Consider the following 72,089-nt stretch of genomic DNA (forward strand, 5'->3'; position numbering starts at 1 on the left):
TTATTTCAAAATTTTCTACAGCTTTAGGTTTATAGGCAAATATAGAACATATCCCTATCTTTTTGTCTGGGGTCAAAGACTAAGAAAAACATTAGTTACTACAACAACTTGCCTATTGTGAAGGGACTCTTCCTTTTAAATACCTTGGAGTGCCTTTATCCTCCAAAAAGCTAACAGTAGGCAAATGTTCACCACTAGTTGACAAAATCCTTGAGAGAATACGATGCTGGTTAGCAACACTCCTAGTTTACTAAGGTAGGCTTTAATTGATAAAATCCATAATGTTTGGTATTCAAACATATTGGGCCTAGATCTTCAGCCTCCCAAAAAAGATTATTAAACTGATCAATAGTCACTGCATGATGTTTCTATGTACATGCTATATATGTCTATCCAAGAGTGCATTGGACTCTTGCAAAAGAGTATGTATGCCCAATTTAGTAGGGGGTAAAATGTCTTCAATTTATGTAATTGGAACATGTCTGTAGTACCAAAACAATTATGAGCCGTAGCTACAAAGGAGAAAAGCCTTTAGATCAAATGGGGGAATATTTACTATATCAAAAGGAAAATTGTAGAAACATGCAACATCCCTAGGAATGCTTCCTAAGTGATTAGAAAGATAATACACTCTAGGAAAATTGTCATGCAGGCACCAGGACTTCAGGGTAATCTCTATGCAAGGTTAGATATGTTGAAAATAGGGGCTAAATTTTCCATCAAAAACTAGATATAGTTCTATTGCCATAAGTACCAAAAGTACCATGGAAGTGCATCACTCATCAGGCCAATATCTATCCTAGAAATAAATTCATATCGTGGTTGGCTTTGATGAAGAGGCTAGATAGTGTTGATAGACTTGTCAAGTATAGAGTTCAAGTGGACTCAGCATGTGTGTTTCGCAACACTGCTATGGAAACACAAGATCATCTATTGTTTGATTGCCTTATCACAAGGTCTTTGTGGTGTAGGATACTTCAGTAGATGGGATTTATGAGACCTATAGGTAATTGGCAATAGGAGGTAGATTGGATCATTGGCTGGGCAAAAAAGAGAGCAGGAAAAGGTGTCATCATATGTTGTGTCTTTGCCATGGTGATCACTATCATTTGGAGAGAAACAAATATGATTATATTCCAAAAAGTTATATATCAAGTTGACAGAATTTGCAAGGATATAAATTTTCCTATTAATGTTAGAGGAAAAAATTAGAAGAAATGATATGCACAACTTCAACAGTTAGCAACCATGCCATGAAGTTATGCTTGTGTTCTACTTATTGTAGTTAACTTGCTTCTATGATGGTTCTTAACTTGTTTTTCTAACTCTGTTTGTATTATGTTTTTGAATTCTTGTTATCTATAGTGACTCCTTAAGCATGTTAGAGTGAGTCCTATTCTAGTTAGTACATTTACATAAGAGACAGTTAGTCAACACTATCTCGTTCTGTAACTATTAGTTTTGGGAATAAATTTCTTTTATTTACCAAAAAAAGGTTGCTTCAAAAGGTGAGGAATTCTTATTATGAATGATTTCTATGATTTTCTATCAACAAGCCTATCACAACCTGAACTAGGGCCTAGCCGCGACACGATAATCAGAATGTGAGTGACCCCAACCATAAGACATCTTAGCATACATCACATACATAAGGTAAAGAATATGATAAAGATAGGTGGAAGTAATCATCACAAGGAAATGGGACTAAGGGAAATCAATTCAATAGATGTCTAAACCGGACTATATTATACGCCGTCTAAACATGCCTATAGTCTAGTCTTTGATGGGAACTTAGGACAAGCTCCTAGCTCACCTTAACAATAGAAGAAATTCATGTAACAAAAATAATAAAATTTATATCCTCGATAGAATGAGGACTCACCAACTACTTGAGAATCTAGGGCAACTCTAGCCATGAATAAGATAATCGAGAACGTCGTCTGTCCCTACATTATGAGATAATGTAGGAAAAATATATGTTAGTACGTTTAAATATACTAAGTATGTGAGGTATGCATGAACAAGTGATGGAACATGAAAAATATGCCATAAGATGCATGACCAATCATAATGAACATAGATAAAGCTTAAAAGCATTTGAAAACATATGAAATTCATGGTCAATGCATATCATAAAACTTCATCATAAACACATAATTTGACATTTAACTTGGGAGGGATAGGGCCTTTAACAGACATCAAAGATCATACGAGCTATTACATGGAATTTGGTGGAACCTTTATCGAGAAGTAGGGAGGCTACCTTGCCTGGGTATACTCCATCATGGTACTCATCTTAATTTAACTCAACTGTGCTATATATGGATATACTATCTAGGCCATGAAGGAAATCCTACGTGGGCAATGTAGTTTGAGACTTTAGGTTGCTAATAGGATTCTCTTGGGAAACTAACTGCGTTATCATACCGAACCCTACCTAGAAGTCCTCTTGGTGCTTAGTCAATATCCTAATGGAAACTCATAAAACATGATCATAGCATAATAGAGAAAGATAGTAACTACCTATCAATTCATCTATAAAATATACTAGGAATAACTCATTAACTTAGTGATTCATAAGAATCCATAACTTCGGTGAGATTTGTACTTATCACCATTTTTAATCAGGATTGTGTGAGAATTGTACTTATCATACCATAATAACATCCTTGATCTTAACTTTGATCATTCTCATAACTTTCATCATAAAATCATAATTTCAACTTTAAATCATAGAAACTTTTATTGAAAATTATTAAACTCATGATCAATTTATAAAATAATCTTTAACTTTCAAAATCATAATTTGAAAGTAGCTTTATGCATGGGATTCATAATTTATCTCAAAATCATGCAATTGATATGAAAATATGCATATAATGATCATTGATAATATCTAAAAATGGAATTGAATCAGCCTAATGTTATTCATCAAAACTAGGGTTCATAATTAAATTGAAATTGAAAGAAACTTTGAGAAAACTTTGGGAATTCATGGGTGACCGTCCTGTCAAGTCTTAGACTTGACCTTGAGGGGATTCTAAAGCTTAGCCTTAGGACTCTTCCTACGAGTTGCGTCTATGGGTCATCGAGAACATTAAAAGTCATAAACATGAGTCGTAAGACCTTTCTTTGAGTTTGGTCATGATCAACTGCTCAGGGTCACTCCTATGAGTGATGGTACTATCTACGGGTCGTAGAGTGACTCATAAAGCTGAAGCCAATCAAAATTTTTGAGGATTTCTGTTGGGAACATTTATCCTCGAATGAGAATAACATATCTTAGAGAAGACAAGAAAAGTGGACTAGCAACCCAATATGAACATGATAACACCTTAAAATGCATGGAACATGAAAACATCAACTTAAAATAAAATCATAACTTTAAAATCAACTTTCATGAATATGAATGCATATGAATGACATCTAAGGAGTTGAATACGTAAGAGTTCAATTAACCTTGGATAAGACAACTTACTATTTTAGGCTTGAATAGAGGGAAAGAGGTATGAGTATAGATTCATCATAACCACCTACGCTTCCCACATAACACTTTCTATTTTTTAATTCCTCCATAACACTTTAAGGATACAACCTCTTTGTTTCTTAACTCCTTAACTTGCCGGTATAATATTTCGACTGGAGATTCTTTGTAAGTCAAATTCTCTTCAACACTTATATCCTTCAAGGGATAATGGAATTTGGATCACCCACGAACTTTCTCAACATAGACACATGAAACACTAGGTGAACCATAGCTAACTCAAGTGGAAAGTCTAAATCATTAGCCATCTTGCCAACACGTCTCAATATCCTATAAGGTCCAACGTATCTAGGAATTAGTTTTCCTTTCTTACCAAAGTACATTACACCCTTCATGGGTGAAACCTTCAAATAGACTCAATCATCCACTTCAAATTCAAGGTCTCTTTTCTTAACATTGGAATAGGAATTTTGACGACTTTGGGCCATCGTTAAGCTCTCCCTTATGAGTCTTACCTTCTCTATAGCACAATCACCAAATATGTACCAATCAAGGCCATATCACCTACTTTAAACCATCCCACTGGGGATCTACATCTTCTCCAATATAATATTTAAAAGGAGCTATTTGGATGCTAGAGTGATAACTATTATTATAGGCAAATTTGATCAAGTGAAAATATTCGTCCCGACTTCCTTTAAAATCAGTAAGACATGCCCTTAACATATCCTCTGAAGTTTGGATCATTCTTTCAGCTTGACCATCGGTTTGAGGATGGAAAGTGGTACTTAACTTGACATTTGTACCATCATCCTTTTGAAATGAATTCCAAAAGTGTGAAGTGAATTATGTACCTCGATCCGATATGATGGAAAAGAGCATACCATGAAGTCTTACCAACTCACGAACATATAACTTAACATAATCTTTGGCACCATAGGAAGTCCTAACCAGTAGAAATGAGCTAACTTAGTCATCCGATCTACAACAACCTAAATGGAATCATGTTTCTTTTTAGTATGAGGCAAACCCATTATAAAGTCCATGTTCACATCTTCCTACTTTCAAGTAGGAATTTCAATATCTTGGGCTAACTCTCCTAGTGTTTGATACTCAACTTTAACTTGTTGGTAATTTGGACACTTTGCTATAAATTCTGCTATATCCTTCTTTATGTCATTCCACTAATACACTTTTCTCAAATCACGATACATATTGGTGGAATATGGATGAATCAAATATTGGGAACTATGTGCCTCATTTAATATCAACTCGCTCAACCCATCAGCTTTAGGTACACACAACTGACCTTGGTAACGTAGCACCCCATTCCCCCTTGGGAGAAAGCCTCAATGTCTTGTTTAGCAACTGACTTCTTAAACTCAACTAACACTGGATCATGATCTTGCTAAGCCTTAATATTTGCTACAAGAGATGATTCTGAACCATTATGCACAAGAACACATCCATCATTATAATCTACCAAATGTACCCCTAAATGTGGCAATCTATGAACATCTTTGATAAATTATTTCTTATCTTTCTCAACACCTACAACACTACACATGGACAATCTACTTAGTGCATTGTCAAGCACATTAGCTTTGCCCAAATGGTATAATACACTCATGTCATAGTCCTTCAACAATTCAATCCATCTTCTTTGTCGAAGGTTCAAATCTTCAAGGCAAACACAACCGTTGTTAGTTTCAAATCATGGTTGGATAATTTCGTTTATGCACCTTAAGTTGCCTAGAAGCATAGGCTATTACTGTAACATCCCTCCCAGTTAAAAAAATAAAATAATATATATATATATATATATATATATATATCTTAAGAATGTCTTGGAAATAGGCCACATATTATCCTTAATCGTTTTGAAAATCTGAGTTTGGAATATTGATCAGGGGGTCAAAACCTGCAGAAAAATGGTCGCGGTAGATTTTTAAGACCCGTAGAATGGAAGAAAGGTTTTTGAAGAAACCACAAAACAGTGTGGTCTGCGATAGGACCGCGTTGCGGACCTAGAAAGCCTTACAAGATAGAGTAGTCCATGATAGGACTGCGTCGCGGACCTAAAATAGTTTATCGGCAAAAGTAGACCACGGCAGGTATGCTTTGCGGACCCGAGAAGGTTTCCTTGCCGAAATTAAGGGTTTTTAAGGGCATTTTTGACTTTTTTCAAATTATTAGTGAATGAACCTAGACGTTTTTAGGACCTAATTCAACTCTATAAATCTACCTAAACCTCTAATTTAATTCATTCTTCTATAATTAATCTATCAAATATTTCTCTCTCTACAAAGAGGATCTCAAGGGTTTCCATTGAAAACTTCAAGCAAATTCACTCAATTTCTCCATCAAAATACTCAAGTTCTTCCCAATTAATTTGTGTTCTCACTCAAGGTATGTGGGTATTGATTCATGGATCCTTTCTTCCATGAAGCCCAATCAATTTCTTAAGTTTTCTATCACATTAAAGTATGATATTTTATGGGTTTTGTGATCTCTATTCCAATTGCATGAATGTTTTTTTTTTATGGGAACAGACCCTACACGAGGCTCCCACCTCTCGTGCACAGTCAGGGGTTGAGCAACACCCCCAAGACTTAACATAAATAATCAAAATAAAATACAAGGAGGGGGACATAAACCTTACCTCCGATCCTATGGTGGTTCATAAGTCTGCTAACCTATTAAGGTTGGATAACTCATCCCCAATACAAAAAAGAGACTAACTATAACTAGAAAGCATTAAACCTGTGAGAGGACTCCTCTCGGTACAAATCAACTAAGAAAGCATAAATGAGGGAGACTCTCCCCTTCCATGAGAATACAAAAAAGTAGCCTACACTAGTCCTATTTAATTATGCTACGACTCAGGCATAGCTACATTGAGAAAGAACAAGTATACGAACCTTCTATCTCGCATGGGTTGGGGAAATTCTTTTCATCTTTGCTCTTTTTAGACATGTCGTACCAAGTAGGTCCAAGGAAAGTTGCAGCAACAACAATCGTAGCTAAGGGGGATGAAATGATAGGAAGTAAATGTAGCCATAGCAGCCAGCTTGCTTGGGATTGTAGTTAAGGAAGCTGAGGGACAGAATAGGTGTAATATGCATTTTGTATGTGGTGCAGCCCTGACTTGAACAACTGGTTGGATGGTTCCAATGTTGTCTACTGATCCGGGGGGTACCTGCATATCCACAAATAAGCCAAGCAAGAATTCTAATGCAGCCTTGGCTTAGATGTTTGACTGAAGGTGCCTTGGACTTTGGAAGGGGCCATTGTTGCTGTTCAATATGCCTGCATAGCAGCAAGTAAACAAACAGAGAGTTGTGTTTGTTGGAGCTCCATCTTCTTGTCTCCTCATCAATGAGAGCAGTCAAGGAGTCCCAAAGGACTTGGATGAAAGGGGGCTGCTGCAGGTGTTGGATGAATACAACAGGTATGCATGGATAGTTGGTGGGATTAGGAAAGGCCCTTGCAGTAGTGGCTGTTATGTCCCTTTGTCTGTGACTTTGTTTACCTGCATAGACAAGCAAACAAAGAACCAAACAAGTGTGATAGTAGTGGGGGTTGTTACAAACCTGTAGGCTACTTCTTGTTGCCTCCAATGGAGAGATGAGCAGCTCTTTTGAAGGTATCTTATGTGCCTGCACATAACAATTAAGAAAGCAAGGAGATTCAAGAATTTTGGGATGCAATGGGGCTGCTGCAGGTGTTGCAGAAATGGAATATGTATGGGTGTAGGGCTGGTGTGTTGGTGAGGTCCTCTCTTGGAATACTGTAGTCTCTATGTTGATGCATTTCATTTGCCCAGGTTCCCCAGCAGTTGTTGTACCTGCACAAAAAAACATCACAGAAAGACAAATATCCAACCAGACAGGGGCCTTGTGCAGGGGGCTTTCTATTTGATTTGATGGTTATATCTGTGTTGTCTTTTCTGTAGTTGTTGTTAGTGCATGTTGATGAGTCAATCCAGCAACCTGATACAATACAACAAACCACCAAAGGCAAAAGGAACTTGCACCAGTTAGCAAATAGGAAAGGACCTCCAAGAGAGCTTTGGGTTTCAACGTCGCTCGACTAACGTCTCTAATTATCCGATTGAGTTGAAACTTCTTGGGGTATACATAAACAACCCTTTCTTTAGTTCTGCAAGATTTGGAAGCTTTTTGCACAAGTTGGAAAAAAGGCACCCTCTTTAGGCCTAAGGCAGCTGACTTTTTCAAGGTCGCTCGCCTAACGTCTCCAATTGTCCGTTTGTGTTGAAACTTCTTGGACCTTGTCAAAATAATATATACTGCACTCCTACAAAGTTTGGATGCCTTGGTGTAGGTCCTCAGGTTGCAAAACACCCTGCACATCTGACCCTGCTGTATTTTGTTCATAGTCTGCTGTAGGTTCTTGGTTATCACCATGTTCTGTTGTATATTGCTGTAGGGGATGTAGCTCTGGTGTTTAAGAGATGGTGCCTTGCAGTTTGGAATGTTCCATTTCTGATGTATTATGTGCCTGCACACCAAGAAATAACCACACAAGGAATTCCAAGTATCTTGGATATAATTGGGCTGATGCAAGTAATAAAGGGTGGAATCTGGCATGTTGGAATTATTGTTGGGGGCTGGTGAGTCTCTTGCATGTCTAGCATTTGTCTCCCTTTTTTTGGATATCTGTGGACCTGTACAAATAAGTAGCCAAAGACCCACACAAATGTGGGGGAAGTATAGGCTGCTGCAAACCTGTAGCCAGCTAGTGGAATTGTTCAGTTGTATGTTGTTGCAAGCTATCTTCAGTAGGAGATCATTACTCATGATCAGCTCCTTAGGGTATCTGCACCTACATACAAAAACAAAGACAAAACAAAGAAAAGAAAAGACCTCAAACAGTTCTTTGGAGCTAGTTAGCTTTAAATCGGTTAATTGTTTCAAAGTCGCTCGACTAACGTCTCCAATTATCCGATTGAGGTGAAAATTCTTAGTCTTTGCAATTACTATATTTGTTGTGTTCCTGCAACATTTGGAGGTCTTTTGGACAAGATAAAAGCTCCAAATTGTGAAGTGCACCATTGGGAGGCTTAAGTCGACTAATATTTTCAAGGTCGCTCGACTAACGTCTCCGATTATCCATTGGAGATGAAACTTCTTTGGTTGTGCAAATATAGTATTTTCTGTATCCCTGCAAAGTTTGGAGGTCATTTGGACAAGTTGGAAGCTCCAAGTTGTGAAGTCCTCCATTTGGGGACTTAAGTCGGTTGACTTTTTCAAGGTCGCTCGACTAACGTCTCCAATTATCCGTTTGAGCTGAGACTTCTTGGGCTTTGCCTCTACTATATTTGCTGTGATCCTGTGCAATATGGATTACTTTTGATGTTGCATGGTGCTTTTGTTTGTTGTTGCAGTTGTGGCATGTGCAGGAATTCTGAGTGCTTGACCTTTGTTGTTGTTGTTGAATTGCTTGTTTGTGCAGGTATTGTATGACTGCTGAGTCTCTAAGGCAAGTCCAACCTTGGAACAGCTGTGGTAAATTTCCAGTATACACCTGACTGGCCCTCCACTAGTTGGATGATATGGTGCCTGTGTATTTATACCTACAAGGCCAAAAAGGAGAAAGACAAAGAAGAAAGGTTCTATTCTAATCCTAACCTGTACAATTGCATGAATGTTGATTTAAAGTATGATCATTAGTCTATTTTGATATAAATTGTTGGCTATTGAATTAAATTGAAGAGTTTTTTCATGAACTCTCTTTTTTTGATTTCTAGGGTTCATGATGTAAAATATGAGTATTTTCAACTATACTTCCAAATGATATTATCTATAGGAATTATGTATGGGCTGATATAAAGTTTATGATCATGCATATCTTCAAGCTAATTTCATGATTTTTAATTTAATTGGTCATGCATTCATGTCTGTCCTAATTTCAAGTTCAAGCTATGGTCATGAATTTTCAAATTATGAATTATGACTATGTGTTCCCATGATGATCATGAATTCTAAGTATGTTTCAAGGTATGAATTTCATGCAAGTTATGAAGTAAGGCGACTTAGGATCCTATGTGGTGACCTAAGGCCTATTGATATGAATTATGCAAAAATGATTGTAATGATGAAAAGACAATTCTCACATTACAAGTATGATATGAAAATGAGCTACTCTATGACTATGAACATGACTACGATATATGATATTATGATCTTATGTTATGTATGTATTCCGTGGGATTTGACTTATTACCGAGTGTACTTGAGGTGGGGGACCTACAAAAAGCCTTAGTAGTAGCATCATATCCCATAAACTACGTGACACCGTAGGTTTCCTTGATGGCCTAGCCAGTGGATCCACAAATAGCACATGTTTATGATTAGGAGTCTACCTTAGCAAAGTAGCCTCCTCCTTCTCGATGTAGGTATCATAGGATTTCATGTTATAGCTCGCATGGTCTTATTGTCGGTTATGGTTCCTATCCCACATATGTATGATTTCTTAAGTACGTTATGACTTGAACTTATGTTTTAAATACTTTGGTCATTATGATTTTTTCATAACTTTATGTATTCCATCTTATCATATGATTTACTTGACCCTTGCATTTCCATGATTTACTTTGCATGTCATGCCCTTATACTTAGTACAAATACAACATACTAATGCATACTTTTTGCCTACATTATCTCCTAATGTAGGGGTTGAGTTTGAAGATCCTTATCGTTCACATAACTAGTAGGCATCCTATAATCGAAGGCATTGTGGTGAGTCCTCATTGAACGGGGACTAGTTTCAAGTTAATTACTACTGTCTTTTCAAAATACTTTTGCTTATGTTGTATATTAAGGGTGAGATAGGGACATATCTTAGCCCCTGCACATACTCATGTTTTGAGGCATCTAGTTGGACATTTTTTTGAGTCTATGTTGTCATAAAATATTTTTTTAGATTTTTATACATGGCTTAGACTCTCTTCTGATGTTTCTGCTTTTATATTTTACCTTATGTATGCTTATGATATGTACAAGAGGCTTGGTTGGATCCCTTCGGAGTTTTGATCATTGTGTTATGAGTAGGCCCTAGATCGAGTCCTGACAAACTTGGTATCAGAGCATAAGGTTTTCTAAGTGTCCTAGGGTGTCCAACATGCCGCATCAAGTAAAGTCTTATTCATGGGTGTGAAGTGTGCCATACTTATGAGTAGGAGGCTATGAGGCATTTTAGGAATTATCACTTCTTTCATGATCCATGTCATGCTATAGAGTTTACGTTAAGACTTCTTCACCCTAATAATATTTCTTTGCGATTTTTAGAAAAATGGATCCAAGAAGACCACCATTTCTAAGGGGAGAAAATGTTAATAAAGCCCAAGCTCCCCCGGCTCCTCAAGAAAATGGTCCTCTATCGGACCAAGTGACTAATGCGGAGTTCTAAACCGCTTTCACTATGCTAGCTAGAGAAGTGACCAACTAAGATTTCGTGGCTCCTCCTAACATTCCTACTCCAGCCTCAAGAGTTAGGGACTTTGCACAAATAAATCCTCCGGAATTCCATGGCTCAAAGGTCGATGAGGATCCTCAAGAGTTCATTGATAAGGTCTACAAAATAGTGAGTATTATGAGTGTGACTTTGGAAGAAAAAATGGAGTTGGCGGCTTAGCAACTTAAAGGTGTTGCTCAACTATGGTATACTTAATGGAAGTTTGAGAGGGAGGATGAAGGTCCTGTCGAATGGGAAGCTTCCAAACTTGCTTTCCTTGATTACTTTTTCCCTCTTGAGTTAAGGGAGGCTAAAGTGATGGATTTTATAAATCTTTGACAAGTTAACATGGGGATGAGGGACTATGACCTCAAGTTTACTAAGCTATCCAAGTATGCTCCTTCAATGGTTACCGATCCACATGCCTGAATTAGTAAATTCATATCGAGGGTGTCCAACTTGGTTTCTATGGAATGTCGCACTGCTATGCTTGTTAAGGAGATGGACATATCTTGGCTCATTACTTTTTCCGAACAAATTGAAGGGAAAAAGCTCAAAGGAATGAGGATGAGGGATTCAAAGAGGGCCAGTATGAAGGTGGGTTCTCTAATGCTAGGACCATTGGTAGAAGTGGACGCTCTCATCAAGGCTAAAGCTCAGGGAAGAATTTTTCTAAGAATAGGGTTCCATACCCTAAAGCTCAAGGTGAAGAAGGTGTAAATTCTAGTAACCCTTCTCTTCCAAAATGTGCAAAGTGTGGAAGGAATCACAAAGGAAAGTGCTTAATCGAAATGGGTTCTTGCTATGGATGTGGAAAGATGGGCCATAAGTGATACGAGTGCCCTCTTGTAGCCTACAAGGGTGGAGATGGTCGTCCAATGGGAGGCCAACTCCAACAAGCTGCCCAGGCTCAACCTAAGGGTGGCCAATGCAACAACCACTTCTATTCCCTTTATGCTAGGCAAGAGGTCGATGAGGCTCTTGATGTGGTCATGGGTATGTTATGAGTCTTTAACTTTGATGCATATACATTGCTTGATGTGGGTGACAACTTGTCTTTTATTACTCCTTACATTGCTATGAGGTTTGATGTGTGCCCCAAAATGTTAATAGAACCTTTCTCAATTTATACTCCCATTGGTGGTTTGGTATTAGCCAAGAGAGCTTGTAGAAATTGTCTAGTATGGATCTTGCACAAAGTTATTCCATGTGACCTTGTTGAACTTGATATGACTGATTTTGACATTATTCTTGGTATGGATTGGTTACATGCTGCTTATGCCTTTATATGTTGTAGAACTCGTGTGGTTAAGTTTCACTCCCCTATTGAGCCTATACTTGAATAGAAGGATAATGATTCGGTGGTTAAGGGTCAATTCATCTCATGTATTAAGGCCCAGAAAATATTTTCCAAAGGGTGCATTTATCATATTGTGTGAGTTAGGGACATTGATTCCAAAACTCCTACTCTTGAGTCGGTCCCTATAGTTAATGAGTTCTCCAACGTGTTTCCCGATGATTTTCCCGGTGTTCCTCCCAAAAGGGAGATTGACTTTGGCATAGATCTCCTTTCTGATACCCAACCTATCTCTATTCCTCTATACTGTATGGCTCCGGTGGAACTTAAGGAATTGAAAGAACAATTGAAGGATTTGTTAGGTACGAGTTTTATAAGACCAAGTATTTCACCATGGGGTGCTCCCTTGTTATTTGTTAGGAAGAAAGATGGGTCACTCCGAATGTGTGTAGACTACCGATAATTGAAAAGTTCACCATAAAGAACAAATATCCAATCCCAAGAATAGATGACTTGTTTGATCAATTACAAGGAGCAAGCTATTTTTCCATGATTGACATCCATTCTAGTTATCATCAATTGAGGGCAAGGGAGTGTGATATTCCCAAGATGGCCTTTCAGACAAAGTATGGTAATTTTGAATTTGTAATAATTTCATTTGGGTTGACAAATGCTCTCGCTATATTCATGAATTTGATGAATCGCATTTTCAAGCCATAGTTGGATATGTTTGTAGTGGTGTTTATTGATGATATCTTGATTTACTCTCGAAATAAGAAAGATCATAGGGGTCACTTGAGGATTGTGTTGCCAATGTTGAGGGAAAAGGAACTATTCGCTAAATTTAGTAAATGCGAATTTTGGCTAAGAGAAGTTGCATTTTTGGCCATGTTGTGTCCTGTGATGGGATTAATGTAGATCCAAAGAAAATGGAGGCAGTTAAAAATTGGCCTTGATCATTATCTCCTTCAGATATTAGGAGATTTTTGGGCTTAGCCGGATACTACATAAGGTTTGTTGAAGGGTTCTTATCTATTGCTTCGCCTTTAACTAAGTTGACACAAAAGAAGGAAAAATTTCCATGGTCGGAAGAATGTGAGAAAAGCTTCCAAATATTGAAAGATCGTCTTACGTCGGTTCTTATTTTAATATTGCCCTAAGGTTCAGATGAGTTTGTTGTTTATTATGATGCTTCACGTGTTGGCTTGGATATTTTCATGATGCAACATGGGAAGGTTATAGCCAATACCTCTAGGCAACTTAAAGTACATGAAAGAAACTACCCAACCCACGATCTTGAACTTGCGGCGATTGTGTTTGCATTCAAAATTTGGACCCACTATCTTTATGGGGTGCATGTTGATGTGGTTACCGACAAAAGAAGATTTCAATATGTTTTAAGTCAAAAAGACTTAAATCTTAGGCAAAGAAGGTGGCTTGAACTCCTAAAAGACTATGACATGAGCGTATTCTACCATCTAGGTAAGGCAAATGTTGTAGCCGATGCTCTTAGTCGATTGTCTATGGGTAGTGTTGCACATGTTGAAGAAGGTAAAAGGGAATTGGTCAAAGAAGTCCATAGATTGGCATATTTAGGTGTGCGTTTGGTTGATTCCAATGATGCAGGCGTTCTTATACATAATGGTTCAGAATCATCTCTTGCGGCAGACGTCAAGGCCAAACAAGACCATAATCCAATTTTGGTCGAATTGAAGAAATCGGTTGCCGAAACGTCCGTTGAGGCTTTCTCCCTAAGATAAGATGGGGTATTATATTACCAAGGTCGGTTGTGTGTGCCAAATGTTGATGGAATAAGAGAGTTGATATTGAATGAGGACCATATTTCTCGGTATTCAATTCATCCGGGATCCACCAAGACGTATCGTGACTTAATGAAAGTGTATTGGTAGAATGACATGAAGAAGGACATAACGGAGTTTGTGGCTGAGTTTCCTAATTGCCAACAAGTGAAAGTTGAACATCAAAGGCCGGGATGTTTAGCTCAAGAAATCAAAATTCCTATATGAAAGTGGGTAGATGTGAACATGGACTTTATCACGGGTTTGCCTCGTACTGGAAGACAACATAATTCTATTTGGGTCATTGTGGACCAAATGACCAAATTGGCATATTTTCTACTGGTCAAAACTTCTTATGGTGCCGAAGACTATGCTAAGTTGTACATTCATGAACTTGTGAAACTTCATGGTGTTCCATTATCGATTATATTAGATAGAGGTAATCAATTTAGTTTACAGTTTTGCAAGTCCTTCCAAAAAGGTCATGGCATTAAAGTCAAGTTAAGTACCGCTTTTCATTCTCAAACCGACGGGAAAGTCGAGAGAACAATTCAAACCTTGTAGGATATGTTAAGGGCATGTGTTATTGACCTTAGAGGAAGTTGGGATGATCATTTACCATTGATTGAGTTTGCTTACAATAATAGTTATCACTCTAGCATCCACATGGCTCCTTTTGAATCCTTGTATGGGAAAAGATATATGTCTCCGGTGTGGTGGTTTGAAGTTGGTGATATGGCACTAATTGGTCCAAATTTGGTAATTTATGCAATGGAGAAAGTAAGGCTCATAAGACAAAGATTGAAAATGGCTCAAAGTCGTCAAAAGTCCTATTCGGACACTAGGAAGAGAGAACTTAAATTTGATGTGGACGATATGGTGACAATTTCACCTATGAAAGGTGTAATATAGTTTGGTAAGAAAGGAAAGTTGAGCCCTAGATATATAGGATCATATAGGATATTGAAACGCATTGGCAAGGTAGCATATGAGTTAGACTTACCACTTGTGTTGGCTATGGTTCATCCGGTATTTCATGTGTCAATATTGAGGAAGTTTGTGGGTGGTCCAAATTTGATTGTACCAAGGGAAAACATGAGTATTGAAGAGAATTTGACTTATGAGGAGGTCCCAATTGAGATTTTAGACCGGCAAGTGAAGAGGCTAAGAAATAAAGACGTTGCATCTGTCAAAGAATTATGGAGGAATCAACAAGTAGAGAGTGCAACGTGGGAAGCAGAATTGGACATGATGAAGCAATATCCTTATCTCTTTCCTTTCACTCAACCCTAAAGGTACTAAGTTGCTCATGATCAAATCAATTAAACTTCTACGCTTCAGTTCCATATGTCATTCATATGCATGCATGATTCATGAAAATGATTTCTCTCAAGGACTATGTTTTATTTTAAGTATGAAGTTTACACGTTATATGCATTTTTTCAAAGTGTCCTCATGTCCATATCGGTTTTCTAAATCCTTTTTCCATGTCTTTCTTATATTAGTTGAATCTCATTCAAGGACGAATGTTTCCAAGGGGGAGATATTGTAATATTCCTCAAAATAAAAAAAATTAAAAAAATTAAATTATATATATATATATATATATATATATATATATTAATATATACCTTAAGAATACCTTAGAAATAGGCCGCTCATGTAACGTATTATCCTTAATCTTTTTGGAAAATCCAAGTTCGGAATATTGATCAGGGGGTCAAAACCTACGGGAGAATGGTCTAGGTGGATTTTTAGGACCTGTAAAATGGAAGAAAGATTTTTGAAGAAACCACAAAATAGTGTGGTCCACGATAGGACCGCGTCGCAGACCTGGAAAGCCGCATAAGACAGAGTAGTCTGCAACAGGACCGCGTCGCGGACCTGGGTGAGCTTATAGGCCAAATTAGACCACGACAGGTCCGCGTCGCGGACCTGGGAAGGTTTCCTGGACGAAATTAAGTTTTTTAAGGGCTTTTTAGACTTTTCTAAAATTATTAGTTAATAAACCTAGATGTTTTTAGAACCTAATTCAACTCTATAAATCTACCTAAACCTCTAATTTAATTCATTTTTCTACAATTCATCTATCAAATATTTCTCTCTACAAAAAAGATCTCAAGGGTTACCATTGAAGACTTCAAGCAAATTCACTCAATTTCTCCGTCAAAACTCTCAAATTCTTCCCAATTAATTTGTGTTCTCACTCAAGGTATGTGTGTATTGATTCATGGATCCTTTCTTCCATGAAGCCCAATAAATTTCTCAAGTTTTCTATCAAATTAAAGTATGATATTTTATGGGTTTTGTGATCTCTATTCCAATTGCATAAATGTTGATTTAACATATGATCATTAGTCTATTTTGATATAAATTGTTGGCTATTGAATTAAATTGAAGAGTTTTTCCATAAACTCTTTTTTTTTGATTTCTAGGGTTCATGATGTAAAATATGAGTATTTTCAACTATACTTCCAAATGATATTATCTATAGGAATTATGTATGGGCTGATATAAAGTTTATGATCATGCATATCTTCAAGCTAATTTCATGATTTTTAATTTAATTGGTCATGCATTCATGTCTGTCCTAATTTCAAGTTCAAGCTATGGTCATGAATTTTCAAATTATGAATTATGACTATGTGTTCCCATGATGATCATGAATTCTAAGTATGTTTCAAGGTATGAATTTCATGCAAGTTATGAAGTAAGGTGACTTAGGATCCTATGTGGTGACCTAAGGCCTATTGATATGAATTATGCAAAAATGATTGTAATGATGAAAAGACAATTCTCACATTACAAGTATGATATGAAAATGAGCTACTCTATGACTATGAACATGACTACGATATATGATATTATGATCTTATGTTATGTATGTATTCCGTGGGATTTGACTTATTACCGAGTGTACTTGAGGTGGGGGACCTACAAAAAGCCTTAGTAGTAGCATCATGTCCCATAAACTACGTGACACCGTAGGTTTCCTTGATGGCCTAGCCAGTGGATCCACAAATAGCACATGTTTATGATTAGGAGTCTACCTTAGCAAAGTAGCCTCCTCCTTCTCGATGTGGGTATCATCAGATTTCATGTTATAGCTCGCATGGTCTTATTGTCGGTTATGGTTCCTATCCCAAATATGTATGATTTCTTAAGTACGTTATGACTTGAACTTATGTTTTAAATACTTTGGTCATTATGATTTTTTCATAACTTTATGTATTCCATCTTATCATATGATTTACTTGACCCTTGCATTTCCATGATTTACTTTGCATGTCATGCCCTTATACTTAGTACAAATACAACATACTAATGCATACTTTTTGCCTACATTATCTCCTAATGTAGGGGTTGAGTTTGAAGATCCTTATCGTTCACATAACTAGTAGGCATCCTCTAATCGAAAGCATTACAGTGTGTCCTCATTGACCGGGGACTAGTTTCAAGTTACTTCCTACTTTCTTTTCAAAAGACTTTTGCTTATGTTGTATATTGAGGGTGAAATAGGGACATGTCTTAGCCCCCGCCCATACTCATATTTCGAGGTATCTAGTTGGATATATGTTTGAGTCTATGTTGTCATAGAACATTTTATTTAGATTTCTTTACATGGCTTAGACTCTCTTATGATGTTTCCATTTTTACATTTTACCTTATGTATGCTTATGATATGTACAAGAGGCTTGGTTGGAGTCCTTCGGGGTTTTGATCATCGTGTTACTACTAGGAACTAGGTCGGGTCATGACAATTACCTTACCATATTGCATCATAACACAACAAAGACCAACCCTTGAGGCATCACAATATACTATGAAACTATTAGACCCTTCCGGCAAGGTCAGGATAAGAGTGGTAGTGAGACAATCTTGCAACTCTTGAAAACTCTTTTCACAAGCTTTATACCATTGAAACTTCACCTTCATTTGAGTCAACTTTTTCAAAGGTGATGAGATCGATGAAAATCCTTCCATAAATATCCTATAGTATTCGGCTAAGTCCAAGAAACTTCTAATATCCAAAGGAGATAATGATCTAGGAAAATTTTTAACCACATTAATTTTCATAGGATCAACCATAATCCCTTCACCGGACATAATGTGACCAAGAAAAGCTACCTCCCTTAACCAAAACTCACACTTATTGACCTTGGAAAATAACTGCTTGTCCCTTAGATTTTGCAATACAATCCTCAAGTGATTAGCATGCTCTTTCTCATTTCGAGAGTAAACCAAAATTTCATCAATGAACACAATCACAAACATGTCCAAATATTGTTTTAACACCCTAGTCATCAAGTTCATGAAAGCCGCAGAGGCATTGGTCAAACCAATGACATAACTAAAAACTCATAATGGCCATACCTTGTTGAAAATACTGTCTTGGGAATATCACACTCTCTCACACTTAATTGGTGATAATCGGAATGAAGATCTATCTTGGAGAAGTAACTTTCCCATTGTAATTGGTCAAACAAATCATCTATCCTCGAAATTGGGTATTTTTTCTTAATGGTTACTTTGTTCAATTGTCGGTGGTCAATGCACATACATAGTGAATCATCTTTGTTTCTATCAAAAAATAGGAGCACCCCATGGGGAAATACTTGATCTAATGAAACCTTTGTCTAATAAGTCTTTCAATTGATCATTTAACTCTTTTAATACCGCCTGGGCCATTCACTAAGGAGGAATGGAAATAGGTTGAGTGCCTGGAAGAAGATCTATGTTAAAGTCAATTTCCCTTTTAGGAGGAACACCAGGTAAATAATCGAGAGTCTCCTCCACCTCTTGCCTACCATGGAGAGCATAAAACCTATTGTTGTATTGATCACGCTTTGGTTGTACTTGAGCACCTTGAGCGACCTGTCCTTAAGGATGACCATCTTTGACCTTGAATTCCTTAGCATGATAACCTATCTTATCATACCGGTAGCACACATTCAAACCGTCTAAACATTCACCCTTGTGGCTCTTACCACAGTTCTTACATGCGGAAGTAACTTGGCTAATAGGAGTAGTTTCTTGAGGCTTAGGGTTGAAAACCCTATCCTTGACAAACCTTGGAGTAGCGGCATTTGAAGACCCTTGGCTGGAGTACTTTTGGCAAAAATGAGGACGTCCACCACTTTCAGATTTAGCATAAGTGAATTCACCACCATCAGTCCTTGGCCTCTTGGACTCCCCATTCTTCACCTTTAGCCTTTCACTCTCTATTTGCTCCACATAGGTCATCAGTCTAGATATGTCCATTTCCTGAATCAACATTCTCATTTTTCACTCTATTGAGACCATATCTGATACACCTGATACGAACTTACTCAAACGAGCTAGCTCATGGGTCGACAACCATGAATAGAGCATACTTTGACAATTGACTAAACTTGAGGGCATACTCCCTCACACTCATACCACCTTGCATAAGATTTATAAACTCTTGTACTTTGGACTCCCTCAACTCCATTGGGAAAAAATGATTAAGAAATACTCCCTCAAAGTCATCTCAAGTCACAGGATCAAGAACTACTCCCTTGAACTCATCCCAAGTGCGGTAAGAATTGTACTTATCACACCATAATAACATTTTTGATCTTAACATTGATTATCCTCATAAATTTCATCATAAAATCATAATCTCAACTTTAAATCATAGAAACTTTCATTGAAAATCATTGAACTCATGATCAACTAATAAAATCCTCATTTAACTTTCATAATCATAATTTGAAAGTAGCTTTATGCATGGGCATTCATAATTCATCTCAAAATATTTCAATTTATATGAAAACATGCCTATAATGATCATTGATAACATATAAAAATGGAATTGAATCAGTCCAATGCACTTCATCAAAACTAGAGTTCATAATTCAATTGAAATTGAAAGAAAATTTGAGAAAAACTTGGGAATTCATGGGTGAAAGGAACCGATAAATAAATCCTCACATACCTCGATTGAATTCACTAAGAATTGATGAAGAACCTTGAAGAATTCTGGAAACATTAGATTGAGCTTGAAGAAGAAACCCATTAAGACTTGGATTTCTTGACTTAGAGAAATTTTAGAAGAATGAATTGAATTGACCGGGAATTTAAAGAATTGAATATATATACACCTTGAACTTTTCCATAAAAGTGACTAGGTTTATTGAACCAAGATTTGGAAAAGACATAATTACCCCTAATTAAACTTAGGATTTTGGACCGAAGATCCCTTTCTACGGATAATATAAGAATTGATGAGTTGTTAAAATGACTCGTCTTGCAGGTCTGATAAAAGGCCCGATGTTCGAGTCTCTGAAGTTTGCAAACTGGTCATTTCTATGACCCGTCAGATTTTTTCTGAGTCGTAATATGGACTCGTCTTGCAGGTCCCAAAACCTGCAAATTCTAAGGGTCTCTAAAGTTTGGTTATGAGTCATTCCTACGATTTATAACATCTTCTACGGGCGATCCTGTCAAGTCGTAGACTTGAATTTGAGGGGCGTCTAAAACTTAGCCTTAGGACTCTTCCTACTAGTTGCATCTACGGGTCGTTGAGAACATTATGAGTTGTAAACATATGTCGTAAGATGTTCCTTTGAGTTTGGTAATGATCATCTAGTAGTGGTCACTCCATGGCTCATTCTTACGAGTTGTAGGACTGTCTACAAGTCGTAGAGTGATTTGTAAGGCTAAAGTCAGTCAATATTTTTGAGGATTTCTTTTGGGTTCCAACTCTCCGACTTCTGGGATCTTACAAAGCCTATCATGATTTATATTCTTAGATAAGTGTCGTTATGAATATAATATGAAATCATTACTTGTTAAAGGAGCTATTTTTATTATTTTTAAGTATGTTATAATGAATTTGGTCTTCCAAGATTCAATGATTATTATTATTCTCGTTGAGAGTATTACCTAGCACCGAGTTGGACTAGTAGAAATTACCTAGGTCCCACAACTACGTGCCCCCATAGGATGTCCAAACTGGACAATTAAAGCTTAAGTTAGTGGATCCAGAAATAGCTCATGTTAATGGTCTTTTATGTCTGCAAGTAGGAAAATATATTTTAGGTGTGAGACGGATGATACCGGACACCATCTTATAGATCAGATGGTTTATGTTGGTTAATAGTATCTCTTACTTATGTTATGTTATGTTTAGGATTTTCTTACCAATATTGCATTGACCATGTTTTATCTTTCTAACGATGTTTTAAAAGATTATGTCTTGTTTTAGCTTGGTCATTGTATTATCATATTTTATTCATGCATTGTACATTCTCCATACTTAGTACATTCCATAGTACTGATCACATACTTCTTTTGCCTATATTGTCTTATAATATAGGTTATGACACTACCTATCTGGCTCGTGGTTAGTATTGAATCCTACCTATATTGGACTACTTGGTGAGTCCTCATGGTTCAAGGGCATGGCCAATTTATGTGTTCCTTATGTCTTCTCATTTTCAAACTTTATTCAGTTTCAGTTTATTTCATGAGCTATGACTTGTCTTATGCTACACATGTGATAGTAGAGGCTATGTCAGACTAGTATGATTTGAGGCATTTTCTGATGTTATACTCAAATTTCTTCCTTATGTTAAGTTTGCTATATTGAGACTTATTTCCTCTCTAAGTTTACTCGGTTTTGTCTTGTTGCCTTAAGTCATGCTTATGCTAAGAGGCTCTTTAGGGTCTTTTGAGATCCTATCCATTGTATCATGTCTAGGGTATAGCCTAAGTATGACAACAATGAGAATCTGCCTTTACACAAGCAAGAACATATGGTGCTCAAAAATATCAAGTCAAAGCATTCTATTGGCTAACGATTGAATGTCTAAAGCTAAAGTCACTCTTTTACTGCTAGATATTCGAAACTCCCCATGCTCATTGCCTTCTAGCTCAAGCATCTCCTACCATATTTCCTTGCCTGGATGATAAAGAATTGAAATGACATAGTCCTATAGTAACTCCAACCACCTGAGCTGTGCCAAATTAAGTTCCTTTTGGATGAAAATGTACTAAAGATCACGATGATCAATGAAGACTTTACAATGAACCCTATACATAGAGTACCTTTAAATAGTCAACGTGAAGACTACCATCGCTAATTCTAAGTCATGAGTGTGTAGTTCCTCTTGTGAATTATCAACTATCTTGAAGCATATGCAATAAATCTCCCCTACTGCATAAACACACAACTCAAACCAACACCAGAAGCATCAAAGTAGACAATAAACCCACGACCCTCAACATGAAGTGTTAGAAACATAGTTGGAGTCAATAAGGACTTGAGATGTAGAAAGCTTGATGTCTCCCAAACTACACCCTTTTATTGGGTTAAAGCGGATGATACAAAATATAGTAATCCAACTAGGTTGAGGTTAAATACCAGAGAGAGCATACTACAAAAAGGGCATCCCGGTGCACTAAATCTCCCTCTATGCGTAGGGTCCGGGGAAGAGCCGGACCACAAGGATCTATTGTACGTAGCCTTACCTTGCATTTTTTTAGAGGCTGTTTCCAAGGCTTGAACTCGTGACCTCCTAGTCAAATGGCAATAACTTTACCAGTTACTCCAAGGTGAGAGAGCATACTAGAGTTTTCTTATAATTTGCTATTGAGATTTACGAAAGAAACTATTATGGGAAAATTGGATTTTGTGATTATTATCTACCATCTACTTTAACTACTTGGTTTTTATCAATAAAAAAGAAGAACTAGGACTACATTTCATAGATATCAAAATTGCAATAAATGATTCATTATCCATTCATTTAGGTGTGTTTATTGTGTCAAACTGGCACATCTACAAGTCTCCTGAAGACTCTCGGCCTAATTAAGAGACTATGAGCCCGTTTGGATAGGCTTAAAAAAGTAACTTTTATGTATAAAGTGCTTTTAGAACTTTGAAGTGCTGAAAGTTATTTTTATAAATAAGCAGTTGAGTGTTTGGATAAAAGTGCTTATGATGTGAATTTTAGGGTTAAAAGAATAAAAAAAGGTAGTTTGAGAATTTAGTTAAAATATAAAGGATATAAAAGTAATTTCCATGGTCAAAGAAAATGACTTTAAGCACTTTGGAAAAAAAGTTAGAAATCCTAACTTTTCATTTCTGACTGACTTTAAGAACTTTATGGCTTAAAGTCAGCATTAGGCAAACACGTCTAAAAGCTGAAAAGGGGCTTTAAGTTGGTTTTGACCAACTTAAAGCCAATCCAAACGGGCTCTATCACACTGTCCTTCTTAGGCACTTGGATGTCGAATTAATTTTTTCATCCATAAAATATCTCATGTTAACTATCTTCTCTCGAGGTCAAGTTATTAGATGGTGGTTGATAGCATCAAATCCTTGTTAATTAGCCTTTTCCCTAATTCTACCTCTATGGTCAAGTAGGTCAGAATACGACTGAGTTTCTTTATCAATAGTTGTCAATCATCTATAAAGAAAATGTTAAGTATGAAAGGAAATTTATACACAATGATCACCAATATATGAACAAATACTTCATTATAAACCATTCATTATCATCATTCGTAACCTAAGTTTGATAACCCTAGTTATGAATTTAGCTACTCATAATTAGTTTAAAATATGACTACAATAATTTAAGCTGCTGGAAAATATTGATGTAAAAGAGAATAAGAGAAACCTTTGATTAAAGCATCACTTACAAGAAAATTTTGTAAGCATCTAAAACTGTAAAGTAAACCTTAGAAACTAAGAAGAATAAATTCTACTCTCTAATTCTAAGTCCTTGTAGTTATTCTAATATCCGTACACTAAAAAATGTTGTCAAAAGACATATATGTAGTAATTGGGACAAAATCATATAGTTGGACTTTGCATTGATTTGGTCAAACCCAATCTTATAGACAAATGGGTCATTATGTGAGGGCATCAAGAGGAGCCAACCTCATAGAATAGGGACCATCTCGAGTCTAGAATTCTTTTATTGAGTCTCTAAAGTTTAGTTATAGGATAGGTGTAGCGCAAGGGTTATCTCATGGTCCTTTTTGGAGCGTAGTGCGAGGAGTTATTGTTCCTTTGTTTTATCCCAAATTACTTTGCTTTGCATTTCAATGCATCATATGGGTTTTTTCTTGTTGTTTTTGGCCTGAAATAAACTTAATCATGTTCATTAGCTCATAATATCATCAATAAACATAGGAATATTCATAAGATAATACTTAAAACTAAGATAAAATATGGGTAAAATATGGTGTTTGAATGTGTAAATATACCCCAGATCACCACCCACACTTTGAAATTTTGTTCTCATCGAACAACCTATCCTATCCTCTATAGACCCAATTTTTCAATAGTTCTAGTTAGACAAGGTTGCTCACAAACTCTTATTCACATAGACATATTAATCATGATCTAAAATTTACTCATTCAAGCATGACTTTTAAACTCAAGACTCATCATGAAAACCTTACAACTACTGGACAAACCCTTCATCATATATATAGGCCCAACTTGCTAAGATGCAATTATTGAAATCATCAAGTTACTAGTTCTAACTATTAAGTGACCTCGCAATCAAAGAATAACCCATTTTCACTCATTATCAATATCATATCAACAGGTGTTGAGCGTAGCAAGTCTCTTACGCTTAGAAAGAAATCGAAGACATACGAGGTAAGTCCCTTTCCATACTGTTTATTATGGGTGCCCTATGTGGCTGCGATATGAGATGATATGAATATATATGTGTGCCCTGGGTGGCTTCAATATGATACAATACAAATATATATATGGGTTCCCTGTGAGGCATTGTTGGTATTTTCTGCGTGCAGATGTTGAGATAGTAAGAAATACAGAGGAAACTCTGCCCAAATATTCCTAGAAATAAGAAGAGAATGAGATACAGGACTGTAGTATGTCTTGAAAGGTTGTGCTTGCAACAATGATAATATTTGAATAAACGAGTATGGCTGACCTCGAGAAATAAGTTAATTGCTGAGTTAATGGCAATAGAAACTAGGAGGTCGATTGGAATGTAAAGATAGGTGTGAAAAGGAAAAGCAAGCTACAGAATATATAAGGAAGATTTATCAAGTTCTGTAAGGAAAGCTTCAAATAAAGGTTGTGTGATGACGAAAAGGATAGCTAGTACAAGGAAATAAAGAGTAATATGGAATTGCTTGCGCCCAACCAAAAATGGATATGAGCTGGAGGAATAATAGAGAAGTTCTAATATAGGCGTTCAAGACAGATATGATTAATTAAGTATGAGTACCGAACTAAAAGGGAAATAGACAGTTATGAATTGAAAGTATAGTGCAATGAAAAAGTAATAAGATAAGGCCCCTACTACAATGCAGTTAATATGGTTATAAGCAGGATTAGAAGTGAGCCTTAAGCACCTGACAAAGATGAAAGTTCAGGAGGCATAAAGAAGTATTGTGTATATGTGACTCCACCTTGATGATTAGTGAGATCCTGCAAGGAAAGGGAATGTCGATTTGCAGGACAACTACTACATTACGGATATTACTCGAGTATCAACCATTAGATGAGATTTTATACGATACATTGTAAATATTAAAGCACCCTATGGTTGTGCTAGGGTTTCCTATAAAGGCAACCTAACGTGGGGATGATTTAATAGAAAATATAGATATGGTGTAGCATATTAAATATGTTGAAGTAGAATCATTCACGTGTGAATAGATGGATAAAAATAGAGGGTGACATGGGTACACCCTAAAAGGGGGGAAGTGGACAAGAGAAGTACAAGCATAAGAGAAAATAAACTGACGCTGTCGTATATAAATGAGAACGCTTAAACTTCAAACGAGACCCCATAAGGGATGGACGTGATCATACCCGCACTAATGCACCGGATTTCATCAAAACTCTGAAGTTAAGCATGCTTGGGTGAGATTAGCGCTGGGATGGGTGACCCCATGGAAAGTGAAAGAGGAAATGAAACACAAGTATCCGTACCTATTTCCTACATCTACAGGTAATCCTAACCTTTGGAACTCTGATATTAATTGCTCGATGAAAGTATATGTTATGGCAACGGGATAGAGGACCTCTCCATATAATCCGTATAAGGTCCGGAGGAAGGTTTTGGTTTACATTCGAGGATGAATGTTCTAAAGGGGGGAGGATGTTACACCCCGTACTTTGGTACCTTGGAATGCTTCATAAGCTTTTCAAGTCTGGGAAGGCTTTTAAGTTTCTTAGAAGTCGTCATTGAGTCGTAGGACTCTACGTACTTGTGAAAGCTATTACTTGGGACATTTTGCATACTAAGCTACTTGAGTACACGTCGAGCTTAAATAGCAAGAAATGCATAGGCTCTTGAAGTAAGACGAGATTACGAACCTATGAAAGAGAAATAAGGAGACGACGTGTATACTCGAAGAAAGTAGGTGATGCACCTACTTGGACAAGCAGGTGATGCACCTACTTAGGCTCAAGTAGGTGATGCAGAAGCTTGGGGTGGACCCCACTACCACATGGCAGCATATGATTGGCCGTATGGGTTGAGGTGGCACCCTAGGAGGCTGTCATGTGTCACCCCTAGGGGGCTTCCACGTGGAACCTTCTAAAGAGGTACATATATATGCCTTATGATAACTATTAACTTCATTCCTTAGCCAAAAACAAATCAGTAGCAACATGAAATAAGAACCCTAATCCAAGAGAGGAAAGGGTGACAGCTTAGGAGGAAAAAAGAGGTAAGTTCCCCAATTTTTTTTCCATAAATTAATTATTTAAGGTATACTACGGTGATATAACGGTGTTTAACAACCTAAAAATTATCGTTAGGGAAAAGAGGAGGTTTTTCTTCCTCTTAACAGACCCGTTTTTGATTGATACCGCTGTTAGTAGAACGAGTATAACTCCTTGTGTAAGGCTTCGTTTTAAGTGATTCAAGATGTTTTGAAAAGATATTTCATAGGGCTATAACGTTTATTTAGCCTCTAAAACCCATTTTTGCTTTTCTCTACTCGAAAAAGGGTGGTGAAGCATGGGGGAGCTGCTGCCCAGATTTCGGTTTAGAAATTCTACATGGACTGCTGTTGGTATTTTGGGCATATCATTTTGTAAAAAATTGTTGTAGGGGTGATTAGAAATAATATGCGACCATAAGACATAGTTCTATAACTTTCATTGAGGACACAAATCCTTGTTCCCTCAATTACCCCTTCGAAACTAAGCGACAATACAAGACAGTAGGCTGTCCAGAATTCACGTTTTGATAATTTTGGCGAGTTTGACGAGTTTAGGTTAAGGTAAGGGTTTTCATTTCAATTTGGAGTTTATGGTGTGGTTATGAAGTGTATTATACGTTGTTTAAATGGCTGGGAATAGGTAAATTCCATAAATATGCTTGACGTTCGAAACCAACCAAATTGGAGTTGCTATAGTTAAATTGTAGTCGAAGCAAGGTGTTGTTCTTGTGGTGTGTGGATGTAGGTGCGTGGTGATTTGTTGCAGGGACTAAAAGTGTTCTAAAATAGGTGGGGAAGCTGCTGGTTGAAGCCACAAGACGCTCCACTTCGTACAGTTAAAGGTTTTACGAACTACAAACTAAAAACCCTATTTTGATATCGTAGCTTTGAGCGAGTCGCTTGTAGTTTGTATTATGTAATGTTGAAGTGAATTTATTGTATATATGCTGCAGGTTGTTATTGTTGGTTGGCTGTATTTCTTAGGGATGTAATTGGAAATTCGGATAGGGCATGTTATAGGGGAGGTGCTGCCCGATTTCCGTTAACTTTCTAGCTAACTAAGGAACTAGTCGAGGAAGCGAGCGAGGAAACGAGTTCTATGAATACTCATGTATAACTTAAGATGATGAAAAGTCTAGGGTTGTTGACATTCATATTGCTTTCGTGTTTAATAGGTTTAGAGGACGATGAGGCAAACGCGGTAAACATTAATCCGTAAAAGGTATGTAAAGCTATTCCTTCTTTTGGCATGTTTTGGTATAAGTATGTAAAGCCTATCTGATCTTTCTTTTGGGCATGTCTTAGATCTAAGTAAAAATTGATATGTGTATGAAGCTTGGGGTAACTCTATTCATGAGCTCTGAACACGATTCATGATTCATAATTCGTGTTCACTGTTGAATGTTAAGACTCTTAAAGTAGTTAAGCTTCCATTCCTCAAGTCTTCTATATGCTGAGAAGTAGTGTATGTAAAGTTATTCTTCCTCTCTTTTGGCATGACTTAGATGTAAGTATTGTGTATATGGAGTTTGAAGTTATTCCACTCTTAAAACTTTAAGGGTGAGTTAAGACTCTTGTTCACTTCCTACTGATTAGAATTCCTGTAACAAGTTGAGTCATTACTTTTCAAGTCTTCCATGTGATAGGAAGTGGTGCATGTAAAGTTTATCTTTTCCTGCTTCTAGAAAGACTAGACTAAAGGTTCTATAGGACATGGATTTAAATATAGCCCCATTTATAGATTCTGGATGTAACTCATGACTTGTACCCATTTTTGAATGATAAGGGCCATGAAGTAGTTGAACTACGACCCTTGAGCCTCTTATAGGTTGAATAGTGTTGGGATGTGTAAGCTCCTATACCTAGGGGTCTTGAACATGCTTTATGATGATATCTAAGGGATTTTTGATATGTTACAGAGTTTTGCGTGCACGTATATGCATTATGATATATATATCGATCGGGCCAGACATACCTCGACATATTTTGCTATGTAAGGATTGGGCCGTACATTCCACGACAGATTATGCATTATACGGATCAGGCCGTCGTACCTCGGCATCATCATGTAATATATGGATTAGGATGTTGTACCTCGGCATTATCATGTGACATATGGATTGGGCCGTCGTTCCTCGGCATGTGCTTGCTGTATACATGAATTGGGTTATACGTCCCACAGTGCTAATAATATGCATATGACTATCATGATAGATGATGTGTTTGTAACACCGAGTCCCCGAGAGGGCCAGATACGATACGTGATAAGGGTATAAATGACTTTATTTTATGAGATGCAGGTACAGTACCCTATTAAATGCTATACTTGGTTTCCTGCATCCCTGTTTCAGTTGTTATCTCAGTTATGTATGCTTATATACTCAGTACATGTATCATACTGACCTCCTTTCTCTGGGGGGCTGCATTTCATGTCCGCAGGTACAGATGTTCATTTTGGAGATCTGCCAGCTTAGGATTTCTGCTCAGCTATGTTGAAAGTGCTCCATTATTTCGGAGCCTAGCTTTTGGGTACTGGTCCTAAGATGTATATATTTGTGTATGCAGGGGTACGGTGGGGGCCTTGTCCCGCCATATGTTGTCGTTCCTATTCTTAGAGGTCTGTAGACATATATGTGTGGGTTGTTTAGGAGTTTATTTTGGTTATGCTTATGGGATATGTTGTAAAAGCTATTATGTTGTGGTAGCCTTATCGACTAGCTTTCCCTTTCATGACATGATGCAAATGAAAGAGGCTACACGTGTATGAATATTTTATCACCCACTGGGTTCATGTGTTTGGTTCCTATATCTAGGATGCTATATGAACATGAAAAAGTTTTACCCTATTGAGGTTTTTGTGAATAGTATCACGTTATACATAGTCCAATTTGACTATAGTCGACAGATAGGTACACGGGGGTCCAGGTCAGACCCCAGTCGCGGCCCATGGGGTTGGGTCGTAACACTAACTCTTTTCATGCAGGAAAACACTCATGTTCATCCTACTCTTAAGCCTCACCATGAAGCCACAGGTAGTGGAATAGTTAAAGAGGATAATCCTAATCCCCAAAACTAAAACCAAAAGACTATTATCCCAACTCAAAATAACTACCCAAAATTGTCCAACAACTTTGGTAAATATATTCCCAACAATTCAAAAAAAAAATAGTTTAGTAAATAATCTATCTCCAATGACAATCATAGAAAAAATCCCCAACTAACCATTCTAACATTCCTAAATGTGACCTTGTGCCTGAACCTTTCCCTTACACTATTATTCAAACTTATGCCACGAGACATAGATTGAACCAAGCAAATATTAAGGTCCCAATTGGATTGTCCTCACCCAAAATCTACACCAAACAAGGATTACTTACTCTAATCCTTAAAAAGAAGGATTTTATAGTGAAACTAGATGATAGGTGTAGGTTTACACTGGTGGGAAAGTTCAGTAATACAATTCCCAAAAGTTTAGTTGATTAGGAAAAACTTCATTCTCTAAACTCAACTCTCAGGAAGGTCAAGACAACACACTTCAATTTTAGGCATGTGTACGTTGATGTAGATAATGAAGTTGACTATATCACTATGTGGACTATGGAAAAAATGAGTATAGAAGGTCAACTTGTTAGAATCAAACTTTGGACCCTTACTTTCAAGCCTAAGCAAAAGACCCCTATAGTCCCTATTTTGGTCACACTCCTAGAACAACCTTAACATTGCTATAATGAAGAGTTTGTGACAAATTTATTTTCACCTATTGGAAAAACTCTCTATTTAGATGTTGTATCTATCCAAAAAAATTAGAGGAAGTTTGGCTAAGGTAAGGATTCAAATTGATCTCATAAGGTAAAGGCCTCCACTGTTTGGATGGGCTTTGATGAAGAAGATATCACTATGGGAAGATGGAAAGCAATACATTATGAGGAAGTACCTGATTACTGTTCACACTATAAGCATCAAGGACACATGGTCCATATTTTCACTATCAAGAAAAAAGAAGAGGAGCAAAGGAAAAGAAAGAAACATGAAGCTGAAAACAAGAACAAGAAAAAGGGAAAATTGAAAAGAAAGATCAAGAAAATTCCCATTATGTAGAGCTGAAGAAGTTCTCCACTCCGAGGATAATATTGATCAAAATAATAAATTCATGGATGAAAATGAGGAGGCAGAAGAAGAAGTCAGTGAGCAACTGGTCAGGGCATTTGGACCTATTGTTCCTAGTAATCTTCAAGGGAAAGTTCACGAAGTCACTGATACGCAAGAATTATCCCCTAGGGGAAGGAAGACCCAAAGGCACAACAACATTCAAGCTACTATAAGTACATCTGCTAATTCTAGCAGACCTAACACAAGGTCTAAAAGTAGGGGTTTTTAATGATTAAAGCCATATATTGGAATTCAAGAAGCATCAACACCAAATGATTGTTCAAGAGACTGCAAAACCTCAAGAAAATGCATAATCTTTCTATTATTGTTGTCCTAGAACCTTTTGCTGATAACTCTCACCTCAACAAATTATATACTCTTGCTTAAGATGGATAATGCTCACTGCAATTAGAATGGTAAATTTAATTTTTCTAGACCAATGATATGGAATGCAAAATTATTGATGTTGATGACTAATAAATCACTTGTGAACTGAAGCATGTTGAGCTCAATGAGAATTTTCTGATTGCCTTCATTTATGTTAATTATAGAAAACACATAAGGAGACTTCTGTGGGATAAAATACGTCTATGGGATAGAATCCTTCATTTCTCTAATATTAGCAATCTCTAGTGCACTATTAGAGATGTTAATGTGATATCTTCCATTGAGGAAAAAAAAGGGGCCCTCTTTACAATATGAATAAACGTTTGGAGTTCATTAGTGTGCTGGAAGCATGTGGTTTGTTGGATTTAGGAAATACTGGCCAATAATTCACCTACTGTAACCAAAGAGCAGCTCATGCTAGAATTTGGAATAGACCAGACAGTGCTCTTGTTAATGAAAAGTGGTTGGAATCTATGCCTCAAACTACTATGACTCACTTATCTTCAGTGGGATCAGATAATTGTGCCCTCTTGATGGAGATGATACTAAGACAGGAAAACAATATAACGTACTTGAAGTTTTTGCATTATTGGGTTGATAACCAGAACTTCATGAACACTATTAGAGCTATGAGTTAGAGAAGTCACAGGAGAATCTGTGTGGGTCTTTTATGAAAAAATGAAGAGATTACCTTCTACTTTAAGCAACTAGTTTAAGAAAGACTATGGGGATATATATATAATGTTATTAGAGAGTATGAATAAAAATTTAGAGATACTGAGGAATAAGTGATTAACAACAACACTGAAGAGAATAGGTCTAAACTTCATTGTGTAAATGTTGAATAGGTATTTGAAGGTGGAGGAATCTATTCTCAAATAAAAAAACCCAGTTACATTGGCTTAAAGAGGGTGATGCTAACTCTAAGTATTTTCAAGCACACATGAGAGAAAGAAGGAGAAGGCTTTTTATTAACAAAATTTATACTAAAAATGTGGATTGGATCTAGGGAGATGTGGACATTGCTAATGTTGCTTATGAGCATTTTAAAAGTATTTTCTCTAAAAAAAAATAAAGTATCCATGAAGATATGCTCCAGTGTATTCTAAAACTGGTTAATCTTGATCAAAATTAGATCTTACAATTCCCAATATGAAGGAATTAAAATAAGTGGTGTTCTCCATGAATCCCAACTCTACAGCTGGTCCAAATGGAATGACTGACAAGCCTTTTCAATCCTGTTGGGAGGTTATCAAAACTGATTTACAGAAAGTTTGTATTCCTTATTTTATTGACATCACATTCACAAATATTTCTCTCATGCATATTTTTTCTTACTCCTAAAAGTAGATTATCCTTATAAATCATAAGATTTCAGATCTATTAGCCTTAGTAATTTCACCAATATGATCATTCCCAAATTGTTATGTCTTAAATTGGCTCCTATTCTACCATCTTTTATTTCTGATAATCAGTATGGTTTTGTTAAAAGGAGAAATATTTTAGAGAATATTTTATTGGCTTAGAAAATCACCCATGGTATTAAGAAACCCAAGGAAGGTGAAAATGTAGTTCAAACTAGATATGACAAAAGACTATGATAGAGTCTCTTGGTTTTATACCTAGTTTGTTTTGAGAAGAATGGGGTTTGGTCAAATGTTCATTGATGTAGTGTGGAGAATTATGAGCAAAATCTGGTACTTTATAATAGTTAATTGCTCAGGATATGTCTTTTTATATTCCATCAAAGGACTTAAACAAGGGGATCCCTTATCCCCAACTCTATTCATTATTGGAACTCAAGTTCTTTCTAGATTGCTGAAACTACTACATCATAATTAGGATTATCATGGTTTTTAGATAGAAAGGAGGGGATGTAAAATTAATCACCTTTGTTTTGCTGCTGATGTGATCATCTTTAGTTCAAGTCATTGGAACTCCCTCCTGCTTACCTATGAATTCTCATTACCTATGAATTTGTCTTTGTCAACTCATAAATAGCAGTAAAATTCATTTTATGGTCCCTCCTAAAACTTCCAGGCTACTATTGCTATTGTTAAAAAGGTCACCGGTTTTGATCAGAAAGAAAGTCCTATCACTTTTCTTGGGTGTCCACTTTATATTGGAAGACAGAGAGTTATTCACTACTCATCTATGATGGCAAATGTGACTAAAATAATTAGTTGTTGGCAATCCATAATACTTAGCTATGGAGGCAGAGTCACTTTGGTTAAGTATGTTTTGTAGTCACTCTCTTTTCATACTCTTTCTGCTATTTCAGTCCCTAAAACCACTCTCAAATATATTAAATGATTAACTGTTGATTTCTTTAGAGGATGGGATAAATATAGGAAGAAATACCATTGGAATCTTGGGATACCCTCAATTTTCCATATGATGATGGAAGTATAAGAATGAGGAATTTTCCTAATGTTTATACTTCTCTCCAGTTTAAGCAATGGTGGATGCTCAGTACCAAAAACTCTCTTTGGAGTCAATTTTTAAAAGCAAAATACTACCAAAGGGTCAACCCTATTGCTAAGAAGTGGCATACTGGCCAATATTTGGTATGGAAATATTCAATGATAAATAATCACTTAGCTGAAACTCACATTCAGTGGAAGATCATTTCAAGGAGTTATTTTCTCTAGTAAGATGATTGGTTTGGGGTTGGTCCTCAATCCAACTACAAAATTGATAATTTCAGACCTAATAACATCAAGGTCAATCAATTTCTAATCAATGGTCAGTGGAATGAAGTAATGGTCAGAGATTATGCCTCTGCTCTAATTTTTTCTAAAATTCTAGCCACAGTTTCATTTCAAGAAGGGGTACTGATATTGCATTATAGAAGCGTAATTCTCATGGGAATTTTATGTCATGACCCAACTCCGTAGGCCATAACTGGGTCCGACCTAGACTCCCGTATATATATCTACCAGCTGTGGTCAAATCGAGCTGTAAATAACATAATACCATATAATAGAACACTATTAGGTGATAATATTTTCTAAATCTGTAGCCTCTTTCATTTGTATCACAACATGAAAGGGCACGCAAGCCAACAAGGCTGTCATAACATAACCACACGAATAATATATCATATAGACCCAGCTAAACCAAACTAACATATACAACCCACATATACATATCTGCAGACCTCTAATAATATCAATGACAACATATGGCGGGACAAGGCTCCCGCCATACCCCTGAATAACAAAACAATACTATACATCAATGGCCCATGCCAAAAACTAGGCTTCGATATAATGGAGCCTCTTCCAGCTGAGCTGAGCAGGATCCTAAGATGACAGACTCCCAAAACCTGTACTTGTACCTGCAGGCATGAAATGCATCCCCTCGAGAAAAAGGGGGGTCAGTATGATATATGTACTGAGTGTGTGAAACATAACATAATACGAATAGAGGCATATCTGAAATAGAGAAGTAGGAGATAAAATATCAAATCAGAAACTTGTACTTGGAAAAGTAAAATCATGCATGCTCAAATTTCAATATAGCCGGCCCTATCAGGGATCCGGTGAATCATATCTGTAATACCATCACCTCCTTATTACAACACATCATCATATCATCATATATATACATACGTACCCGGCTCCCTAGTGAGGGCACGATGAACAATGCAGTGGATTGTGCATGATTATTATTCCTAGCTCCGGGGTCGACGAAAGAAGTGTTATACTATGCACGAGTAGAGTAGTGAGAAATAAAACATAATTTAAATCATTATCTGAGACTCAATGAAGTCATCAAGTGAACCGTCACTTGGAAGTAATTAAAGTACTTGCTAGGTGTAACGGAGGACTGTATAGAGCGTCAAGAACCATAGACCTGTGTCATAAGGTTGCCAAATATCTTATAGGATCCAGACGTCTGTCCTCGTGGAGCCCTTAAGGGTAGAGGCCAATACCTTCAGTTACTATTTAACCTATCGAAGACTCAAAGATAGTAGCTTACTACTTTAAAGTTTAACATTCAAAAGTGAGTGAGGGTACTGAAGTCATATTCAGAATCTAGGAATGGAATTACCCCCAATGCTCATATCATATCCTACTTATATCTAAGTCATGCAAAATAAAGAGAAAAGATAGGATTTACATACCTATACCAAAAACATACCAAGAGAAGCTTCACATACCTCTTATGAGTTACACTTTATCCCATTCGCCTCGTCGTCCTTTGAACCTATTCAATATGAAAAAAATATGAATATCAACAACCCTTGACTGTTTATCACCTTAAATTATACATGAGTATTCATAGAACTCATTTCCTCGCTCGTCTTCTAGACTAGTTCCTTAACTAGTTAAATAGTTAACGGAAATCAGGCAGCACCTCCCCTATAATATGCCCTATCTAAATTTCCAATCACACCCCTAATAACTACAGCCAACCAACAACAACAATCTGCAACATATATAAAAGTAATTCACACCAATATTACACAATACAAACCCAAAAAAACTCACTCAAAACTATCAAAATGTGAATTCTGGACAGCTTACTGTCTTGCATTGTCGCTTTATTTTGAAGGGGTAATTGAGGAAAAAAGGTTTATGTCCCATGAAAGTTATAGACATGTGTATTAGGGTCGCATACAATTTCGAATCACCCCTACATCAATTCTGTACAAAAAGATATGCCCAAAATACCAACAGCAGTCCGTGTAAGATGTCCAAAACCAAAATCTGGGCAGTACCTCCTCTATACTTCATCACCCTTTTTCGAGCAGATAAATGCAAAACTGGATTTTAAGGGCCAAATGAAAGTTATAGACGTATGAAATATATTTCCAAAACATATTGAATCGCTCGAAACGAAGTTGTACACAAGAGGTTATACTAATATTACTAACAACAGTCCCTTTCAAAAACGGGTTTGTTAACTAGCTCTTAGCGTTTTCTCCCTTTGTTCTTTCAACTTTCTCTCAAGTTTCCAAGTGTAAGGCTGAAGTAACGACTCATTATTCATCCTAATATACATATATACACCTCCATGTGTCTAAGGAATACCTTAGATAATTAATTCACGGAGAAAAATTAGAGAAATTACCTTAGTTCCTCGAAGCTGCCTCTCTTCTCTTCTTCACGTTTTCTCTCCTCCTTTGGAATTGTTTTTGTCTGAAAAATGACTTAAGAGTCATTAAAAAACATATATATCTCCTCAAGAGGTGACATGTGTCCATCCCCCATTATGCCAACACATACATGCTACCAATAAGGGGCTGCCACGTGGCGTGGTGTCCACCTCCCTCCCAAGAAGGTGGGTCACCTACTTGACCCCAAGCAGGTGGGTCACTTTCTTGTTTGAGGTGCTACCACGTGTCACTCCTCCATTGGCTGCCACATGTCATCTTTTCCCCTTCCTCATGGGTTCATAATCTCATCCTATTTTAAGAGCCTATATAATCCGTGCTATGTAATCTTGGTATGTCATCAAGTAGCTCAAGTATGCAAGACTTCTAAGTTAGTAGCTTACGTAGGTAAGTCCAGTCCTACGACTCATCACTTGGCCTCTAATTCCTTTCGGATTCTTGTGACTCTATTTCCAACCTTATCTACTATGGGGTATCACATTCTCCCTTCCTTAGAGTCATTTGATAGTGTCGTAGCATATCCGTCTCACATGATAATGTCTAAGGAACTTATGAGACATTTCGAGTTTAAAAGTATGGGGTGTAACATTCTTCCCCTCTTTAGAAAATTCGTCCCCGAATGTTAAACCAAACTTCCCTTAGCACCTTATACAAATCGTAGGGAGATTCTTTACTGTTTCCATAACACCTACTTCTATCCAAGTACTTAATATACGAGTTTCAGGAGTTGGGATTACCTGCAGACTTTGGGAATAGGTGCGAATACTTGTGTTTCATGTTCTCTTCAATTTCTCCGGTCATCCCCTTTTCTGGTTTTGGTTTTGCCACAGTATCTTCACGGAAGGCACTTCTTTAGTCTAAAATCTTCTAGTTTGTTGATCTAAGATGGCGATAGGTTGTTCCTCGCAGGATTCCATTTCCTGGGCATCATCTATGGAATATAACCTAGGTGTCTCGTCAGTACCCTTACGAAGCATCTCTATCTGATGGACTGGGCGTATAGTTTCCAAATAAGGTGGTAAGCTCAACTTACTAGCCAAGTTACCCACCTTATGAGCAACTTGATACGGTCTAATATATTTTAGGTTAAGTTTCCTTTTATGGGTGACCTTATTATGAACATCCAATCATCAATTTGAACTCTATATGTCAATGTCGATTATCTGTATATCATTTCTGCCGACTCTGGGCTTTTAGTCAATAGCTTGCTTAATCATGTTGAGGCCTTTTTAGCTTAGTCTTTCTAATATCGACCCATCCAATAGGGGACTTACACGTCTTGCTCTACCAGTCTTGTACGGGGCCATTGGGATACTAGAGTAGTAATTGTTATTGTAGGCAACTTGATAAGTGATAGATAATCATCCCAGCTACCTTTGAAGTTAACAACACCAGCTCATGACATATCTTCTAACGTTCAAGTGGTACGCTTTAGTTTGTTCATCAGGTTTGAGGGTAAAGTAGTGTACGAAGACTTATGTGTCTTCCTAGTTTCTTCGCAAACTAATTCTCAGTAGTTAACTATAACTTGGGCTCCTTCATCTAGGATAATAGCTATGGGGACTCCGTAAGGTCCTACCACTCTTTTACCCTATAATTTTACACCTTCTCGGCTGAGTAGGTAGCCTTTGATTGAAGGAGCATGGGCTAATATTGTTAATCCACAGGTAACATTCCCTCTAGAGTCATCTGGCGCTGGAGTGCGAAGTGAGTCTTGTAGCCCTGGTCATATTGTGGGATTTTTGACCTCGTGTATTACTTCCTGTCTTCCGTAAATTACATCAACTGGTACCTTTACCTTTTGGGTTTTGCTCTTTTTCTACCCTAAGAGTTGGCTGCCAAGTGGTGTCGAAATTATCTCACCCACTGGCCCTTATAGACATTCTGTGGTTTGCCTCTCATTAGCTGGTACTATATTGAAGAACTATGGCATTCGAGTACGTCGTCAGTCAGCAATTAGTTAATCCTTCTTGTCTTGATTAAATCCTTTTAACAATACCCTCAACGTAATTTATAGTACTCTAGGAACATAATCTCATGTTGTTTCTCCGCCGCTAGTTCAGATTCTTCCATCTCGCGCGACCACACCTGCACTATCGCACTAAATTCCACCAGAGTTTAGAAGTTAAGCTTGCTTGGGCGAGAGAAATACTACGATGGGTGACCTCCTTGGGAAGTCCTCCTGTCGCGTTTCATGGTAATCCTTGCAAAAATGTGCAGGGATCTCAACTTAGCCTAAAATTTATCTTAGCATTGTCTCACTAGTATTTATGTGTTGCCTTGCCCTTTCCTCTGTTATCTTGCAATCGATATAGGGGTAGATCTTTAGTTCCACTACGACCATGTACCTTTTTCATCATTTTGGTTTAACTCCTCCTATTGTATCTCCCCCTTTTTGTACGCACCCATTCATTGGGGTTGGCTATTGAGTAGCGCTAAAGTTTGTTGATATAGTGACCTTTAGAGCCACTTTGAGTTCCGTCTATCCTTAGTTGATATAGTCCCGAAGAATTTTGGCATATGAGCTCGCCATCCTGTAGTACCCAGCTAGTTCTGCCTGTCTTACTTAAACCATTTTACACTTTCCTTACCCCATCTGGTAACACTTTATTGTTGTTATCTCGTGTCTTCCTTTACCTTTACGAAACTATGAGAAGGTGCTCAACTTAACCTGAGAAATATCCTAGCATCGTCTCGCTAGGTCTCACCTTGTCGCACTTCTTTCCTTTCCCCTATTCACTTTGTGTTCTTCTTATTTTCTACCACATGAGGCTTTCTATTCTTTTGTCCTTGGATACATCTATCGTAACATCATTTGCGACCAACTCTATAGCTAACATTTTGGCTTTTGGTCTAGTATGCTGTCATTATCTTTTGTAGTGTCCCTTGAGTTATTCGATATCCTTTCATTGCTATATTCTTTTGCTTTTATACATACCCACCTTCTAGCGTTATGTTATTCCAGGTCTTGTTGGAAACTTCTTAACAATATCCTGCATAGCATTCTAACTTCTATCCAATTATTAACAACTTCCATATCCTTCTAACTTCGTTCAACAAAGGATCTTATTGAAGTTTAAGCATCCATCTCGAACATGTTGCCACATCAATTGCCTTTATCTTACCCTTTGCAATTTTCTAACTCGCTTCCCCCCCTTTAGAGGGTACTTATACCTTTATCCGCTTATATCTTGCTCTATATCCAGTCTCAATTCCGTCCAGTCTCCTTCCCCAATGTACTTGGTACTGTATCATGTCCCCATCTTTCTACATTTTTTTTGCCAACCTGATTATCCATGTACGGAATCTTGGCTAAATCACAAGGCGATAGGATCCTTTCCACACATAGCGCGACACCTCAACTATTAATCTGTACTTAAGTAATGGGACCCATGGAGCAACTCGTCCGAGGACACATTCTACTTATCTCTATAAGAAGTTAATATATACACTTGTAGTCATTCCAAATTTTCTTTTAACTAGGCAACATTTGTATTCCGGAATTCATAATCCAAGGTTCTCTTGGAGTAGTGGCTTTCCCAACCTATATCCTTTGTTTCTTGGGATGAATGAAAGTTGCACCATTTATTCCTTAAGTTTACCGTGTTTGTCTCTTAAGAGTTCCATTATTTTTGGGGCGACGTTGTATACGCGCATTACTCATTTATACCTTATAGCCCTTACCCTTACTATGTACCCAACACAGGCTTTTAACTTAGTCAACGTATACTGTACGCCTTACTAGTGGTCCTACTTTATCCTTATATAATTGAATCACACCGTTCAATTCATACTTACATATCCCCTTTTTAGTTCGTACTCACATTCAGTTCCTGACATCTCTTTGAGGTGCTTCTATCCGAAGCTCTTTTCCCAATTAGTCTATGGAGGACTATCAAATTTTATCGTAAACCATTTTCCAACCATTGTTGGAAGAAACTAGAATCTCTTAAACATCACAGTACTTTTGTTAATACTTGACCTACCTGGTCTCATTCCGAGTTTATCCTCATGTTTTGAACAACTTATCTAATTTACAATTAGGAGTTGGGGGCTTGGTACTTTGAAATTGAGTGAAGCTCAATTACTGGACATCTTACCTTTCAACCTAAGCTTCTGTTTTGTTCTACAACATAATTACAGCTAGAGATACTATGGTCTGAACTCTGAACTGTACTGCTCAGACAGACTTTTGTTTCTCCGAAATAAACTTCCCCGAGTAAAAAGGGTATCTTTTATTGACGACATGAAGAGTACCTCTTATAACTTTAATTTGGCATAATATGGGTACTCGGTATCAATTTCCAAGACATGTTACAAAGCTATGTTCTATTTCCTTTTTCTTGTTCTGGGAAAATTTTGGCAGAGTTTCCTCTACACTTCTTACTATCTCACAACCTGCAAGCAGAAAATACCAACAATGCCTCATAGGGCCAACATATATATATATTTATATTATATCACAACCACATCGGGCTTTCAATATCATCTCATATCGTAGCCGCACAGGGCTTTCAACGTTAACAATAGTATGAAAGTAATGGACTTACCTCGTATGTCCAACTTCAAACGCCATCTGTTGCACTTTCTATCTGCTTTCCTTTTAGGTTTCAACTTTACATTTCAATCACATGTCAATACCTTACCCAACAAATATCTTTCGAGCCTTTACTTTACTTACCAGCGTGCTTTTTAACTTCCCATGTAATCAATTACTTCCTTCTGTTGGTGTCTTCCTTCTGTTAAGATCCAAGATTAGTATGAGGAATTGTCCTATGACTCAGATCTATAGCAAGATCTCAGATATAAAAGAAAGATAACATCCTAAATGTCCTGTAGCCTCCTGTTTATAGATGTGGCGCATAACACATCGATAATCAAGACTCTACTAGACATAGTCTGCATACACTCTAAGGACGAACTTCTCTGATACCACTTCTATCACAACCCAACCCCGTAGGCCGTGACTGGGGTCCGACCTGGACCCCCATATATATATCTACCAGCTGTGGTCAAATCAAGCTGTAAATAACATAATACCATATAACAGAACCCTATTGGGTGATAACATTTTCTAAATCTATAGCCTCTTTCATTTATATCACAACATGAAAGGGCACACAAGCCGACAAAGATGCCATAACATAACCATACGAACAATATATCATATATACCCAACTGAACCAAACTGACATATGAAACCCATATATACATGTCTGCAGACCTCTAATAATATCAATGACAACATATGGCAGGACAGGGCTCCCGCCGTACCCCTAATAATACTATATATCAATGGCCAATGCCAAAAACTAGGCTACGATACAATAGAGCCTCTTCCAGCTGAGCTGAGCGGGATCTTAAGATGACGAACTCCCAAAACCTGTACCTGTACCTACGGGTATGAAACGCAGCCCCTTTAAGAAAACGGGGGGTCAGTATGACATATGTACTGAGTGTGCAAAACATAACACAATACGAATACAGGCATATCTGAAATAGAGAAGTAAGGGATAAAATATCAAATCAGAAACCTGTACCTGGAAAAGTAAAATCATGCATGCTCAAATTTTCAATATAGCGGGCCCTATTAGGGATTTGGTGAATTATATCTGTAGTACCATCACCTCCTTATTATAACACATCATCATATCATCATATATATACATACGTACCCGACTCTCTAGTGAGGGCGCGATGAATAATGCAGTGGATTGTGCACGATTACTATTCCTGGCATCGAGGTCGATGAAAGAAGTGTTACAGTATCCATGAGTAAATTAGTGAGAAACAAAATACAATTTAAATCATTATCTGAGACTCAATGAAGTCATCAAGTGAACCGTCACTTAGAAGTAATTGAAGTACTTTCTAGGTGTCATGGAGGACCATTTGGAGTGTCAGGAACCATAGACATGTGTCACAATGTTGCCAAACACCTTATAGGATCCAGACGTCTGTCCTCGTGAAGCCCTTAAGGGTAGAGGCCTATACCTCCAGTTACTATTTAACCTATCAAAGACCCGAAGACAGTAGCTTACTACTTTAAAGTTTAACATTCAAAAGTGAGTGAGGGTCATGAAGTCATATTCAGAATCTAGGAATGGAATTACCCCCAAGGCTCATATCATATCCTGCTTACATCTAAGACATTCCAAAAGAAAGAGAAAAGATAGGTTTTACATACCTATACCAAAAACATACCAAGAGAAGCTTCACATACCTCTTATGTGTTACTCTTTATTCCGTTCGCCTCATCGTCCTTTGAACCTATTCAATACGAAAAAAATACGAATATCAACAACCCTTGACTGTTTAGCACCTTAAATTATACACGAGTATTCATAGAACTCATTTCCTCGCTCGTCTTCTAGACTAGTTCCATAACTAGTTAAACAGTTAACAAAAATCGGACAACACCTCTCCTATAATATGCCCTATCCAAATTTCCAATCACACCCCTAATAACTAAAGACAACCAACAAAAACAACCTGCAACATATATAAAAGTAATTCACACCAACATTACACAATACAAACCCCAAACAACTCACTCAAAACTATCAAAACGTGAATTCTGGACAACTTACTGTCTTGCATTGTCACTTCATTTCGAAGGGGTAATTGAGGGAAAAAAGCTTTATGTTCTCTATGAAAGTTATATACATGTGTCTTAGGGTAGTATACAATTTTGAATCACCCCTACATAAATTTTGTACAAAAAGATATGCCCAAAATACCAACAGCAGTCCATGTAAGATGTCCAAAACCAAAATCTGGGCAGTACCTCCTCTATACTTCATCACCCTTTTTCGAGAAGATAAATGAAAAACTGGATTTTAAAGGCTAACTGAAAGTTATAAACCTATGAAATACCTTTCTAAAACATATTGAATCACTCGAAACAAAGCTGTACACAAGAAGTTATACTAATATTACTAACAACAGTCCCTTTCAAAAACAGGTTTGTTAACTAGCTCTTAGCGTTTTCTCTCTTTGTTCTTTCAACTTTATCTCAAGTTTCCAAGTGTAAGGCTGAAGTAACGACTCATTATTCATCCTAATACACATATATACACCTCCATGTGTCTAAGGAACACCTTAGATAATTAATTTATGGAGAAAAATTAGAGAAATTACCTTAGTTCCTCCAAGCTGCCTCTCTTCTCTTCTTCACGTTTTCTCTCCTCCTTTGGAATTGTTTTTGGCTGAAAAATGACGTAAGAGTCATTAAAACACATATATACATCTCCTCAAGAGGTGACATGTGTCAGCCCCTAAGGTTGACACGTGTCCATCCCGTATTATGCCAACACATACATGCTGCCAATAAGGGGCTGCCACGTGGCATGGTGTCCACATCCCCCCAAGAAGGTGGGTCACCTACTTGACCCCAAGCAGGTGGGTCACCTGCTTGCTTGAGGTTCTGCCATGTGTCACTCCTCCATTGGCTTCCACATGTCGTCTTTTCCTCTTCCGCGTGGGTTCATAATCTCATCCTATTTTAAGAGCCTATGTAATCCGTGCTACGTAAGCTTGGTATGTCCTCAAGTAGCTAAAGTATGCAAGACTTCTAAGTTAGTAGATTATGTAGGTAAGTCGAGTCCTACGACTCATTACTTGGCCTCCAATTCCTTTTGGATTCTTGTGGCTCTATTTCCAACCTTCTGTACTATGGGGTATCACATTCTCTCTTCTTTAGAGTCGTTTGATAGTGTCGTAGCTATCCGGCTCACATGATAATGTCTAAGGAACTTATGAGACATTCTGAGTTTAAAAGTGTGGGGTGTAACACTTTACTTGCACTTCATCTTAGGAGATAGTAAGGGAAAACAAAAACCAAACCATGATCAACTCCTAAACTTGGTACAAGAATATACCCTTTTAAATATCTTTTCTTTTATGGAGAGTTATTAGGGGAAAGCTGCCTACAAATGAAAAGATTACCAAATTCGGAGTAGAACTGGATGGATTCTCTTGCTTTTATAGACCAAGTTTAGACACCATTGAGCACATTTATAGAGGGGCATTTTGCAAACAACATTTGACACTTCGTTTCCGCTTTACTTGGAAGCAATCATAGACACATTCTGTAACACCCCTCAAAATGCTCATAAGTTCCCTAAGATTGCCTTGGGAATAGGCTGCTCAAGTAATGCATTATCCTTAATCTTTTTGGATAATTCAAGTTTTGAATATCGATCAGGGGGTCAAAAACTGTGGGAAAATGGTCTCGGTGGATTTTTAGGACCCGTAGATCGAAAGATAGATTTCTCAAGAAACTACACAACAAAAAGGTCTGCGACAAGTCTGCGTCGCGGACCTGGCAATGGTTTTATGTCTGAGTTGTATTTTTAGTAAGGAATTTTTAGACTTTTCCTAAATTGTTAGCTAATGAAATTAAATATTTTTAGTACCTAATTCAACTCTATAAATTAACCTAAACCTCTAATTCTATTCATTCTTCTACAATTCACCTACTCAAATATTTTTCTCTACAAAAGACTCTCAAGGACTCCATTGAAGACTTCAAGTAAATTCACTCAAGCTCTCCATGAAAACTCTCAAGTTCTTCTAAATTATTTGGTATTTTTACTTAAAGTATGTGGGTATTGATTCATTGATTCTTTTATCCATGAAGCCCAATCAATTTTTTAAGATTTTCTATTAAATTAAAGTATGATATTTTATGTATTTTATGATCTCTATTGCTATTGCATGAATTATGATTCAAAGTATAATCATGAGGCTATTTTGATATAAATTGATGGTCATTGTATTAAATTAAGGAGTTTTTCTATGAATTCTCCTATTTTAATTTCTAGGGTTCATGATGTAAAAATATGAGTATTTTCAATTATACTTCCTAATGATATCATCTATATGAATTATGTATGGGCTGATATAAACTTTATGATCATGCATGTTTTCAAGTCACTTACATGATTTTCAAATCAATTGATCATGCATTCATGTCTTACCCTAATTTCAAGCATAAGTTATGATAATGAATTTCCAAATATGAATTATGTCTATGTATGTATGATTGTAATGATGAAAGGAAAATTCTCACATTACAAGTATGTTTTGAAAATGAGCTACTCCATGATTTCAAACCTATGATCATGACTATGATATATGAAATTATGATTTCTATGTGATGTATGTATTCCATGAGATTTTACTTAACACCGAATATGGACTTGAGGTGGGGGCTAAAAATACAGCGTCCTTATATAACGTCTCTTAACTCATAACTACGTGCCACCGTAGGATTGCCTTCATAGCCTAGCTAGTGGATCCACATATAGCATATGTATGACCCGCCTAGCAAAGTAGAGTCTACTTTAGCAAGTGGATTCCCCTTTTCTTTGTTGTATGGGGAGACAATGGAATTCCATGTTATAGCTCACATGGTCTTATTGTCGTTTATGGTTCCTATAACACATATGTATGACCTCTTATGTATGCTATAATTTTAAATTATGCTTTTAAATGATTGTTCAATATGATGTTCTCATGTTTTTATTTACCTCATCTTACCATGTGATTTACTTGACCATTGCATTCCATGATTTACATTGCATGTCATACCCACATACTTAGTACATTCCAATGTACTAATACATACTTTTTACCTATATTGTCTCATAATGTAAGGGTTGAGGTTGAGGATTACAATGTCCTTATTTATCGGGGACTAATTATCGAGCTAGTTATTTTTTTCAAAGAATTTTGTTATTTTTCACATTGAGGGTGAGGTAGGGATATGTCTTATTCCCCACCCATATTCATGAGTAGAGGCTTCTTGTTGGACAAATGTTTTGAGCTTATGTTATCATGTGTTGTTCTTAAATTTCTATTCATGATTTAGACTCTCTTGTGATGTTTCCGCTTTTATTTATATCTTGTGTATGCTTATGATTTGTAAGAGAGGCTTGTTTGGAGACCTTCGGGGTTTTGATGACTGTGTTATGACTAGGCCCTAGGTTGGGTCGTGACAAACTTGGTGTCAGAGCACAAGATTCTTTTTCAAGTGTCTTAGGGTGTCTAACATGACTCGTCAAGTAGAGTCTTATACATGGGTATGAAGCGCGCCACACTTATGAGTAGATGGCTATGAGGAGTTTTAAGAATTATCACTTCTTTTATGATCCATGTCGTTCTATAGAGTTTACCATAAGATTTCTTTTCCCTAACAATCTTTCTTTGTGATTTTTAGAAAGATGGCTCCAAGAAGACCATCATTTCCAAGGGGAGATAATGTTAATGAAGCCCAATCTCCCCCAATTCCTCAATAAAATAGTCCTTTATTGGACCAAGTGACTAATGTATAGTTCCGAATTGCTATTACTATGCTAGCCCGAATGGTGACCAACCAAGATTTTGTGGCTCCTTCTAATGTTCCTACTCCGGCCTCAAGAGTAAGAGACTTTGCACGAATGAATCCTCTGAAGTTTCATGGCTTAAAAGTTGATGAGGATCCTCAAGAGATCATTGATGAGGTCTATAAGATAGTGAGTATTATGGGGGTGATTCGGAAGAAAAAACAGAGTTGGCGGCTTACCAAGTTAAGGGTGTTTCTCAAATATGATACACTCAATGGAAGTTGGAGAGAGTGGATGAAGGTCCTATTGAATGGAAAGCTTTCAAACTTTCTTTCCTTGATCATTTTTTCCCTCTTGAGTTAAGGGAGGCTAAAGTGTTGGAGTTCATAAATCTTCGATAAGGTAATATGGGGATGAGGGACTATGCCCTCAAGTTTACTAAGCTATCCAAGTATGCTCCTTTAATAGTTACCGATCCACGTGCCCGAATAAGTAAATTCATATTGAGGGTGTCCAACTTGGTTTTTAAAGAATGTCACACCGCTATGCTTATTAAGAAAATGGACATATCTCGGCTCATGACTTTTTCCAAACAAATTGAAGGACAAAAGCTCAAGTAAATAAGGATGAGGGATTCTAAGAAGGCCCGGTATAGAGGTGGGTTCTCCAATGCTAGGACCGTTGGTAGTAGGGGACGCTCTTATCTAGACCAAAGCTCAAAAAATAAGTTTTCTAAGGATAGGTTACCATAACCTAAAGCTCAAGGAGAAGGAAGTGTAAATGCTAGTAACCCTTCTTTTCCTAAGTATGCAAAATGTGGAAAGCATCATATAGGAAACTGCTTGATGGGAGTGTCCTCTTGTTACCAACAAGGGTAGAGAAGATCTTCCTCTAGGAGGCCAAGTTCAACAAGGCACCCAAGCTCAACCAAAGGGTAGCCAACGCAACAATCGATTATGTGCTATTCATGCTAGAGAAGAGGTTGATGAGGCTCCCATTGTGGTCACATATATATTATGAGTCTTTAACTTTGATGTTTATGCATTGCTTTATTCGGGTGCCAACTTGTATTTTGTTACTCCTTACATTGCTATAAGATTTGATGTGTGCCCCGAAGTGTTAATAGAACCTTTCTTTGTTTATACTCCCATTGGTGATTCATTATTAGCAAGGAGATCTTCCAGAAATTATCCTATATGGGTCTTGCACAGAGTTATTCCATGTGACCTTGTTGAACTTGATATAATTGATTTTGATATCATTCTTAGTATGGATTGGTTACATGCCATTTACACATCTATATGTTGTAGAAGTCGTGTGGTTAAGTTTAACTTTCCTAATGAGCCTATTCTTGAATGGAAGGGTAATGATTCAGTGGTTAAGGGTTGATTCATCTCATGCATTAACGCCTGAAAAATCATATCCAAAAGGTGCATTCATCATATTGTGTGAGTTAGGGAAGTGGATTCCAAAACTCCTACTCTTGAGTCGGTCCCTATTGTTAATGAGTTCATTGATGTGTTTCTCGATGATTTTCTCGCTATTCCTCCCCAAAGGGAGATTGACTTTGTGATAGATCTCCTTCTCGATACCCAACCTATTTCTATTCCTCCTTATCGTATGTCTCTGGTGGAACTTAAGGAGTTGAAGAAATAATTGCAGGATTTGTTGGATAAGGTTTTTATAAAACTGAGTATTTCACCATGGAATGCTCCTGTGTTATTTCTTAGAAAGAAGGATGAGTCACTCCGAATGTGTATAGACTACCGGTAATTGAATAAGGTGACCATAAAGAATAAATATCCAATTTCAAGGATAGATGACTTGTTTGATCAATTACAAGGAGTAATCTACTTTTCTAAGATTGACCTCCATTCCGATTATCATCAATTGAGGGTAAGGGAGTGTGATATTCCCAAAATTGGTTTTCGGACAAGGTATGGTCATTATGAATTTGTAGTAATGTCATTTGGTTTGACTAATGCTCCTGCTATATTCATGCATTTAATGAATCATATTTTCAAGCCAAATTTGGATATGTTTGTTGTGGTATTCATTGATGATATCTTGATTTATTCTCGAAATGAGGAAGATCATATGGGTCACTTGAGGATTGTGTTGCAAACATTGAGAGACAAGAAATTATTTGCTAAATTTAGTAAGTGCAAATTTTGGCTAAGGGAGGTGGCATTTCTTGGCCATGTGGTGTCCGGTGATGGGATTAAAGTAGATCCAAAGAAAATGGAGGTGGTTAAGAACTAGCGTAGATCGTTATCTCCTTCGGATATTTGAAGATTTTTGAGCTTAGCTAGATACTACAGATGGTTTGTTTAATGTTTCTTATCTATTGCTTCTCCTTTAACTAAGTTGACATAAAAGAAGGCAAAATTCCAATGGTTGAAAGAATGTGAGAAAAGTTTCCAAATATTGAAGGATCGTCTTCCATCGGCTTCTATTTTAACATTGCCAGAAGGTTCGGATGGATTTGTTGTTTATTATGATGTTTCGCATGTTGGTTTGGGTTGTGTCTTGATGAAAGATGGTAAGGTTATAGTGTATGCATCTATACAACTTAAGGTGCATGAAAGGAACTATCCAACCCATGATCTTGAACTTGCGGTGGGTGTGTTTGCGTTGAAAATTTTGCGCCATTATCTTTATGGGGTACATGTTGATGTGTTTACCAACCATAGAAGCTTGCAATATGTGTTTAGTCAAAGGGACTTGAACTTTAGGCAAATGAGGTGGCTTAAACTCCTAAAACACTATGACATGAGCATATTGTACCATCCGGGTAAGGAAAATATTGTAGCCGATACCCTTAGTCAGTTGTCTATGGGTAGTGTTGCATATGTTGAGGATGATAAAAGGGAATTGGTTAAAGAGGTCCATAGATTGCCATATTTAGGTATGCATTTGGTTGATTCCAATGATGTCTGAGTTCTTATACATAATAGTTTAGAATCGTCTCTTGTGGCAGACGTTAAGGCCAAATAAGATAATGATTCAATTATGGTCGAATTGAAGAAGTCAGTTGCCGAAAAATACGTTAAGGCTTTCTCCCTAGGAGAAGATGGGGTACTATGTTACCAAGGTTATTTGTTTGTTCCAAATGTTGATGGATTAAGAGAGTTAATATTAAATGAGGTCCATAGTTCTTGATATTCAATTTATCCGGGATCCACCAATATGTATCATGACTTGAGGAAGTGTATTGGTGGAATGGTATGAAGAAAGACATAGCAGAGTTCATGTCTAAGTGTCCTAATTGTCAACAAGTGATAGTTGAGCATCAGAGGCCGGGAGGTCTAGCTCAAGAAATCAAAATTCCTACATAGAAGTGCGAAGATGTGAATATGGACTTTGTCACGGGTTTGACTCATACTAGATGACAACATGGTTCTATTTGGTTCATTGTGGACCGAATGACCAAATCGACACATTTTCTACTAGTCAAGACTTCTTATGGTGCCGAATACTATGCTAAGTGGTACATTCATGAACTTATGAAACTTCATGGTGTTCCTTTGTCGGTTATATCGGATAGAGGTACTCAATTTATTTCACATTTTTCGAAGTTATTTCAGAAAGGTCTTGCTACTAAAGTCAAGCTAAGTAGCAATTTCCATCCTCAAACTGATGGACAAGCCAAAAGAATAATTCAAACATTGGAGGAAATGTTAAGGGAATGATTGAGTTTTCCTATAATAATAGTTATCACTCTAGCATTCAAATGGCTCCTTTTGAAGCCTTGTACGGGAGAAAATGTAGGTCTCCAGTGGGGTGGTTTAAAGTAGGTGAGAAGGCATTTATTAATCAAGATTTGGTAAGTGATGCAATGGAGAAAGTAAGGCTCATAAGAGAAAGATTGAAAATGGCTCAAAGTCGGCAAAAGTCCTATTCGGACACTAGGAGGAGAGATCTTCAATTTGATGTGGATGATATGGTGTATTTGAAGATTTCACCTATGAAAAGGGTAATGTGGTATGGTAAAATAGGGAAGTTGAGCCCTATATATATATATAGGACCCTATAGGATATTGAAGTGCATTGACAAAGTAGCATATGAGTTAGACTTGCCACTTGAGTTGGCTTGGGTTCATCCGGTATTTCATATGTCAATGTTAAGGAAGTTTGTGGGTGATCCACATTCTATTGTGCCAATGGAGAATATGAGTATTGAAGAGAATTTGACTTATGATGAGGTTTTGGTTGAGATTTTAGACGGCAAGTAAAGAGGTTAAGAAATAAAAATGTTGCATCCGTCAAAGTGTTATCGAGGAATCAACAAATAGAGAGTACTACGTGGAAAGTAGAATCAGACATGATAAAGCGTTATCCGTATCTCTTTGCTTCCACTCAAGCCTAGAGGTACTAAGTTGTTTATGATCAAATCGATTAAACTCCTACGTTTTAGTTCCATATGTCATTCATATGCATGCATGATTAATGAAAATAATTTTCTCAAAGACTATGTTTTATGTTAAGAAGGAAGTTTACATGTTCTATGTATTTTTTTCGAAGTGTCCTTATAATCATATTGGGTTTCTAGTCCTTTTTCGATGTCCTTACCATATTAGTTGAATTTCATTCGAGGACGAATGTTCCAAAGGGGGAGATATTGTAACATCCCTCAAAATGCTCATAAGTGTCGTAAGAATGCCTTGGGAATAAGCCGCTCAAGTAATGCATTATTCTTAATCTTTTTGAAAAATCCGAGTTCAGAATATCAATCAGGGGGTCAAAACCTACAGGAAAATGGTCTTGGTAGATTTTTAGGACCCGTATATCGAAAGATAGATTTCTCAAAAAATTACACAAAACAGAAATATACGCGACAAGTCTGCATCGCAGACCCAACAAGGGTTTTATGGCCGAGTTGGATTTTTAGTAAGGGCTTTTTATACTTTTCCTAAATTGTTAGCTAATGAACCTAAACTTTTTTAGGACCTAATTCAACTCTATAAATTAACCTAAACCTCTAATTCTATTTATTCTTCTACAATTCACCTACTCAAATATTTCTCTCTCTACAAAAGACTCTCAAAGACTCCATTGAAGACTTCAAGTAAATTAAGTCAAGCTCTCCATTAAAACTCTCAATTTCTTCCAAATTAAGTCAAGCTCTCCAATCAATTTCTTAAGATTTTCTATTAAATTAAAGTATAATATTTTATGAGTTTTATGATCTCTATTCCTATTGCATGAATTATGATTCAAAGTATAATCATGAGGCTATTTTGATATAAATTGATGGTCATTGCATTAAATTGAGGAGTGTTTCCATGAATTCTCCTATTTTGATCTCTAGGGTTCATGATGTAAAAATATGAGTATTTTCAATTATACTTTCTAATGATATTATCTATGTGAATTATGTATGGGCTGATATAAAATTTATGATAATGCATGTTTTCAAGTCACTTACATGATTTTCAAATTAATTGATCATGCATTCATGTCTTACCCTAATTTCAAGCATAAGCTATGATTATGTATCTCTAAGTATGAATTATTTCTATGTATGTATGATTGTAATGATAAAAGGACAATTCTCATATTACAAGTGTTATACCCCATACTTTTGTACCTTGGGACATGTTCTTAAGCTTCTTAAAAATTGTCATGTGACCCCTACTGGCTACAATGTGACTAAACAATCCTAAGGAAGGAAGGATGAGGCCTTCCCAGATGATTGGAAATAGATTTGGAAGAATGTGGAAGGAGTTGGAGGCTAAGTAAAAAGTCGTGGAACCCGACTTACTCGCGTAAGCTACCAACTTGTACGTTTTACAAAATTAAGCTGCTTGATTATACGTCGAGCTTAGGTAGCAAAGATTATATAGATTCGTAAAGTGAGATGAGACTACGAACCCATGAAAAAGAGCAAAAGCTAGGTTCCGAACTTATGAAAATAAGTAGGTAGGTGACAATTAGGTGACCAACCTACTTGGGGTGGGCCCTATGCCGCCATGTGGTAGCTAAGGATTGGGTGCATGGCGTGAGGTGGCACCTTAAGGGCTGGACATATGTCACCCCCAGGGGATGCCATGTCTCACCTCCAAAAGTGGGGAATATATGCCTAGTTTGATGACTAAGGAATTCATTTTATCATCTTTTAACTTAGAGAAACTTCAGAGGAAACTAGAGGAAAAAGAAAGGAGAGATACGGCTTGCTCCTCCAAGGTGAGTCCTCCGATTTCGTTCCATCAATTAATTATCTAAGGTATTCTTCAACTAGATGAAGGTGTTAAAAATGTGAAATAATATTTGGGGCACCGAAAGAGTGCAATGAGAAGCCACCAACTTTTCAGCCACGATAAGAATCTCCCAAAGTCAATTTTCAGCAAGTTTGGGGAAGTTGTTTGTTAAGGTATGGCTATATTCTCTTTTCCCACATTTGGTCATGTAGGGACTATTTTGACGCTATTCTAGCAAGTTGAAGTTTGGCTAGGGTTGTAGTTAGCATGATATTGTATTTGGAGGTGGTTTATCTATGTTGAAAGGCTGGAACATGGTTAAATATCAGTATGTAGGCCGCTGATTGCATCCTCATAATACTCTATTTCGTATGGTTAAGATTTTGCGAAATAAAGAGCTAAAACCCTACTTTGGCGTCATAGTTTTGGATAAGTTGTTTGGAACTTGTATTGTGTGATATGGTAGTGATTTGATGGTTTATGAATGCTTCTTGTTGTTGTTGATATGTCTGATAAGGTTAGAGGTTAAAATTGGAAGTTCGGATAGGGCAAATTATAGGGGAGATGCTCTCCGATTTTCATTAACTTCAGAACTAGCCAACAGACTAGTCGAGGAAGGCAAGCAAGGAAATGGTGCCTATAGATACTTGAGTATATATTGGGAAGATGGAAAGTTGAAATTTAGTAATCTTGGTATTACTCTCATGTTAAATAGGTTGAAGGAGAGAAAAAACAAGTGGGACTACAATCGAGCTTCTACAGGTATGTAAAGCTTATCTCTTTCTTTGTTTTGGCATGTCGTAGTCTTAAGTGGATTGTATATGTAATATTGGAATAATTCCATTCATAGAACCCTGAGTACGGTTCGTAAATCTTATTCACTTATCGATGTACGAACTCCTGCGATAGTTGATTTATGTCCTGGTAAGTTGTCGATAGGACAAAAAGTAGTACACGTGAAGTCTATCCCTTTCCTCTCTTGAAATAGTTTAATATAAGTGAAGCGATATATGATATGAGTTAGAGGTAATTCCCTTTGTAGGTTTCGGGCATAACTCATGACTTGTACTCACCTTTGAATGGTAAGGGTCTTAAAGTAGTTGAACTACGACCCTCGAGCCTTCTACATATTGAATAATGATTGGATGTGTAAGCTCCTAGACCTAGAGGCTCTTAGACATACTTTATGATAATATGTTGAGGGATGTTTGAAATGTTACCAAGTTTTACGTGCATATATATGCATTTTAAGATATATGGATCAGGCCGAATATTCCTTGGAATATTATACTATATAGGGATCGGGTCGTACGTTCCTCGGCATATTTTACTATATAGGGAGCGGACCATATGTTCCTCAGCATAATTTACTATATAGGGATCTAGCCGTACGTTTCTCGGCATATTTTACTATATAGGGACCAGACCGTATGTTCCTCGAAATATTTTACTATATAAGGATCGGGACGTACTTTCCTCGACATCATTATATTATATATGGATTGGGACATACATACCTCAGCATTATTATACTATATATGGATCAGGACGAATGCTCCTCGGCACTAACCTATTATATATATGGATTGGACTATATGTTCCACATCGCTAATAGTATGTATATGCCTATGATGATAAAATAATGCATTTGTAACACTGAGTCCCCGAGCGGGCCGGATACGGTATTTGATAATGGTATACATGACCTTATTTTGTTAGGTGCAGGTACAATACTCTGTTAAATGTTATACTTGTCCCCTGCATCCCGGTTTTAGCTATGGTCTCAATTATGATATGTTATGCTTACATACTCAGTACATATATCGTACTGACCCCCCTTTCTTTGGGGGAGATGTGTTTCATGCCCGCAGGTATAGGTACTTACTTTGGAGATCCGCTAGCTTAGAGTTTCTACTCAGTGATTTGGGAGCGCTCTATTGTGTCGAAGCTCAAATTTTGGTACTGACCCTTCATGTATATGTTTATTTATTCATGGGTACGACGGTGGACCTGTCCCGCCATATGTTACCATTGATATTCTTAGAGGTCTGTAAACATATATATGTGGGTTGTTTACAAGTTTGTTTCAGATGTGCCTATACGACATATTGCAAATATTCTTATGTTAAGGTAGTCTTGCTGGCTTGCATTCCCTTTCATGATAGGATGTAAATGAACAAGGCTATATGTATGCATATATGTTATCACCCATGGGGGTTCTGGTGTATAGTTCTTATATCAGATAAGTATATATACGGGGATCCTGATCAGACCCCAGTCGCGGCCTACGGGGTTGGGTCATGACATAAGTGGTATCAGAGCGGTTCTTCCTTAGAATGTCTACAGACCATGTCTAGTAGAGTCTTATTTATCGGTGTGTTGCACGCCACATCTATAAACAGGAGGCTACAGGATATTTAGGATATTACCTATATTTCATATCTAAGATCGTGCTATAGATCTGAGTCATAGAAAAATCCTTATACTAACCTTGGACTTTAGCAGAAGGACGACATCAACAAGAGGAAGTAATTAAAGACATTGGAAGTTACAAAGCACACAGGTAAGCAAAGGCACAAAAGATATCTGTTGGGTAAGGTATTGAAATATGATAGACATACGATTGAAATATTAAGTCAAAAACTGAAAGGAAAGTAGACTGGAAAGTGTAATAGATGCAGGTTGAGTTAGACACACGAGGTAAGTCCATCATTTTTATACTATTGCTAATATTTGAAGCCCTGTATGGCCGCGATATGAGATGATATTGAAAGACCTGCGTGGCTGTGATATCATATGAATATATATGTGTGTGTTGGCCCTATGAGGAATTGTTGGTATTTTCTGCATGCAGGTTTTGGGATAGTAAGGAGTATAGAGGAAACTCTGCCAAAATTTTCCTAGAGCAAAAAAAAAAGGGGAATGAAACATAGATTCCTAATGTATCTGGGAATTTGATGCTGAGTACACCTATTATGTTGAACTAAAGCTGTACGAGGTACTCTCCGTGTCTTCAATAAGGGGCACCCTTTTTATTTGGGGGAAATTTATCGCAGAAAAAGCCTATTTGAGCAGTAAAGTTTAGACCACGATATCTCTAGTCGTACTTTGTCTTAGGAAAAGATCATGTTGAGGGGCAAGAAGCCTGATAATGGAGTTTCATTCATGTTGGGAAGTACAGAACCCTCAACTATTGTTGAAGGACTAGATAAGTTGTTCATGACTCAAAAATAAACCTGGAGGGAGACCATGTGAGTCAAGGACTATGGAGCACTGTCACGCTCAGTGGATTCTAGTTCCCTTTTGGTGGTGATTGGAATATGCTTCAGGATAACACTTTATTATCCCTTCACCAACTAATTGAAGATGGAATTTATGGACGGAAATTCAAATAGAAGAACCCCAGATAGATGTCATGAACTGAATATGAGTATGAACAAAAAGGGGAATATATAAGTATAAATTTAAAGGTGTGGTACAACAATATGGGGATAAGATAAGACCGCTAGTAAGGCGCACTTGGTATGTGTTGACTAAGTTAAAATCCTGTGTTTTGTACAAAGTAAAGGCAAGGGGCATAAGGTATAAAGGAATGATGCGTGCACACAACATCGCCCCGAAAATAGTGGAACCTTTAAAAGACAAAGACGGCCAACTTAAGGAATAAATGGTGCACCCTACATTCACCCCAAGGAACAAAAGATATAGGTTAGGATAAAGCTACTACTCTAGGGGAACCTTGGATAATCATCGTCGGAATACAAGTGTTGCCTAATTGAAATTGGAACCACTGCAAGTGGAAATTAACCTTTGATAAAGATAAGTAGAATGTGTCCTTGGATGAGTTGTTTCATGGGTAAAATTATTCAATTAAAGATTAGTAGATAAGATATCACATTATATATGGAAAGGTTCTCGTTGCTTCGTGATTTATCCAAGGTTCCGTACATGGATAATCAGGTTATAAAATATACAGAAAGACAGGGGACATGATACAGTACCAAGTAGGTTGGGGAAAGAGATAGGATGAATTTGAGACTAGACATATAGACATAGAGCAAGGTATAAGCGGATAAAGGTATAAGTACCCTCTAAAGGGTGGAACAAAGTGAGACAACTGCAAGGGTAAGATGGAGGTAATTAATATGGCAACATATTTGAGATGGATGCTTAAACTTCAGTAAGATTCTTGGCCGAAACTAGTTAGTGAGATCTGAAAGCCAACAATGATTGGATAAGAAGTCAGAATAGTATTGGAGGTAATGTCCTTTTGTAGAAGCCTGCAATGACAAGATAATGGTATCAAATAACTCAAGAGATACTAGGAAGGATAATGATATTGTGCTAGAGCAAAAGCCAAGATATTGGTTATACAGTTGGTCGCGAATGATGTTGCCATAGGTAAATAACCAAGGTGAAGGAATAGAAAACCCCATATGATAGGAGATAAGAGATGAAAAGATGGGTTCAGCCAAACTACCGAAATGGAATTCATGTTAAGACCAAAGTAAGACATGGCCACAGTTGGAAAAAGATCTACCCCGACATAGATTGTGGGATAAGGCAAGGTAAAACATGAGAACTAGCAAGACAACGCTAAGGTATTTCTCAGGTTAAGTTGAGCACCTTCTCATATTCTTGTAGTAAAGGTAAAGGATGACACGAGATAACGTATCTAGAGTGTTACAAGCTGGGACAAGCTAGGATAAAGAAATTACGAAATAATTTAACCAAGATGAGCAAACCTAGCTGGTTACTAAAGGATGGCGAACATATATGCCAAATTCCTTCGGAATTATGCCAGCTAACCATAGACAGAGCTCAAAATGTTTGTGAAGGTCACTGTATAAATGAACTTTAGCGCTACTAAGTAGACAACCCTAAGGATTGGAAAAAAAAGAAGAAACCCAAAGGGCAAATTACCATTTAAAATCTTCTAAGGAAGTTGAGGAGTAATACATGAGGTCCCCACAGCTACTGTCTCGAGTAAAGGGGCTTAATTTACAGCCAGCATTTGGATATCAGCCCAAGAAGAGATTGGGAACACAGGTAGGTCTTAGCATTGACTTTCACACTTAAAACTGATGAACAGGCTAAGCGTACTACTTAAATGCTAGAAGATATGTCGTGAGCTGATGTTGTTGACTTTGATTGTAACTGGGATGAGTATCTACCACTTATCAAGTTGCCTATAGTAATAGCTACCACTCCAGTATCCAGATGGCCCTATAGAAGACTTGTAAGGCAGGGCGTGTAAGTCCCCTATTAGCTGGGTCAATATTAGAAAGACTAAGCTAGTAGGCCCATACATGATTGAGCAAGCTATTGACTAGCAGCCCAGAGTCGGCAGAAATGATACACAGATAATCGACATTCAGAGTTCAAATTGATAATTGGGTATTCTTAAAGAGGTCACCCAGGAAGGGAGTAATAAGATTTGGCAAGAAAAGGAAACTTACCCCAAAATATATTAGACCTTATCAAGTTGCTCGTAAGATGGACAAAGTTACTTATAAGTTGGACTTACCACTTGATTGGAAAGCCATACGCCCATTCTGTCAGATATGGATGCTTCACAAATGTACTGGTGATCCACCCAGAGTATGAACCATAAATGATGTCCATAAAATGGAAGAGTTATCCTATGAGGAATAGCCTATTGCCATCTTCTATCGGTAAATTAAAAGGTTGTAAACTAAGGACGTGACTTCCATCAAGATATTGTGGTAAAGTAAAATAGCAGAGAGGGGATGACTTCGGAAGTCAAAAAAGGGGGGTGATATAGAGAAAAGATATTCGTACTTATTCCATATATCCAAGGGTAATATGAACTCCTAAATGGAGCGGATAGAAATTGTTGTAGAGGACACCCAAAATCTTTGTAAAATCCTATAAGATTAGTTGACATTGGAGGACGAATGTTCTAAAGGGGGGAAGGATGTTATACCCCGTACTTTTGTACCTTGGGACATGTTCTTAAGCTTCTTGAAAATTTTCATGTGACCCCTACTGGCTACAATGTGACTAAACAATCCTAAGAAAGGGAGGATGAGGCCATCCCAGATGATTGGAACTAGATTTGGAAGGATGTGGAAGGAGTTGGAGGCTAAGTAAAAAGTCGTGGAACCCGACTTACTCGTGTAAGCTACCAACTTAGACGTTTTACAAAATTAAGCTACTTGATTATATGTCAAGCTTAGGTAGCAAAGATTATATAGATTCGTAAAGTGAGATGACACTACGAACCCATGAAAAAGAGCAAAAACTAGGTTACGATTTTATGAAAAGAAGCAAGTAGGTGACAAGTAGGTGATGCACCTACTTGGGGTAAGTAGGTGACCAACCTACTTGGGGTGGGCCCTATGCCGCCATGTGGTAGCTAAGGATTGGGTGCATGGCGTGAGGTGGCACCTTAAGGGCTGGACATATGTCACCCCCAGGGGATGCCATGTCTCACCTCCAAAAGTGGGGAATATATGCCTAGTTTGATGACTAAGGAATTCATTTTATCATCTTTTAACTTAGAGAAACTTCAGAGGAAACTAGAGGAAAAAGAAAGGAGAGATACGGCTTGCTCCTCCAAGGTGAGTCCTCCGATTTCGTTCCATCAATTAATTATCTAAGGTATTCTTCAACTAGATGAAGGTGTTAAAAATGTGAAATAATAGTTGGGGCACCGAAAGAGTGCAATGAGAAGCCACCAACTTTTCAGCCACGATAAAAATCTCCCAAAGTCAATTTTCAGCAAGTTTGGGGAAGTTGTTTGTTAAGGTATGGCTTGATTATCTTTTCCCACATTTGGGAAAGTGTTTAAAAATGTTATGGGTGTCTAAATATGAGTTGGAAACATGAAAATATGCACTTTACAGATGAAGGATGTTGCAGGTCATGTAGGGACTGTTTTGACGCTATTCTAGAAAGTTAAAGTTTGGCTAGGGTTATCGTTAGCATGATGTTGTGTTTGGAGGTGGTTTATCTATGTTTCAGGGCTGGAACATGGTTAAATATGAGTATATAGTCCTCTGGTTGCATCCTCATAATACTCCATTTCCTATAGTTATGATTTTGCAAAATAAAGAGCTAAAATGCTACTTTGGCGTCATAGTTTTGGGTGAGTTGTGTGAAACTTGTATTGCATGATATGATAGTGATTTGATGGAGTATGTCTGCTGCTTGTTGTTGTTGATATGGATTCTAAGGTTATAGGTTAAAATTGGAAGTTTGGATAGGGCAAATTATAGGAGAGTTGCTGCCCGATTTCCATTAACTTCGGAACTCGCCAACAGACTAGTTGAGGAAGGTGAGCAAGGAAATGGTGCCTATAGATACTTGAGTATAGATTGGGAAGCTGGAAAGTTGAAATTTAGTAATATTGGTATTACTCTCATGTTAAATAGGTTGAAGGGGAGAAAAAACAAGTTGGACTACAATCGAGCTACTACAGATATGTAAAGCTTATCTCTTTCTTTATTTTGGCATGTCTTAGTCTTAAGTGGATTATATATGTAATATGGGAATAATTCCATTCATAGAACCCCGAGTATGGTTCATAAATCTTATTCACTTATAGATGTTCGAACTTCTGTGATAGTTGAGTTATGGCTTGGTAAGTTGTCGTCAGGACAAAAAGTAGTACATGTGAAGCCTATCCCTTCCCTCTCTTGAAATAGTTTAATGTAAGTGAAGCGATATATGATACGAGTTAGAGGTAATTCCCTTTGTAGGTTTCGGGCATAACTCATGACTTGTACTCACCTTGGAATGGTAAGGGTCTTAAAGTAGTTAAACTACGACTCTCAAGCCTTCTACACACTGAACAATGATTGGATGTGTAAGCTCCTAGACCTAGAGGCTCTTAGACATACTTTATGATAATATGTTGAGGGATTATAAGATATATAGATCGAGCTAAATGTTCCTCGATATATTTTACTATATAGGTATTGGGCCGTACATTTCTCAGCATATTTTACTATACAGGGAGTGGGACATATATTCCTCGGCATATTTTACTATATAGGGATCGGGCCGTACGTTCCTCGGCATATTTTACTATATAAGGATCGAGTCGTACATTCCTCAGCATATTTTACAATATAAGATCGGGCCGTACATTTCTCAGTATTATTATATTATATATGGATTGAGCCATACATTCCTCGGCATTATTATACTATATATGGATCGGACCGAATGCTCCTCGGTACTAACCTATTATATATATGGATCGGGCTATATGTTCCACAACGCTAATAGTATGTATATGCCTATGATGATAAAATGATGCATTTGTAACACTAAGTCCCCGAGTGGGCCAAATACGGTATGTGATAATGGTATACATGACCTTATTTTGTAAGGTGCAGGTACAATACTCTATTAAATATTATACTTATCCCCTGCATCCCAGTTTCAGCTATAGTTTCAGTAATGATGTGTTATGCTTACATAATTATTACATATATCGTACTGATCCCCCTTTCTTCAGGGGGGCTGCATTTCATGCCTGTAGGTACAGGTACTTACTTTGGAGATCCGCCAGCTTAGGGTTTCCACTCAGTAATTTGGGAGCGCTTCGTTGTGCCAGAGCCCAAATTTTGGTACTAACCCTTGATGTATTTGTTTATTTATTCATGGGTACGACGGTTGCCCCGCCATATGTTACCATTGATATTCTTAGATGTCTGTAAGCATATGTACGTAGGTTGTTTACAAGTTTATTTCAGATGTGCCTATACGGCATATTACAAATGTTCTTATGTTAAGGCAACCTTGCCGGCTTGCATGTCCTTTCATGATATGATGTAAATAAAAGATGCTATATGTATACACATATGTTATCACCCATGGGGGTTCTTGTGTATAGTTCTTATATCGGATAGGTATGTATACGGGAGGTCTAGATTAGGCCCTAGTCGCGGCCTATAGGGTTGGGTCGTGACAATAAGTATGTTATGAAAATGAGATACTCCATGATTTCAAACCTATGATCATGACAATGATATATGAAATTATGATTTTTATGCTATGTATCTAATCCATGGGATTTGACTTAGCATCGAATGTGGACTTGAGGTGGGGGCTCGAAATACGGGGTCCTTATATAAAGTTTCTTGTCTAATAACTATGTGCCACCATAGGATTGCCTTTATGGCCTAGCTAGTGGATCCACATATAGCATATGTATGACCCGTCTAGCGGGGTAGAGTCTACCTTTGCAAGTAAATTCCCCTTTTCTTCATTGTATGGAGAGACAACAAATTTTCATGTTATAGATCACATTGTCTTATTTTCAGTTATGGTTCCTATCCCATATATTCATGATCTCCTATGTATTATATTATTTTAAAATATGCTTTTAAATGCTTGATCAATATGATTTTCTCATATTTTTACTTACCTCATCTTATCACGTGATTTACTTGACCATTGCATTCCATGATTTATGTTGCATGTCATGCCCATAAACTTAGTACATTCCAATGTACTAATGCATACTTTTTGCCTACATTTTCTCATAATGTAGGAGTTGAGGTTGAGGATCACACTCATCTACGTGGCTAGTTAAGCTTTCCTATCGCAGTAGTTGTGGTGAGTCCTCATCTATCGGGGACTATCGAGCTATTTATTGTTTTTAATGACTTTTGTTATGTTTAACATTGAGGTGAACTAGGAAAATGTCTTAGCCTCACCCATATTCATGAGTAGAGGCATCTAGTTGGATAAATAATTTGAGCTTATGTTGTCATGTGTCGTTCTTAAATTTCAATTCATGATTTAGACTCTCTTATGCTGTTTTTGCTTTTATTGTTACCTTGTGTATGCTTATGATTTGTATGAGAGGTTTAGTTAGAGACCTTCTGGGTTTTGATTTCTATGTTACTACTAGGCCCTAGGTCAGGTCGTGACACATTCCTTTGAGAAACTTACTCATGACTTTTGTAGAGTAGGGAGCCTAAAATTGATGTTCATAAACTCATACGTCATTACCTACCATTTTTTATTTGTTTGAACCTTTGGAATAATAGGATCTCAAACATATATGGTGCAAAAAGTCCAACATTTCTAGAGTTAAGTTCATGATTAGGAAGGACATGTCCTATCTTCTTTCTACTAGTTTTCCATGCATAGATTGGCCTAAAAAGTGGAGGGAATTGGTGATTATGGTGGCAAGTTGTTAGCATGAGGTCAAGGTTACTTGAGTAATTTGGAACAAACCATCAACCAATATCTTAAAACTCAACAATGATGGCAGTGTTCTTGATAACCCCAGAAAAATAGGAGGTGGTGTCAATCTTAGAGGTTACCAAGGCAAGATAATATATGCATTTACCATTCCTCTTGGGATTGGAACTAATAACCAAGTAGAGATACAAGCTACAACATTTGGAATTAATTGGTATGTCTAGCATGGTTATAACAAGATAATTCTAGAAGTTGACTTAGAATTACACACAAAATGGATCAATCATAATATAACTCCTCCATGGTAGCTTCAAGAGTACATGAAGGACCTTCAAAATCTCAGTAACCAAATGGAATCTTTTTGGTGCCAACATACATACAGAGAAGCTAATTTTATATCCGACTCTCTCTCTAATTGGAGCCATAACTTTGATATAACTTTACACTTTTACACTCATCAACAATTGCTAGAAGAAACCAAAAGCTACTACATTATGGAAAAGCTGGGTATTACAAGTTTCAGAAGTAGAAAATTGAAGAGAATAAAGAAACCATTATAAAGCTTTATTACTACTTTTATGTATGTATAGCTTTTCTCTATATATCTTTTGTTCCATCTTAACCTTTTATGTTTTGTTATTTTTTTCCTAAGTTATAGCTTTAGTGAATAGGTCTTAGGTTTTTTTTTTGATTTTCTTTCTTACTTTGTAAGGGAAGAATCATCCTTGTTTATCCTTTCCTAGAAGTTATGTATTTGAAGGGAGTCCTATATTCTTGGGTAATAGTTTTTGTAGGTTTTCTTTGAAGTATTGGGGATGAGTTGGTCGTCCTTAGTAGGATAACCTTCTTCTGAACCACCACAAGATTATAGGTAAGGTTTTATGTCCCCTTCCTTGTACTTTTGTTGTTTTTATCTATGTTAAGGCCTGGGGGTGTTGCTCAACCCCTCAGCCCGTCAAGCATCGTTGAAATAATAATAATAATAAATTCTTGAAAAAAACTAAGCTAATCGTAAACATGTAAAAATAAGATCCAGTCGATGTAAGTGGACTCTCCTCAGGAAAAATACAAAAAATAAAAGCCGAAGAATCCAAAATAAAAAAAATAAAAAAATAAGAATAATACAAAAACATAACTAACTCCTTAGAAGTATAAAAATATAGTGATAATACAACCCAAAAATACCAAGATCAACATGTCTTACTCACTACATGAAAAAAGGATAATAACACAATACAACTCTACAATAAAGTAAACATACATGGAAATAGAGAGGAAAAGACCCTCTGACCTCTATAAAAAGAAAAATATAGGAAAATATGATATGTTTTCCTCCACTCCACACTTAAAATCATTGCATTGTCCTCAATGTTCAAATCAAATAAATCAACAATAGGGATAAGAGAGAGAAAACAACAACTCCCTGGTCCAAACATCTTCCTCGACAACGTCTTTGTCCTCATCTCCATTTGACTCTATTCGGAGTCCTCATGTTCAATCTCCTTATCTGTGGAAATGTCATCATCCACAAGTTCCTCAAATTCTCAACCTATGTGGCACAACCTCTATGTACTGAAACTTAGTGGGTACTCATAGTAAAGTTGTTGCATCACATTCGGTGTAGGAGGGCGTCCTCTACATAATAGTCGACTCATGGAAAGGCCATATATATGGCTCTGTTAGTTGTCTCTGCAAGCATTTCACTTAGTAATCAATAATTCTAGTCCATGCTGAGCATCAAGGTCCTTGAAGGACATCACATAGAACCCCTAGTTTTAAGAGGTGGGTTATAATCAGCTTCCTTCGCTGTAACATTTTGACTTCTTAGTAAGCTAGCCAACGAGCTCCCAAAACTGAAACTCAAGCCTTTGTAGAGCTTGAAAATCCTTAAGACACCTTTCAACACCGCTCTTGAATTAGATTCCCTACCTGTCATCAAAGCAAAGACAATGGTTACTTTATCCCTAGAGATGTGGGTCATATCCTTCCCAAAATCAAACAACTGCACACATTGTGAAGCCAAACTCTGGTCTCTCTTTTTAGGTATGTGTAGGGAAAGGTTTGGTACCTCTCTTTCTACTAGTGTCAGCACACATAAAGTGTGGGAAAAATCCCAATATGGTGTCCTTTTACACATCCCTACATGGGCTATGGGTAAACTCCTAGAGTACGCAAATACTCATTAAGGTCCATGGCTGTAAATACCACTTTATAGCCTCAGACATTCACCATATGGTTGTGATTACTATGGTTTCAATTAGCATGGAACTCCTTTACAAGACTGATGTTGAACTCCCCTTGGTCTTTGAAATGGAGACCAAAGGCATGTACCCTATAAAAATGCGAGGGAATTCATCCGCAAGGCTGGCCCTATCTACTCTCTTATTTAGGAGGTATTTATCCTCCTTGTTAGTTAAGTAACACTTTTGATCCTCCATGACCGCAATCCAATGCATGCTGAACTAGGGTGTATGAGTATGAGGGATAAATAAAGGAGAGTTCCCTTACAAGAAATATCCTGATGAGATTTTTAATGCTTGCCTTAGCTTTGCCCCTATCTTGGTATGAAACATGGTGCTGTGGATTCAAAACAACAAAACATGTAAGAAACATGTTAAGATAGCTAGCAATGCTTATCATTCCAATTTTAGGGTCAACAAACACTTAACTTTCTAGCATAGTACTAGTTGTATAGTTATTTAGGTACTCAGACTTCCCTAATTATTTGCATGCATTCTCTATTAGCCATTGTCAATGATATTTTAGTAATGTATCTATAAAATATACAATATAATCAAGTAGTTTCACAGTTTAAGTGCCAGGTTGCCCTAATTTGATCTTTTCATACCCCCACTTCATGTTTGGTTTACAATGTTTATCAAAGTATTTAGCCAAAAACCTACAAAGACATGATCAAATGAACATATACAATGCTAAATTAAAATAAAATTAATGGAATAGGGCAAGAAGTAGGAGTAATAGGAAAACAAACCTTGAAAATTTAAGAACCCTTAGTATAATTTAACAAAAATCGTATGTTGAAGCTTGTTGTAGTAGATTAAAGAGGAATTTTAGGAATAGGGGTGTGCTTTGCAAATTCCTTGAGATGAACCAGAGGGGAGAGGCGCAAGAGAGGTATAACAATGAAAACTTTGAAGTTGGGGATATAAAATAAGGGTTTCGAGTCAGGTTGACCCAAAGTTATAAATGAAAATTTTACCTCGATAGTGTTAGTCATGGTGTGGTGTCCATCACGGACCCTATGGGTACATGTGACAACCTGTATTATAGAGCCTCCCCTATTTATTTTAGTCTTTGAAATTTAGTTCAAAAATAGTCATAACACAAGCTTCTGCACAAGGATTCCACGATGCGAGGCTTGCATTTTTACCTAAATGTTTTTATTTTCAACACTTCTTCATTTACATGCGTGATTCCTCTTTTTTTGTACTTCCTCAAAACATGAAAGAACACTTAATATAGTTGTTAATAAGATGATTTACCTCCTACCAAGTACCTTATTTTATGTCGTGGCATAATTCATATTTTTATATTTTTATTTTTAAGATTCTAATCTATTACAAATATTGGATTTTCTTCTGAGCATCGCTTGAATTAACGTCATGACATAACGAAGCTTGGCATAATCACTCAGTTCATGGATGAAAGTGTCATACCCCGAGAGGGTACCTAGATGTAACCGATACTTAGAGACCATTGCTGGTCCCCAAGTGAACCACTTGGTCCGATCACACATTCAATCAGTCAGTGGAAGACTCAATAACAATTTAAAAGACTTTAAAGTGGGCTAACCAAATCAACATTTCAAGAAGAATAGTGAATTTAAAACAAATCTCAAATCAACTCCATTTCATAAAGATAGTTTTGAAAAGCAAAACATCTAGTCGACACTATCATCTATCTATCTATGAAGCTTTTATCACTATCAAAAAGCCTCTATCACTATCAAAAAGGTTCCAATGACAAGCTTATGTCTACTCTAAAGAAAATACTGATAATAGAAGATAATAACTCAAGAGTCCCTCCGGATGCAAGGAGGACTCACCAAATGCTAAGAGTAGAAATGATCTTCAACAATGCGCTTGTTGAGGATCTGTAATACTTGTATCTGCATCATGAAATGATGCAGGACCAAATGGACATCAGTGCATGGAATATATGAGTATATAAAATAGTAGAAAGAAACATGTATCAAGATAGAATCTAATCAACTAAGAATCACAAATCAGAAGAGTGAACAATACAATCAAGATGTCCTAACTCTGAATAAGATTTAGAAAAAGACCAATCATACGCAATCCAATCCAATCCAACCTATTCCTAATCCAATCCAATCCAATCTAAATCAGAGTACTATCAAAACCCATATGGGAGTTTTTCTCATCCGACAACCATCACTTATGAGCCAATGATAGTACAACAAGCCAACATTGTTTCCACATCCATCCTTACCTTTTTAGGGTAACAATAAATCAACAATCATGGAACCATAGCCAATCAAGTACTTTCATGTCAGGACAATAATTAGGAAAACATCCGACATTAACGGTTCAATCCTCTCCTACGTTTGGTGATGTAATTATTGAATTTGAGTTATTACTTACTCTTACTCAATTCGGTGCTCGAAACTCCTCCTAAGACTCAAGCTCATAAGACAATCACTCCAAATCAAACGAAATCAGTAAGTGTGAAATGGACTCTTATCAGTTCATCGATTCTATCAAATTAATTCTTTCAACCAATCAATTTCTCAATCATTTCTTGAAGAGAAGTTCGGACAATAATTTCTAACAACATTCAGGTGAAAATCATTCACTTGGGTTAAAGAGGAAAATTGAAGGACTATCAAGTTCATCAACACCTATCAAAATGCTCACATCACAATACACGATCATGGATTCACAAATTCAAGGCTTTAAACTTGATCATTAAGCATATACATTCAATATCCATCAATATGCTATTAGGGTTTATGAAATAAGTCAACTTAATCTCAAAATAGATATTTTAATGTAATAATGCTCAACTCGTTCATACTTAATATACACATGCTCCAGATAATAATTAAGAGATTTCTCAAAGTCATGCTCAAAATAATAATTAAGAGACTTCTCAAAATATACTCATGCTCAAACCTTTTTGCAATCAAAGCTAAAAATAGTCATTCTTTAAAATCAAAATAGTGCATAAAATAATTAATGCAAAACGTTAACAAATCATTCTAAAAAGACTCCATGAATGTATAAAATATGAATGATATCTCAATTAGGGTTCATGTGAATGCAAACAGGAATCCATACTCTCAATTGGAATCAACTCAAGAAACTAATCAAAAAATATTATAATATATACAAGAACACAATGAAATTTATATGCAAATCTCAATGAGGATTATAATTAATTCAAGAACTCAAGAAACTAGGGCTAAAACTCAACTCCTCTATTTAATGATATAATTTAGATGTAGGGCGCGTGGAAGAACTCAATCCAATGCTATCATTAGCCTTACATACGTAGAAAATTGATATTACAATCAAAACTAGAAAAACAATAGCTTTCTTGGAGGAAACCTTTGATCTTGGAACCCGATGCTTGATCTTGAGAAAAGAAACTCTTTTATTGAGTTTTTAGAGTGAGAGAACTTGGGAAAACCTTGGGTGAAGGGCTTCTCTTTGATTCTTGAATTTTTTGACTTGAAAGCCTTAGTGTTCTTGATGAAGAACAGGAACCCTAGGTTAGTTTTTAGAGATTTGGTGAGACTAAATGACTTATATTGATGATTAGGAGAGGAAAACCAATTAGAGGAATGATATATTGTCACGACCCAAGCCTAGGGCCTAGACGTGACATGGCGAATGAGGAATCCGGAGGTACCTCACAAAGCCTCTTAGCATTCGTTTAGCCTTTCATCAGTAATGAAAATAAATATCAAGTGGAAGAAAAAGGAAAAGCGGGACTAAGGGAGAACATCATAAAATAAGAGTCATCATCAACCTTATATCATCATACATTTATGTCCAAACCTCTACAAATAGACTTGGCGGGGGTAAGACATGTAGCCTAGCTCATCCTCAAATAAACTAATAATGAAGTACGAAAAAAGGTGTCTTAATGCCTCAACATAACATATGATAGAAAGGGGAGGAGTATTGTCTCCTAAACAATGGGAACTAACCAAAAGTGGTCTTCAAACGATCCAACTAACAACGTGGAGGAGGAGGAACACTGGTCCCTACATGGTGATATCGTGTAGGCAAAAGAGTATGCGTTAGTACTTTGAATATACTAAGTATGTGAGATATATGAATGAACAAGTAAGAGAAAATAATCAATATGTCATAAGATGCATGACCAATCATAATGAGCATGAGTATAGCTTAAAAGCAATCTTTAAACATAAAAAATTTTTAGTCAATGAATATCATAAAACTTCAAAGTAACACTTACTTCATGTTATATAACTTGTGAGATAGGACCTTTAAACTTATAAGAGATCATGGACACATGAAAGATATTAGTAGTCATAGTAAGAAATACCTTAAACATCAAAAAAAGGACCTTGTAACTTAGTGGGAGCGCCCGTTAACCGACATAAACCATGTGAGCCATAACATAGAGTCCCAATATTTACCAATATATCTGAGAAAAGGAGGAGAATACTTGCCAAGGTAAACTCCTATATGCTTAAGTCAAACCACTAAGCTACATGATGGATCAAGCATCAACTACGGGTGATCCTCTAAGGAGTCAAGCCTCCACTACGGGTGATATTTTATTATACGATGGCACATAGTTATGGGACAATGGGATGTTTCTGCTGGTCTCTTGCCTTTGCTATCGGAGAGAATTCTTATCCCAAGGTCCACTCGGTTCTAGGTAAATTCTCAATAGAATAGACAAACCATAAAACATAAAATCAATCATCAAGTGGGTAGGGCTATATCTACTACCGTTCACTCTCCATAAGAACAAAATCATAAAATAACTTCTTAACTTTGTCTCATATGATGTGAGTGTAGACCTTTCATTATCACATATCTTTATTCTTAAAATATCTTTAGGGCCTTAACTCACCCTATCATTAACTTTCTTGAACATTATAGAATTATCATTCACAAAACATGTTTGCAAAAAGCACCTTTAAACTCATTTGTAGACATTGTCAAACATTCATTTAAAGTCAAACTTCATTTCAACTTTGCTTTATCATAAGAAACTAGATGGGTTCATATCAGGAAGACCTTCAAATACATTTAAAGAATGTTTGTATGCATTAGAGTGATATAATTATATCAAATCAAACATCTTAAAAACAACCCACCATATGCACTTTAAAACTACCTTTCAAACCTTCATATAAGAACCTTGATAAATCATCCATTTCATGTAAATAAGAATCAACATAAGTCAATATAGGTAAATAAACTTCAAATATTCAAGAATCTATATATTTGAAATTGTAGTATAAAAACCCATAAAACTTCAAATATACCATAATCTATGCATTTGCAACCATCACGTAAAAGCCCATAAGATTCAGTCATTTAAAATTGAAATACTAAGTTGAGAAAATAGTTGGGCTCCATGGGTGGAAGAACCCATGGATGAAACCCCACATACCTTAGAGTAGAACTTGAAGAAATCTTTATGTTAGGTCCTAAATGGGAAGCTTGAATCCTTTGATTTGAGAGAAAATTTGTTAGAGATAATTAGAGAGAGAAGAGGATGAAGTTTAGGATTTTGGGGAGGGAAAACACTGCAAAAAATGACCCCAAATTGCACCCAAGTTCATCTATATATGTTCAGGGAATTGTCCAAGTTGCCCTTACTTGAAATTGGAAATTTTCGCTAAATTTTGAACTAACTGGGAGAAGGTCCGCGATGCGGAGTTGTCCCCCTTCAATTCAGTTTTTCCCAAAATTAAAATTTGAGCCAAGATTGACCAAGGCCACGATGCGAACTTGGCGCGCACCCTTCTGGTTAAGAGGAAATAACTTTTTACTCCGAACTCCAAATAATGTAATATTGGTGGCATTAGAAAGAAGAGACAAAGAAGTTTAATTTGATAGGCAATGGGACACCTAATTCGTTATTGAGATACGAGCGTTTGAAGTTTACCCTATTTTGAACTCATATGAAGACTCAACCGATAGAAATTTTTTGGACTCGGCTTGGTGTTAGAGATCTCTTATAACCCTAAACCACATCTAAAACTCTCTAAGTACTTAGGAATTGATCCTAACTCATATATATAATTAGAAGTCATCAATTTCAAGAAAAAAAGGGTCCTTCGAAGCTATTTTCCCTACCTTATCCTAGTATGACACATTCCAACCTTTAAACCATGCCAGACCTTATAATATCTCCCCTTTGGGAACATTCTTCCTCGAATGAGAATCATTAGCATACAAAAAAGACATGACATGAGGACTAGCAACCCAACATGAATAAAATGATACTTGCAATGCATAAAACATGAGATCTTTAAACTTAGCATAAATCATAACTTTAAAATTCAACTTCATGAATATGCATACATATGAAAACATGAGATTAACTAGAAATCAAGAATTTGTTAGGGTAGACATGAGAAAGTTAATACTTCGACTAGCATGGAAACTGAAACACTCAGGTTATCAAATCAAACATGGAAAAATGAATACAAAACTAACCCTTACCAACCATTATCATAATTAAAGGAAAGTCATAACATACCGGATGAAGTAGCCTGAGCCATCTCCTTTCCTCTTCTAGTAGCCACTAGGCAATTCCTCATTCTCCTTGGTGAGTCCTACCACACCTTTAATAAGGGGGAAAGAATGTCTTTCCATTTTAGTCCTAGATGCCAGGGCATTAACAAAAGATTGACCACTATTGGTCCGTGCCCTTTTGGAGTCCCTAGATTTCTCCCTTAACTTCTTATCTTCTATTTGTTCAGTATATATCAT

Source organism: Solanum dulcamara, chromosome 10 (assembly GCF_947179165.1).
Source record: "Solanum dulcamara chromosome 10, daSolDulc1.2, whole genome shotgun sequence".
Taxonomy (NCBI): Eukaryota; Viridiplantae; Streptophyta; class Magnoliopsida; order Solanales; family Solanaceae; genus Solanum; species Solanum dulcamara.